At 34.9% G+C, this 60,948-nt stretch overlaps 6 protein-coding genes across 10 annotated transcripts; 3 read left to right on the forward strand and 3 right to left on the reverse strand.

The window, feature by feature from the left end:
• Positions 1-6,182: 6,182 nt before the first annotated feature.
• On the forward strand, positions 6,183-7,522 carry LOC106398981. The gene is made up of 2 exons (XM_013839469.1): positions 6,183-6,786; positions 6,885-7,522. The coding sequence occupies exons 1-2, from the start codon at positions 6,183-6,185 to the stop codon at positions 7,520-7,522; spliced, it is 1,242 nt and encodes a 413-aa protein (XP_013694923.1).
• Positions 7,523-12,643: 5,121 nt separating this feature from the next.
• On the forward strand, positions 12,644-15,384 carry LOC106397789 (probable polygalacturonase At3g15720). Of its 3 annotated transcripts, none has more exons than XM_013838416.3 (9): positions 12,644-12,743; positions 13,216-13,332; positions 13,435-13,569; positions 13,653-13,814; positions 13,891-14,098; positions 14,313-14,394; positions 14,474-14,582; positions 14,665-14,787; positions 14,874-15,384. In XM_013838416.3, the coding sequence occupies exons 1-9, from the start codon at positions 12,732-12,734 to the stop codon at positions 15,300-15,302; spliced, it is 1,377 nt and encodes a 458-aa protein (XP_013693870.2). In that variant the 5' UTR covers positions 12,644-12,731; the 3' UTR covers positions 15,303-15,384. The 3 variants fall into 3 exon arrangements, with proteins under 3 accessions (XP_013693870.2, XP_013693871.1, XP_048612951.1); XM_013838417.3 differs by lacking the exon at positions 12,644-12,743 and adding an exon at positions 12,937-13,089; XM_048756994.1 differs by lacking the exon at positions 12,644-12,743 and having other exon boundaries at positions 13,096-13,332.
• Positions 15,385-22,672: 7,288 nt separating this feature from the next.
• LOC125587322 (F-box protein At2g18780-like) lies at positions 22,673-27,261 on the reverse strand. Its single transcript, XM_048757574.1, has 3 exons — positions 27,163-27,261; positions 22,959-23,093; positions 22,673-22,915 (listed from the first exon to the last, which is right to left on the reverse strand). Exons 1-3 carry the CDS (start codon positions 27,259-27,261, stop codon positions 22,673-22,675), a joined length of 477 nt encoding a protein of 158 aa, XP_048613531.1.
• Positions 27,262-29,509: 2,248 nt separating this feature from the next.
• Positions 29,510-33,646, forward strand: LOC106400232 (probable polygalacturonase At3g15720). 2 transcript variants are annotated; one of them, XM_048756995.1, is made up of 9 exons: positions 29,510-30,111; positions 30,239-30,355; positions 30,442-30,576; positions 30,653-30,814; positions 30,905-31,112; positions 31,952-32,033; positions 32,104-32,212; positions 32,295-32,417; positions 32,499-33,646. In XM_048756995.1, the coding sequence occupies exons 1-9, from the start codon at positions 29,983-29,985 to the stop codon at positions 32,904-32,906; spliced, it is 1,473 nt and encodes a 490-aa protein (XP_048612952.1). In that variant the 5' UTR covers positions 29,510-29,982; the 3' UTR covers positions 32,907-33,646. The 2 variants fall into 2 exon arrangements, with proteins under 2 accessions (XP_048612952.1, XP_013696066.1); XM_013840612.3 differs by having other exon boundaries at positions 29,514-30,355.
• A 7,198-nt stretch (positions 33,647-40,844) lies between these two features.
• LOC106397646 (F-box/kelch-repeat protein At3g16740) lies at positions 40,845-42,193 on the reverse strand. 2 transcript variants are annotated; one of them, XM_013838268.3, is made up of 2 exons: positions 41,633-42,193; positions 40,845-41,533 (listed from the first exon to the last, which is right to left on the reverse strand). In XM_013838268.3, exons 1-2 carry the CDS (start codon positions 42,134-42,136, stop codon positions 41,027-41,029), a joined length of 1,011 nt encoding a protein of 336 aa, XP_013693722.1. In that variant the 5' UTR covers positions 42,137-42,193; the 3' UTR covers positions 40,845-41,026. The 2 variants fall into 2 exon arrangements, with proteins under 2 accessions (XP_013693722.1, XP_013693721.1); XM_013838267.3 differs by having other exon boundaries at positions 40,845-41,880; positions 41,974-42,192.
• Positions 42,194-59,188: 16,995 nt separating this feature from the next.
• On the reverse strand, positions 59,189-60,646 carry LOC106399206 (putative F-box protein At3g17620). The gene has a single exon (XM_013839679.3). The coding sequence runs from the start codon at positions 60,613-60,615 to the stop codon at positions 59,494-59,496; it is 1,122 nt and encodes a 373-aa protein (XP_013695133.1). The 5' UTR covers positions 60,616-60,646; the 3' UTR covers positions 59,189-59,493.
• Positions 60,647-60,948: the final 302 nt, after the last annotated feature.

A 60,948-nucleotide genomic window follows, 5' to 3' on the forward strand; every position in this document is an offset into this window, starting at 1 on the left:
AATTTTATTGAACATGAAATAATATTAAATTGGCATACCGTCATCGGTCTCCTAACTCATCACAACCCATCTGGCAAATACAAAAAATAAATAATTGTAACAATTTATATATTTTAAAATTTGTATTTGAAAAAAAATAGATTAAAATTACGTACCGTGACTACGGAATATTCTGAAAAATTTGTTTGTAGACAGCATTCAATGTTTTTGTCTTCGGCTTCCCTTCTTTACCAGTTATTAGGATTTTTAATCCAGATCTCGACTTAACTCTTGAAAGTGCAACTTTGCCCTGCATTTTGTAAGCATTTTATAAATTATTTTTAAATTATGATAAATTTATTCTTTAAACAACGATAAATAATTTAAAAATAATATTAATAAACATTTTTGGATTTTGTAATATTTAAAATAGTTATTATATAATTATATTCGAACACAGTTCATCAAGTAGAGGATAAAACTATTATAATTATCTTATATAAAATTTCGTTCATTTTATTTTATAGGTTATAAATATTAAAAGTAATAAATAAAACATTATTAATCTTTCAATAATTTCGAGAATAGTTTCCATAAATTGTTATTTGTAATATTCGTTAGATTATATGGCAACTGATGTTAAACGTCAATAAGTTAAACAATTCTTCCATATTTGGAAAACATATATATATATAACAATGACAAATTAAATGGTAAAGTATGTAAACACCTGTTTTCTACCAGCGTGAGTTAGAACACCGCCGTATTTAAGAATCATAAGGGCCTCTACAAGTTATTAAAAACAAATTTTGTCAATAAGTTATTTGCATATTTAATGATTTCAACTTGCGCAAGTAATCCATATTAGAAAGGTAAGTTATTAAAAACAAACAACATAATTAATAGGGGTGGGCACTTTACCCGATATCCGAAGTGGCACCCGAACCCGATCCAAAAAACCCGAACTGAAATTCGAACCGAAGTATCAAAATACCCGAACGGGTATTGAATAAGGAGAGATTGGATACCCGAACCCGAACGGATAATACCCGAACCCGAATGGATATCCGAAGATAACCGAACATATGTATAATTAACCTTATATTTCTAGTTTACATCTCTCATTTTATATAAGATATTTATATTGATACTACACATACTTTAAGTTCATATGATATACATACAATTATGAAAATTAACCTTATATTTCTAGTTTACATCTCTCATTTTATATAAAATATTTATATTGATACTACACATACTTTAAATTCATATGATATGCATACAATTATGAAAAAAATGATATGCTACTCACTTAAAATGTATGTCAAGTTTTTTATTTAAAAAATTAACAAAAAGTCACATCCGAAATTTAAAAAAAATAACTAAATTAATGTCTTTTTAGTTTTAGAATGTTATGTCCAAATCTATTAACTATTCAATCTATTAAAAATAAAAAAAATTAGTTAACTGAAAGTTATATTTTTAAATATAAGAAATTTGAGAAATGAAAATTTTAATTTTTTTTTTCAAAATCTAAATATCCGAACCAGATTCGAAATAACCGAATCCGAACTAAAAATATCCGAACCCGATCCGAAGTACAGAAATACCCGAACGGGTTCTACACCTCTATACCAAAATACCCGAAAATCCGAAATACCAGACCCGAACCCGAACAGGTACCCAATGCTAAACTAAATCGATAATTATTATCCCCTAGCTATATATGGACTTAACGAAATTGACAATAGTTTTGGGCTTGTCTACATAAGCGATTGATTAAAATAAATGAAAAAGAAAAATTCAAAAAAACCAGCCAATAGAATTATAACATTTTTCCTGAGAAGCTCTATATGAGTGCTACCTCAGCAGAAATCACTAAATTGACTTCTCTTTTAATGTATAGGGGCATGTAGCTTTTGTCAAAACACACATATGGAGTTTTCCTTAAACAAGATTTGAATGCATTTTTAAGTAAGTCCATATTACGTAGTAACTTAATATATTCTTCTCCACGAAAATAAAACTTTTGACAGATCTGAGCTAATTTCAACAGAATGTATTAGGCTTTTAAAAAAAAATCATTTAGTCTATTTAATATTGTGTTAGATAAAAACCCAACAAATATGTTAGATATATTTTACAAAGCTCGATAATTTCATATCCCCTGTATAGTAATAGAGAAACATTTATAAAATTATAACATATAGTTTGTACGAATTAAAAAAATGTTATACTGAGTTGTCATGGAATGCTAATTTTGCTTACGTGTCGGCTTGATAATCAATTGAGAACTAGCTGACTGGCCCGCACCCTGTGCAGGCGTAAAAAGATTCAAAATATGTATATACAATAATAGTGTATAGTTTTAGAAGTTACAAATTTTATATTGTCAAAAAGTGAAATTTGTGTTGTATATATGTTGTTATTGTATATTTTAAGTTTAAATATTATATTTATGTTTTTGTTAAAAAAACAGTGACATATTAAAAAAATATGATAAAAAGTTATAATATAATCCACAAGTAATATAAATTAAGAAGTACAATTCTTGATTTAAAAAAATCCAATGGAAACCTGCAAAAAGTTATTAAACTTTGTTAGCAATTGTACGTTACAAAATAATTCGATAGATTTCTAAATTTCTAAATTCTATTGAACATAAAATAATATTAAATTCACATACCATTATCGAAATAGTCCGAAAACTGCTTCGTAGTCAACTACAATCGATATTTTATCTATGTTATTGATCTGTTAATAGAAGAAACAAATAAATGTAAAAATTTATAAATTTAATTTTTTTATCGAATACAAAATAGGTTAAAATTATGTACCATTGACTATGAAATATTCCGAAAAATGAGCAGCACTGGAATTCAAGGATGAGTGAGCAACTTGAATCTCAAGGACTTGAAGTCACCTCATATGTCTATAGTAGACGAGAATTGTGTTAGGTGAGAAACAATGCAATCATTTTAAACAAAAAGAAACGAGAAATTCTTGGGTTCACCTCCAAAGGTTCACCAACCAATAGTGTTTGAGTATTTGATATTTGATATCTTTTAAAAAGTAAATAAAATTGAATATCCAAATTAGATTATATTTTTAAAATAAAATAATAAAAATACATAAAAATAGTTACAAAAAATAAATTAATTAATATTGTTAAATCTTCGGCAAAATACTAAACCCTATACCCTAAATCCTAAACCCTAAACCCTAAACCCTAAACGTTAAACCTTAAACTTTGGATAAACTCTAAACCGTTGGAAAATCTTAAACCCTAAATTATACATTAAAAACTAAATTTTACTAACACTAAACCCTAAATCCTAAAGACTCTTCAACATCAATCAATCTTCATAATAGTATTTTGTTCGATACTTAAAGCTAAAATCAAAGAACATACAAACTGAGTGTTTACCTCAAGCTCAGCTTCAATGGGTGGTAGAGATAATGTGGGAGAGGAAGCTAAAATCCAGGAACTACTCCATCAGCCAGGCCGACGAATGAATTGATGAGTTCATCATTCCATTGAGAAAGTTTCCCACGCGAACTCTGCAGCTGATTCGAACTCGTAAGTGAACCTTCCCTGGTTTGTGTAGGACTTGAACTTTCCTGAATCTGGATGTAGAAATGCAAGCAGTGTACGCATGAACATTTAGTTACATTCTCTTTAAGAAAAAATAGTGAAGATTATGTTTTGAGCTATAACTTTTATCATACACAACGGACTAATGTTTTGTGTATCTGGATCCGCTAATGGATTACCTCTGTTGCAATCACTGAAACCCTATCAATCTATAGCTGCTACCATAAGAAACCAAGACTTTAAATCGTCACACAGAAACCCCAAATCCCGAAATCCAATCAAAATTATCAAAAGGGACATTGTTATCATCGTCAAAAGAATCCCATATCGAATCTGACGAAATCCGAAGGTAGCTTCTTTTCCCATATGGAATCCTACGAAGCATCTGAGAATTAACCGCTAAGAAAACTGATGTAAAACATCCACGGCGGCGTAAGGTGTCGTAGAAAAGAGAGAAGTATTGAATCTTTTTTAATGTTCGGTGATGTTTAAAATGACTTTAACTCCAAATGCCCTTATGGTTAAAAAAATTCATTTTCTTGTCTCCTCTCTTTTTTCATTATCCCTTTGTCTTTGAATTCCATATACTAACCTTTTTTTTTTAATATATTTCTTCTCCACTTCATTAATTCATTTAATTTTTCAATTAAATATACCCAACCAAACACAACAACCAAATGAGTTCCACAAACAACATTAACCAATCAGATTTACCTTGGCCCACATGTCTTCATGTTCCTCTTCTCTCTCCTCTATCCGCGTGAAGAGTTCTTCTTCCCCACCCTTCATTGGCGATTTTGAAGCTAGAACATCAGGTAATTCTTGTCTGTTTTTCATGAAATTTTGTGTGAAATATCTTTTAAATGTTTGTGTAAACCATGGGTAACCTAAAAAAAAGTAAGAATTGATGAAAATTTGAGAGAGAAAAAACGAATTTGAAAACTGTGTATATGAATTTCGAGTTTAATTTATGTCCGTTTTTGATGAAATTTTTGCTGGAATACTTATAAAAATAAGTGTATATATCGGCTAGTGTAACAAAAGAAAGGTTGAATGCAAATTTTAAGAGATTTAAAAGGATTTTGTAAACTGTATTTATTGGTTTTAGGGTATATTTTATGTACGTTTTGAACCCGTTTTGATGATTTCTTCGGTTTAATTTCATTAATATGAATTATATAACATGGGTAATGCAAAATCCGAACAAAATCGGACTAAAAAGTTGATTAATTAGTGCACAGATAATTTATGGGTATTACTAAGATAACTCGTTTTACTAAGGCAAAATGGTATTACTGATACTACTAATGTTACTATGTTTACAAATATTACTAGTATTACTGGTTTTACTATGTATATAGTATTGAAAAAATTAGTATTAGTAAGAATGTACGGCGTGGGAATTAAATTTAAACTTCTTAATAACGCTAATTCTAATTATGATTCATTTTATTTCAGGAAAATGCAAAATCCGCATTGTACAATCATTTGTTTTGATTATGGAGGATATTATATTAAAGATGGGGCTGAAATGAAATGGATTTCGGGAGATGGTGAAGGGGAAGATGAAATTCACACTATTGTGTTGAAGAAATCAGTGGATGAGATCACACGCTATGTTTTGGTTGAGCGTATTTGCAGAAAGATAAAGGTATATGACTATAAGATGGAAGCGAAGATTAGTTACTTTCCAATGGTAATGTATTCGAACAAGCCATCATATATCTGGGAAGATGTAGACGTTTTTGGTTATCTAATGCAAGTAAATCAAGAGAATTTAAGAAGTGTTCTACATGTGGAGTTCAACAAAAGGGATGATGACACTGATTTCTATGGCAGTCTATCAGATAGAGAGGCTACTGAAAGAGAGGCTACTGAAAGAGAGGCTACTGAAAGAGGGGCTACTGATAGAGAGGCTACTGATACAGAAGCTGTTGATACAGAGGCTACTGAGACAGATGGTGGTGATGAAGAAGGTACTGAGAAGGATGCAACTGATACTGAAGGTACTGGTGGTGTGCTCACACTTTACGAAGACATTAAGATGCATGAGAATGTCACCGAAAGAGAAGAATGACCCTCAGTTGAAGTCACACCAGTTGTCTATAAGGAGTGGGATGATGGTATGGATTTGGTTTTAGATCAAGAATTTAGAACCAAGGAGGAAGTGCAAACTCATATTCAGGCAGCGTCACATCTGAAGTGTTTTGAGTATGAGGTAATTAAGTCGGATACTAAGAGATATGTGATAAAATGTCGAGGAGCCAAAGAAGGCTGCAAGTGGTTTGTGCGTGTTGCAAAGTTAACGAATTCAGATCTTTGGTCAGTTAGAAGTTACATCAAGCAGCATAGATGTTCTGTTGTTACCACAAGAACACTGCCTAATAGAAGGAGAGGCACACCACAAATCGTTGCATCTATCCTGGCCTAAGATTATCCTGGAAGTTTTGACACACCACGTCCCAATGCTCTGATCGATTTGGTTCATCAGAGAGTTGATGTGGAAGTATCATACACAACAGCATATAGAGGAAGAAGACTAGCTGCTAATAAAGTGTGCGGAACTCCTGAAGAGAGTCATTCTTTATTATATTGTTATATGCACATGCTGGAGCAGGTGAATCCTGACACAATAACTCGTGTGGTTGTGGATGAGGGCAAAAAAATTAAGTATATGTTTTGGGCTTTGGGAGCTAGCATAGAAGGATTCCGCGTGATAAGAAAAGTCCTCGTTATGGATGCAACACACCTGAAGACTGTTTATGGTGGAGTGTTATTTATTGCGACTGCTCAGGATCCCAATCATCACCACTACCCAATTGCGTTTGGTGTTGCAGATGGTGAGAAATATGAGAGTTGGCTATGGTTTATAGAACAGTTGAAATCAGTGATATTGGATCTCCCTGGATTGGTGTTTCTTTCGGACAGAAACAAAGGCTTGATCAAGGCAGTACATCAAGTGTTCCCTCAGGCCACTCATGGGTATTGTATATGGCATCTGTCTCAAAATGTTAAAGGCTACGTCCGTAACAACAGAGAGACATGTGCATTTAAGTTTATGGAGTGCACACACGCTTATACACAGGCTGAGTTCTTGGTCCTTTACTCCTTTATGACGCTTTTGGCAGGAAATATCCTAGTGCAGCAGAGTATCTTGACAAAAGTTGTGAACAAAAGAAATGGGCTAGATGTTACTTTGAAGGAGTTAGGTACAATGTTGACACCACCAATTTAGCAGAATCTTTTAACGGTGTTATTAAGGACGCAAGAAAGTTCACCTTACTTCTAATGTTTGATTTTATCATAGGAAAAATTGCTGAATGGTTTAATAAGCACAGAAAAGAGGCAGCTGAAATGCCACCCGCACTAAAGCTTGTGCATATTGTGGAGGAGGAAATGTCTAAAAGATGTGTTGATGCAGGGTTTCTTCAGGTTGACGAGTTAAACAACTTCCATCTCGAGTACAGTGTGCTTGGTAGTGACGGGAAGCGTTATACCGTGGACATGGCTATGAACACGTGCACCTGTGAGCAATTTGATAAAGACAAATATCCATGTGTTCATGCAGTAGCTGCTGCCACATTCATGACTGATAAAGCGGGAAGGGAACTCCATCTATCTGAGTATTGTTCTAAGTACTATTTGGTGGAGCAATGGGCTTTGGCTTATCACAGGACAATATATCATGTTCCTCATATGTCTGATTGGGTTATACCAGAAGAAATTAGAGCAAAGAAAGTACTTCCTCCAGAATTTGAAGTCAAGAAAGGAAAACCACAACAAACAAGGAAACCATCAGCAGGAGAAGCTCGTGGAAGAGAAAAAAGAGGCAGAGGGAGTGGAAGAGGGAGAGCCACAAGCACATGCACATGCACAGGCAGAGCCAGAGGAAGAGGTATGGCAGCGTATTTTGAATGTGGAAGTGGTTCAGGTTCAGGTGTTTGATTGTTGAAATTTGTTTCATTGTGCTACCTGTATTACTTGAATTACTATGTGTTATTTGAACTACTAGGATTACTGGAATTACTATGTGTTATTTGGACTACCTGTATTGCTGGAATTACTATGTGTTATTTGAACTACTAGGACTACTGAGATTACTATGTGTTATTTGGACTACATATATATTAGTAGGAGTATTTATGTTTAGTATGTAGAATCGATATATATTTTATGATTATTATCAATTGGTAGACTAGTTACTTAATAAATATATATTAAGACTAAACTAATACACAACAGTAGCACTTAATTAAAAAAAAACCAATACACACACAACCAGTGACACTTTATTCAACTAGAATTATTACTTTGCCAAATATCAAACCTTTCATTCACTCAATAAATCACCTACTCCATTTCAGTTTACATTTATCCTAACAGTCAAAGAGATTTCGGTTTCATATCACAAACAATAAACCAGGAAAACCAATTGGATCCAATAAGAAAGAACTCATAAAAATCGTGAGCTCTTGGTTTTTGTTCCAATTTATACCAATTCTACAATTTCAAGATGTTTTCCCCAATTTCAAACCACAATCTCACTTACTAAGATCCTACTAAACTTTTCGTCTACAATTTACAAGTTTTCCCTAATTTTTATCTGACCTAAATACAAAATGCAAGGAAATTAAGGTCAAGAAATCACTTACCAGGATGAAGGATGTCGATTCAGAAGATGAAGTCTTGATTAGAACAGAAGAAGAAGAAGAATAAGAAGAAGAAACGATGAGTTTGTCGATTTTGTCGCCGTTTTTGGAAATCAGAAAGAACACGAGGAGAAAGAGAGGAGAGAAGGGAAAGACACGACAATTTTTTTTCTGTCCAAACGCAGAGTTTAGGTTTAGGAAAAGGGTTATACCCGTATGTGTTTGGGTGGGCCGGGTTCATGTTTGGGTGGGCCGGGTTCGTGTGGTTGGGTCATGTCATTATGTGATTTTGTTAGGGTTATATATGTATTTAGCCTATTTTCGTATTTCAAAATAAATAAATAAAATTATATTTTATTAATGGGAGATTTGAGCATTTTTCGTGAGTCAAAAGGGTATCTGAAGTTAATCTCCTGTTTAAAAGAAAGTAAAAAATAAAAATAAAATGCAAAAATTTATACCAATGAAATTAAAAGAATTTTCTTGAAAGTGTACGTATGATTGACATGTCACCAGAAGTCAACAAAGTAATTTCTCGATTAATATATAGGAGATTAATAAAAAAAAGGCAAAAGTTTCGACCAATGAAATTAATTTTTTTTTTTTTGAAAGTGTATGTACGATTGACACGTCACCAGAAGTCAATAATGTGACTTCTCAATTAATATATAGGAGGATTTTGTTAGTCCAAAATAAATTGTTAGAGAATGTTATATTATATAGTAGGTTCATTATGGATCATTCATTTATCAAATTGAAATTATTATATATTCTTTCGTTAAATAAAACCTACAGAATTACCTAATGTGATCAGTAAGACTTTCTTCCTCAACTTCATGATCAGACATATCTCAAGCGCACAAAATACAAAGGCGGACAAGCTTGCACGTGGTGCGAAGAGTTCTCCTTCAGCTATGCTATATGTCGATTCGTTACCCCCGGTTTGACTATCTGAACCGGTGGTCTCATAGGCTTTAGCCTTTTATGTTGTTAAAAAAAAAATTACCTAATGTGATTAAGATATATATGACAATTAATGATTTTAAATAACAAATATTTGCTAACAATCTGCATACTTTCTATCATTTTTGTTTAATTATTTATTATTAAAATAAATTACACAATTACATTAATCATATAATAAAATTTTAGATTTTTTGTATATAATGAATTATACTAGTTTTTCAAAACTAGTATAAAGGCCCTGTTAGTTTACGTGTGTCGCGACCTGCGACCTCCGACTTGCGACTAAGATTACATTCGTTTACGTGTCGCGCGCCCTGCGATCTGCGACCTGCGACCAGTCGCGCGATCAAAATTTTCTTAATTTTTAGTCACTATTTTTTCGGGCGACTTGAATGGGACTCCGCGACTGGTCGTGCAATCAGTCGCGCGACATCAATACGAACAACAACCTGCGACTTGCGACATGCGATCAATCGCAAGTCGCATGTCGCAGGTCGCAGGTCGCGCGATAGGTAAACGAACAAGGCCAAATTACTAAGACTGTTAAAAGTCTCACACAAATTTTTGTGATCAAGGTTTAAAGTATATTTTATAACAAGATACAATTATTAAAAATCATATATGAATAAATAATTTTATTTTAATAGGTGTTTATGTTAATGTATATATATATATATTTCATATCGTTTAAATTAAACTATACATCATATGAAAATACATACTTATATTTTTATATTTGCGTTGAACATATATTGAAAAGTTAATATTTTAATTTTGAAATCTTCATAGTTTTTTTAAATGATTATCAATTATTAAAACCACTAAACATTTCTCACTAAAAAAAAATCGTTGGTGTAAAATTTTGTTACACAAATATACAAATAATCATATAATCATTTGAGTAGAAACCTCGTATTAATAAATATCACAATTAAAAGTATATTATATGTCTATATTAATATCATTTAAATTTAATTATATCGTATACGATATATAAGATTGATTGTTTTGACTTATTTACTCTAAAATGATTGCGAATAAACAAGAGCGGTCGTTTAATTTATATGCGCACGCCAATTTATTACGTAATAGTAATTTATTTTTTAGTTATTTAATATATAATTATTATTTCATCATTTGCAGACAAATATAAAATAAATATAAAATATTTATTTTGCACAAGGCGCATATCTTAACCTAAGTATGTATCTCTTTAATAATTTTAAATAAACATTTTTTAAATCTCATGCTAAAACAAAATAACGAAATGAGAATAAACTCAAAAATTAATATTTATATCGAATAATAACCAAAATGAAAAAAGCGATACAAAATGAGAAAAATATTGAAGATAGATAGGATTGACACGTGAACGTAAAGTTCTTATAATCATAATTAACTTTTAAATTGCTAAATCAAGATATAAAACCGAGTTGACATAGTTTCATTGTAACCAAATAGTAGGTCTGAGATTATTCAGGTTAAATGTTAGATTCTTATAGTGATTCTTTGACTTAAAATATTTTTAAAAATGAGATTAGCTCATAAGTAAACAAATTATATAATTAACAGAAATGTTTTAAAAAAAATATTTAATGGTCAAAAATATTAATTCGATCAAGAATATAAATTTTATTTTTTATATGATATTTTTTAAATAATTTTTATATAAATTCATTACGCACAAAGCACATGTATTATCCTAGTAAATAAAATATTCTAGAGATCAGATTTTGAGGTGCCCAAGAAAAAATCGAAGATTTTAATAAACGCTTGGGGAAGTAGGTGCAACTCCCGATGTTGTCATGTGGTCTACCATTGGGCCTGGTGATCTAACATTCTGATAACAACCTGACACGGGTGTTTTTTTTTACAGTTAATTATGATATTACAAACAAAGAAATATTATAAAAAGATTCTATAGCCGACAAATCTACTTACCTTATGATGATTCACACCTGACTGCATCATCCTGAGCCGTCTTATGAGATCCATGCCTGACTGTATTCCTTGCGCCTTGCCTCCTATATGTTTTTTTCCATAAATTTGCATAATTCGCCTTTACTGAGTGTATAGGCTTGTATTTTTAAAAAGTAAGATATTTTTTTAAAAATTCAACTCGTAAATAATGTTAACCTTTCATAACAGTACAAAACTTTACAAATCTTTTCTCGAGAGCGACTCCAAAAGACACTCTATAACTTTAAATATGATTTTTTATTTTCCAAAAAGAAGCTTCAAAACTTTGAATTTGAAGTTTTGAGAAATGAAACTCTATATTTGAAGTTTCAATACTCAAAACTTCAAATTTGAAGTTTCATATTTTTATTTGCATTTTGGTCCTTGCAATTACACATCACATTTATGATTCATAAATATTTTATTCTTTATTGTTTTAATCCTTATAAAAATTTTATCTCATAAATATTTTAAGTTTTGTTTACAAAATTTAAGTTTACACATAAAATTAAATAAAACTTTAAAAGAAAATTTAAAATATTTAAAACTAGATTTAGATAACAAAAAATATACAAAATAAACTTAACAAAAAAACTTTTAAAAAATTACATGAAGACATAACTATTACAAAGATTTAAATATAATAACAACACTAATAGTTATGTAAGTTTGATCCGGAACCTTAAAAATTTCCAAATATTGTCCAATTTGTTTTCTGTAACTGAAGATGGTTGTTGTTGTTGATGATATATTTTCGTACAATTCTTTCTTATTCATATTGAATATATTCACGAGTATTAATATCATTGGTAAAAGTTAGTCTTTTAGCAATATTTTATGTTTCTCTTTTACTTTCTTGTTCTGATCTAATGTATTTACAAGTATTAATATCACCTGATTTCAACAGTTTTTATCTCTAATCTATAAATTGAAAATGAGGAGAGCCGTTTTTACTTCGAAATGCACTAGTAGATCATATATGCATTATGAAAATCATTTTATGGAATAATATGGTATTTTGCTTAAAGTTTAATATTAATTAAGTTATTCTGTTTAAAATTTTATATTTTAATATAATATTTTATTAATTAATATTGTTGTAATATGTTTATATATGTGTTAGTTATTTACAAAAGTTTTATGAATTCAAATTGATTATGACAAATATAAAGGCCATATTAGAAAATACAAATAATTTTGAAGTTGAGTTTGAAGTTTTGTTTTTGGAGAAGAACATCTTTAAACTTCAAATATAGAATTTGAGAAATTTCAAAACAGAGTTTATTTTTGGAGATGCTCTAACTTTGATCAGCATTACTTTTGTATTTTCTTTTTTAAAAAGTAAAATAAAAAAAATGGAAAAGTGGAATATAGAAAATACCCTAACAGAAGCTAAGACAAAAGTAATTAAAAGCAAAACACGAAGTCAAAAATAGACAATAACAAAAAGAAAGCGAACGCAAGTTGCTTGGGATACTATTTATATCATTATATGAATTCACATATCAATCTAGTTTGTGTATAGAAGTTTCGTTAGAATGGCCTGTCACGTAAATTACGGCATATAAGAGATATAGACGATGCGCTTAAAGGTAAAGTTTATCTGCTCTTTAGCTTTCTTATATTTGAACATGTTCCTTGAAAACCAAATTAAACCAAACCAAACCAAACCAAAGGAGCTGAAAAAAAAAAATACAAAGAATGCATTTATTCAATTTTGTAATAGAGATACAATGGTCGATTTTGAAATAATTTGTATTATAAATAATTACAGTGCCACTCCTACTCCCCATGCAAATCAGTAATTTATTTGAACTTTAAATGTTATCATGTCTCTTGTTAATAGATTAAAGTACACATATACGTATTCGCCTATCCATTCCATTTCATTCCCTTACATATATTGTCTGCTACTGTCGAAAGTATCCGCTTAACATGGTAAAGTGTTTAGCATCTTCTTTTGTCTGTCTAAATGAAAGCATTGGCTTTAACCATAGTTGTTTTAATTAGTAAATGCATTGGTTTTGCTCACTATTTAACTATTCTTCTTCAAAACATATGCAGAAGAAGACTTGGATCTTGATTTTCTCAGTGTTCATCCTCCAGACCTTCACATATTCGAAAGCTTTGGATGTTACTCAATATGGAGCTGTTGGAGATGGAGTTACAGACGATTCTCAGGTAAAAGACAGATTCGTAGACGTAATGTAAATAAAATCTTTGCTCATTGTTTCCAAAAATATCGTAATGTTAAGAATCTTGTTTTTCCTTTTTTCTTGGTAGGCGTTCTTGAAAGCCTGGGAAGATGTCTGTAGCGGGGCAGGAGATGGGCAGCTTATCATTCCGGCAGGAATGGCATTTATGTTGCAGCCCTTGAAGTTTGAGGGTTCTTGCAAATCGACCCCTATTGTTGTTCAGGTACTCTGTTTTTCCCTGCTTTTTTTTAAATAATACATTATTTTGTTTTGACATTAGTAACGAATCTACTGATTTAATTGAAGATTTTGGGCAATCTTGTTGCATCAAGTAGAGGAAAATGGAAAGGAGACAAAGATCAATGGATTCTCTTCTCAGACATAGAAGGGCTTGTGGTTGAAGGTAACGGCGAATTAAACGGCCAGGGTTCGAGCTGGTGGGAACACAAAGGCAGTTCTAGACCAACCGTAAGCGGCTTTTTTTTTAATCCTTTCCAAACTCTTTTTGGTTTTTTTGTACCAAAACTTTTTGTTGTGAGAGTAGGCATTGAAGTTCAAGAGCTGCAACAATCTTAGACTTAGTGGCTTAACTCACGTAGATAGTGCGATGGCACACATTCACATAAACGGTTGCAACGATGTAACCATCTCAAATCTCCGGATAAATGCACCTGAATCAAGTCCTAACACCGATGGAATCGATGTAGCGGTTTCATCTAATGTTATCATCCAGGATTGCGTAATCGCCACTGGTATGAAACTGTCACTCAAACTATTTTTGGAGATTTGTGTAAATTCCAAAATCAGAAAATAATTTAAAAACCAGGGACGTTGTATGAACGCAAAATATATTTATATGTCAAACTAGACGGTCCCTCGATTGTTACATCCAATAATGTCATTGGCAGTGTGCTGATCTTTATACATTATCGGTTCGTTATGAAAAGGACTTTGTAATTATTATAGGTGACGATTGCATTGCGATTAACTCGGGGACGGCTAACATCAGAATATCCGGTATAGATTGCGGACCAGGCCATGGAATAAGGTTAACCAGTTACAAGATTCTACTTAGAAAATGTTCATTAAAATATTTATATTAAACCATGTAACTTTGAAAATTATAGCATAGGAAGCTTAGGAAAAGATGGAGAGATAGCTTCAGTGGAGGATGTATGTGTCCAAAACTGTAACTTTAGAGGAACTATGAATGGAGCTAGGATCAAAACCTGGCCGGTACGTTAAGTTTCTTACTAATCTCATTTAGTAATTTTTTTGTAACTTTATTTTGGATAAAACATTATGGTAATATTCACAGGGAGGATCTGGTTACGCAAGAAGGATTACTTTCAATGGAATTACTCTAGATAATGTCGAGAATCCTATCATAATCGATCAGCATTACAACAATGGAGATTCTGATAAGTCCACAGATGATAAGGTACGTATACAATAAACAAAGATGTATACATTGAACTTAAGATTGTTTTTATGAGAAAATGTATTTTACTTTGTAACTTTCTTTAGTCCTCGGCGGTGGAAGTGAGCAAAGTTGTGTATAGTAACTTCGTGGGGACGTCCAGATCAGAGTACGGTGTTAGCTTTAGGTGCAGCACGAGAGCACCATGCACAGAGATTTTTCTGAAAGATGTGAAAATAGAAACGGCATCGTCAGGAATGGGACAAGTAGCGCAAGGACAGTGTTTAAACGTGAGAGGTGGTGTGTCTACACTTGCTGTACCAGGTTTAGAGTGTTTAGCACTTTCTACAGATATGTTGTCATGGGGGACAATGCCGGAACAAGCTTGTATGTTGCCGCAGCAATCAGTGCAACCGAACACACGACCGTTGCAAGATCCATTATGGGTTTATGGAAGCAGAGGACAACGATTAGGAGTATATAGTGTCGTATTAACTTCATTAATCTCTTTTGGTTTTAGTTATGTTTTAGGTTAGTCAAAAGTTTCAAAAACATATTCAGTGGGTTGAGATGATAAATTAATTGGTTTTTGTTATTGTCACAACCTAGATTCAAGCATTACTTGTGTTATAAGGTGCGTAAAAATTAATTTCCGATTTGGTATAGGTCGGTTAGTATGACTTTCAAATTGGTTGTGATATGAATCAGTTTGGTTTGGATCAAAACAGGTCCACCTAACATAATGTTCAAGAAATAGCTAGTCGGTAAGTAAGTATTTTATAGCGGATTATTAATTAGATGGACGCCTAGACCAATTTGTTAAAAGATTATTCAAGAAAATTTGTTTCGTTTAAATCTAATTTACCGACTAAGGACTACACTGATTTTTAGAACACAACTAGTGTCAGAAATCTGATTTTTTTTTTTTTTTGTCATCAAAAGCTTCATTCAAAGATCAAATAGGTCCTAACACTCTAGCTTCGAAACCTAGTTGTTGAGGGACCTTAACGTCTACAAGTATAAAAGGTGAATCTCGTGATCGGGCCTCTTTTGCAAGAGAATCCGCACGAAGGTTCAGAGATCTTGAAATGAAGCATAAAGAAAATAGAGAAAAAGATGATCGAAGTAGTTGAATATCATCGAGTTCCGGTGCGAGTGCTGGCCAGGCTTTTGGGGATGTAACGATTTGCACCAATTGTTGACAGTCGGATTCAAAATTCACATGTTTGAAACCGCGTCCACTTAGCTCTTCCATAGCCCAGACGAGGCACTCTGCCTCCGCATGTAGTGGTGAGTTCGAGCGTCTAACCTTGCGCTGTCCCACTACTATCTCTGTATTCTCTTCCAAAAGTGTGAATCCCAGTCCAGTCCCGGTGTCCTGCTCAGTCCATGACGCATCGACCTGGCATCTCCATCTTCCATTCGCTGCAGAAGTCCCATGCGCTTGTTGTGTCTCCTCGTGAGTCTCATCTGTTCCAACCATTTCTGGCACAATTTGAGCTAGCTTCCAAGCCTCCGCTTCATGCCTCGCTAGTTGCAGAGTATCCATTGGCGATGTGTCCTTATTACTGAAGCATTTATCATTCCGGGCTTTCCACAAATACCAAATGATCCATGGAAAGATAGGTGTATCCATACCTTCAGTATTTAAACTTCCTCCCAGTCGCAGCAAGGTATCAAAATTAACGTATATAGATGAACACGGGAAAAACCCCGGAGATGAAGGAACTGTCGACAGGGCCCAACATTGGATTGCCGGTGAGCATTCAAAAAGTATATGATTAATGGTTTCATTCTCTGCTCCACACCGTTGACAGACCGTATCTGTACCACAATGTCGCTCCTTTAACTTGCTTGCTGAGGCCACGTAGCCTGACAGTGCTTGCCATAGATAGTGTTTCATTTTTGTCGGGGCTTTCAGCTTCCAAACTTTCTTCTTAAGACTATTGCAGCTCGGTTCCAAGAGCATTTCAGCATCCTGCTTGTTCCTCCTCTGCTCCACTGCAATAGCATAACCCGATTTCACAGTGTAGCATCCTGAGCTTGTATGATTCCAGCTATATCCATCACTCCGGTTTGTCTTGCTAATTCGGAGAGAGATAATCTTAGGAACGTCCTCCGCGTCTATGACTTCGCTTATAAGATCGACCTTCCATTCCTTCCTGTCATGGTCAATGAGATGATGAACTCTGAGATCAACGTCAAAGTTTGGCAGTTTTGGTTTTGCAGCCCTAGCAGGAGACCCGGGGATCCAAACATCCTCCCAGACTTTTGTTTCTGCGCCAGTTCCAACGGTTCTCCTGATCCGGTCCACTAGGATAGATTTTGATGCCATGAGGCTACTCCATCCAAACGATGGTGAGTTGGCTTTCCCAGTCAGCAAAGGGTTAGAAAATCTATAATATCGTCCTTTAAGCACTCTGGCTATGAGGGAATGCGGGTGTGTCAGTAGGCGCCACACTTGCTTGGCAAGTAAGGCCAGATTGAAATCTCGGAAGTCCCTGAAACCCAATCATCCTTCCTCTTCTGGAACACAAATCTTGTCCCAGGCAACCCAATGTAGACCTCTGTTATTATTGCCTGTGCTCCACCAAAAGCGCGCCACTGCGGCGGAAAGATTTTTACAAATCCCCTGGGGCAGCAAATAGCAAGACATAACATACGTTGGTACTGATTGTGCAACTGATTTAATCTGTACCTCCTTCCCACCTTTTGATAGAAGTTTCCCTGACCACGAATTTATCCTCCCATTCATTCTCTCCTGGACAAATGAAAAAACTTGTTTCTTTGATCCACAAATCTTCTCCGGCATACCCAAATACATCCCCATTCCACCTTCTTTATTGATTCCAAGTGATCTTTTCAGATCGATTTTTTTGGACACTATGACTTTAGAACCGAACAGAACTGAAGATTTTGATTTATTCAGTTGTTGTCCTGAGGCTTTACCATAGACGTCGATGATACGAACCAGTTCTTCGCATTGGGATTGCTCCGCTTTGCAGAAGAAGAGGCTATCATCTGCAAAAAGCAGATGAGAGATGGAGGGGCTTCCTCTAGCGATCTTGATACCTGTGATGTCTTTGTTCCTTTCAGCCTGCTTGATATGTGAGATCAGCACTTCGGTACACAGTATGAACAGGAAGGGTGAGAGTGGATCGCCTTGTCGGAGACCCCGGGATGGCGTTATAAGTCCTTTGGCTTCGCCATTGATCAGTACTTGGTACGAGACAGATGTTATACATTTCATAATTCTCGCCACCCACTGTTGGTCAAAGCCAAACTTCAGCAGCAAAGCTTCCATGAAGCTCCATTCAACTCGATCGTATGCTTTGCTCATATCAGTCTTAATCGCCACATATTTTTCCTTACAACTCGGGTTAGTCCGCAGGGCATGGAACATCTCTTGTGCCACCATTATATTATCCGTAATGAGCCTCTCTGCTACAAATGCCGATTGTGTTTCTGAAATGATCTTGGGCAGTATGCACTTCAATCTAGAGCTGAAGATCTTGGATATGATCTTGTATCCCACGTTACAAAGACTGATCGGCCGAAATTCTGTCATCGATTCCGGTCTGTCCATTTTAGGTATGAGGCAGATATTGGTCCTGTTCAGTCGTTCATCAAGCTCTCCCGTCTCGAAATTTTTTTGAACCAGGGTACATACATCCTTACCCAAAATACTCCAGAACCGTTGATAGAAAAGACTAGTCATACCGTCTGGCCCTGGAGCTTTCTCAGGATTTATAGCAAAAGTGGCTTCTTTAATCTCCTCATCGTGAGGGATGCGTAATAGACGTTGGTTCATCTCATCACTAACCGAAGCGGTAATGTACCGGAGTGTTTCATCAATCGTTTCAGGATTCGTTGTTGTAAACAGCTGCTGGAAATAGTCAGTGGCCACTGCTTCGATGTCTTCCTCCGAGCTAACCCATTGATTCATCGAGTTCCGCAATCTGGTTATCCTGTTCCGGGCCCGCCTCTGCTTTGTCTTGGCATGAAAGTATTTTGTGTTACGGTCACCTTCCCGGAGCCATAATACACGGCTCTTTTGCTTCCAGTACATCTCTTCCTCTCTATATGCCGCACACAATTTCCACTTTATCTCTAGTTCTTCTTCACTTGAGATATTCTCATCGTTCTGTGCCGAGTCCAGCTGTTGTTTTAACATCTCGATCAGTTTGGCATTGTTGGTAGGCCGGTGCTTCTTCCATCTCGAGATAGATTTGCGCGTTCTACAGATCTTGTCAAAAAGTTTCATGGCCGGCTCCCCTTTCAATGCTTCCCACTCCTCTCGCACCGCCTCTATAAAGCCTTCTTTACCAAACCAGTTACGATCAAATCGAAAATTCCTCCTTCCTTGTTTGTCTTTGGATTGGAAGCGCGCAAGGATGGGTCGATGATCAGATCCCCATCGTAAAAGATACTCCACATATGTGTGGGAAAAGATATTGTGCCAGTCTTCGTTCCCAACCGCTCGATCCAAGCGGCATTGCACCCGTCCTGCTCTTGTTCTTCCAGCCCACGAGAACGGGTTCCCCTTATAGGGAAAGTCTATCATACCACAACCTGACAGCATGTTTTTAAATGATAGGAATGAGGCATCAGTACGTTTCTTCCCTCCTTTCTTTTCCGAGTTGCTGGTAATCTCATTAAAATCACCCATTAGAAGCCAAGCTCCCGTCCTAGTAGCGCTCATACGTAATAGCCTTTCCCATACATTATCTCGGCATTCCACCACCGGATCTCCATACATGAAAGTGATATACACTTTATGTCCATCTATCTGCGTTTCAATATCAATCATACGATTATTTGAAAAGTTAATAATGACTTCAGACGCATCCATGTAAAACAAAGCAAGTCCACCGCTCCTACCAACAGGATCCACGGTGAACAAATTATCATAACCAAACTCCAACTTAAAATCATGCAAAAATGAAAAACTGTTTTTGTTTCAGAAAGAAAAAGAAAACTAGGATGAAAGTATCGATGCAACTCCCGCAGGTGTTGCTTTGTCAGGAAGGCGCCCGCTCCCTGACAATTCCAAGCGATTGCACTCATATATGAGTACTGGGTGGTTTCTGGGACCCCACCGAACCTAAAGCAACAGAATTTTTTCGGCTTCTTACAGCCGAGGGATACACCTCAGTACGAGGGACCGTCGTGGAGGTCAAAACTCTCCCTGAATTAAGCCGAGCATGCTTAGACAATTTGCTTTTGGGTGAGGCACGACCTCTGATAGCCAGCTTCTTGGAAGCTGTTAGACCTTTCGTATCTGGGCTCCTCATGTTCCTGCGCTTCCCATCGACTCCAGTCGGTTTGTCTTTCTGTCCCTTGCTCCCTTGTTTCTCTTGTTTCCTCTCCTTCTCGTTTCTAGCTTCCTTACTTGACGTCTGTATCTTCTCTCCTATCAGGTCTTCACCAGCCATAGCCCTATTCAGCTGCTCCTGGGCCTCTTGATTCTTTGAGGCAGGCTTCACGTGTGTTATTGTTGCATCCGTCTCCGGAGGTTCCTGCGTCTCAGGGACCATAGCTACTTCCTCCATCAGATCTTCCAGAAGGTCATCCTCATCTATCATCTCCTCATCCATCTCAAGATCAACACTCCCGTACTGTTCAGCCAATAGGTTCATCTCTTCTTCGCTCAAGAGAAGTGGGTCCTCCTCTCGCCTTTGTTCCTCCAATTGGGGTTCCTTGTTAACCACGATAGCCTTTTGTACTGTCGTCCTCGTATCAATTTGCGGTATCGGCGTATCGAGATGCCTTGGAGGAGAGGGATTACGCTTCTCCGGGCCCACCTGATTCACAGGGAACATTGTTGTTATCGGTTCCTTAATGACCAAAGTCCCACTAGCAAACCGTTTAGGATCTCTGTTGGTCTCCTTTTCCATTTCTGTCCCGACAATTGCTTTCTCTTTCAGAAGACGCCTTCGCTCATCCTCTGCCTCCCGCTCTCTACCCTCTATTTCTCTGTTACATGGTTCCTGAGCATAGCGAAGGCGATGCTGGTCCTCACTCTGCCTTTCCACTGAACGGACGGGTTGCCATTCCTTCCTCTGTTCTTGCCGTTCATGATAATCTTGTCTTCCTCCCTGATGGGGTCTACTGTACGGCCGAAACGCTTCTCAGATAGTCCTTTGAGAGTCAAATGACGTTCGTTTCGATCTCGTAGGGGTTTCAGTCCTTCTTTTCTCATTGTCTTGCACTCTGGACCGATCCCCAGGCAGTGGGCTTTTCTATTTTACTCTCCAACTGGAGGATGACGCAGAATCGCCATATCGTCCTCTATAACTAAGACTCTCAGAGCCTTTTCTTGTGAATTTTGGGAGCTCGCGTCTATCTTTGTGATACGGGTGGAACCTTTCTCGTCCTCGAGATTCTTTACCTGTCGGGCTCTGGTCAAGTCTGTTCCAGACGTTCTTAGCAAGATTGTCTCTCCTGTTCGAGATTCTATCTCTTAAATCTCCATGTTCAGATCCAAAAGCTCGATCAGAGCTTGAAATCTCATTCCGTTTTGCTTGAAATCGTGACGTTTTTCTTTCGAGGTGTACCTCCCGAGGATATCTCGTCTGTATGTCGAAGCCAGCATGATTTTCAAAACCTCTGGCTGGAGCAGAGAAAGCCTCTATCGCTGCTAGCTCTTCCTTTTCTTTCTGTTCCAGTCGGAGGATTCGGTTAGCCTCTCTCTGCTCTGGAGATAACTCAGGGCAGGTTCCTTCCTCGTGTGATATCCTCTTACATGTAAAGCAATGCCTGTGAAGATCTTCATATATGATCAATGCTTTTACTACATCCCCATTATCAAAACCTACTTTGCATTCAAACTTCAGCGGCATGTCCCCATTAATGATGACTCTCACCCGTCCTCCTTCCACATCTGCGGTATCAAAAGAGCCCAGTGCTTTTCCTATGCTTTCGTACGTTTCCCATTTCTTATAGTGAATTGGGATTCCTGATACTGATGCCCAGAGAGCGAGAGTGTTAGGGAAATCTTCCTTGATGGTTGGAATCCATTGTTCCAGTGAAAAGCTCCACTTATTAAAGTGGCATGGGCGACGTTGTAAGACTTTTTGAAGGTCCTCCTCTTTATCGAAATCAAACTGAAACTTATTATTTCCCAGATTAGTTCCACGGACTCTTCCTTCCACGTCCCAAATCCTCCGTTTCGGCATATGTTTCAGGAGAGCTTCAACACTTCTACCATCAGAGTGAAACATCCTTCCTACCAGCGTGAGTTTAAACTTTGCTATCAAATCCGAATTGTCGAAAGCTGGCACTCGAATAATCTCCTCCTCTTTCTTTTGCACTCGACGTCTTATGTAACGAGGGTTGTCCCCTCTGTGACGTGATTCCACCATACGATTCATCGTCGCTTACCAATACCGTGATCAGTAACTTGACCTATACGCACCAAAGGGTGGAAAGAATTCTTAAATCCACAGCAGACAAAACAAAAGCGTGCACTGTAAGCAATACAGGACTCCGTAAGTAAGAGAGGAGTGTTCGATAGTCTCCCTCCCTTCTTCCTTTACACTCCACGCCTCACAGATCCAGTTTCGCCAAGAATCGCCTTTTTGTCAGAAATCTGATTAGGAACACAAAATATTGCTTAGAATCAGAGTTATTTACATGTTTAACGAAACATAACTGACAACAAATTTGTTTACTTTTCCATACAGCATACATAATAACATTACAAGAGATGAGAAACATGTTACTATTCGTCTGCTAATCTTGTTCAAAACCGAAAATGAAAAAAAAAGTGGGAATAAGGAAATAAACCCAAAAGGTATTGTAAAGAGAACGATGAACATGCCATGATTCTCATGCAGTTTGGTTGATCTGCACTAAACTTGAAACATAAGAGAAGGCATGCGGTAGTAACTTCTCCAAGATCAACTTACTTAAAGTAATCATTTTCCCCAACGAAATAAGCTGTGTTGCGATTAGTTTCCGATTCATTTTTATCTCCATCGAAAACAACTACAACTCTCTTCTCCTCATCAATAAGAAAACTCCCACCACTAAAGAACTGAAACCAAGTGAGTGGCGACATATCCACCGCTAAGAACTTGCTCCAAGACACTCCATTTGTCTCAATCTTGGTCGTAACCCATACCTCCATCTCATACGTATGCAAGTTCTGAAACAACACGGCAAGATGCTCTAACACTAGATAGAGTCACCTCATCTTCAAAGTAAGACTCAAACGGCAAAGGCAGACGCAGAACAAATCTCTCTGCTGTGAAATCAAAACAGAGTAAAAAACGGGGAACGTCTCCTCCTGCTTCCTTGTCTTGAGAAAACCAGTACACGTTTCCCTTCAAAGACACGCCATAGTTATTAGAATTAGACTCACAAGAATATGTGAGGTGAGAGTAGCTCTGGGATACTATTAGACCATAAGGTTCAAAAGAATATGATCAGAGACCATGCAATATATGATTTGACAAAATAGTTAAGTACCAAACCGACATTAGAAGATAATAATTGAGAGAGTTTTGATTAGGATAACCAGATAATAGATTAAGAGAAACCGAGAATGATAAAATGGTAATGACAAATGATTTAGGGAAGCTAATCCCGTTTAAGCCATTCCAGCGAGTTTAGTGAGGCTTAATGTCATGTCAACATTGGGAAATAGCTGAGTCACTATTGGAAAATAGTGCATCCAATGAAATTATAACGTTTTCACTTAAGCGTGTTTTCAATTGATAGTATGATATGCATTCACATATCAATCTAGTTTGTGATAGAAGTTTTGTTGGAATAGACTGTCACATAAATTACAGCATATTATAGAAGATGTGTTTAAAGGTAAAGTTTATTTACTCTATAGTCTATATTTACATATGTTAGGTTTTCTTAGCAAAAAAAATGATATGTTATGTTTGAACCATGTTCCTTGAAAATCAAGCTAAACCAAGATCTATTAATGTATTAAATTCTTGTAAAACAAGAGAATAGAATCTATGTTTCTATATTATTCATAAACATAAAGATCCCTTTATATATATAGAATTACACGAATAATGAAAAGACTAAAGAAAGAAAATACAAATATGGAAAGAGTACAAATCATAATCTAATAAAGAAAAGGCAAGATGCTGATTCTCTCTCTCTCTCTCCTCACGGTCGTCTCTCTCTCTCTAGCATTGGGCCGGTTATGAACCGGGCCGGTTATGGACATCCACAATATGATTTATAACACTCCCCCTTGGATGCCATAATCATACAGAGATTGTAATACTCTTTAGATGTTGCCTCATTAAAACCTTACCAGGAAAACCCAGTGGGACAAAACCATGGTGAATGAAAAAGAGTACAACACGTATTACTCCCCCTGTTCTGAACAACTCACGGCTGGCCTCATGAACAGCCAAGATCTCTGAATGGTTTGAAGATGTGGCCGCGATCGTCTGCTTCATGGAACGCCATGATATGGCCGTTCCACCATGTGTGAAAACATAGCCTGTCTGTGATCGAGCATTGTGTGAATCCGAAGGATAACCTGCATCAGCAAAATCAACTAAACCTTCTTTGTTTTGGTTAGTATAAAATAAACTCAAGTCTTTCTTTCCTTGCAGGTAACGAAGAACATGTTTAATCCCGTTCCAGTGCCTTTGGGTTGGACAAGAGTTTAATTTAGACAATAGATTCACAGCAAAACATATATCTGGTCGTGTGACTAGCCAGATACATCAAAGCTCCTATGGCACTGAGATATGTCACTTCGGGACCAAGGAAATCTTTATTGTCCATCTTAGGACGGAACATATCAGTGTCCAGGCCGAGGGACCTCACGACCATGGGGCTAGATAATGGGTGAGACTCGGCCATGTTGAATCTCTTGAGTACTTTTCTATATATGCCATTTGATGCACAATGATTCCATCTCTTATGTACTCAAGCTGTAATCCCAAACAAAACTTTGTTTTTTTTCAAGATCTTTCATCTCAAATTCTTTCTTAAGATATTCAACTGTTTGAGAAATCTATCCAGAGGTTTCTAGGATATTTAAATCTTCAACATACACTGCTATAATCACAAAGCCCTGGCCGAATTTCTTTATAAAGATACAAGGGCTGATCGGATCATTCTTGTATCCTTCTCTCTCTAGGTACTCACTTAAACTATTGTACCACATTCGGCCTGATTGTTTCAATCCATAAAGTGACTTATTCAACTTTATACAGTGTTGTTCTCGAGTACTCGATTTGTTTTTCTACTCTATACCCTCTGGTACTTTCATATAAATCTCATTATCCAGTGGCCCATATAAGTATGCAGTTACAATATCCATTAACTGCAAGTCTAATTTTTCTCTTATAGCCAGACTTATCAGGAATCTAAAAGTAGTAGCATCCACCACAGGGGAGTATGTCTGCTCATAATCTATTTCTGGTCTTTGTGAGAATCTTTGTGCAACAAGCCGTGCTTTATATCTAACGACATTATCATGTTCGTTTCTCTTTTTCACAAAGACCCACTTATGGCCGACTGGTTTAACATCGTAAGGTGTCCGGACTATTGGTCCAAAGACATCTCTCTTCTTTAAAGAGTTTAACTCCACGTTTATAGCTTCTTTCCATTTGATTCAATCTGATCGTTGAGTGCACTCATAAATAGACGTGGGTTCATGATCCTCATTATCATCCATGATTTCAAGTGCTACATTGCATGCAAATATATCATCAATGTCGACATTCTTTATGTTCCATTGTATTCCAGACAAGACATAGTTTATTGAGATCTCATTATTATTAGGACCTTCAGTACCTTGAATCTTGGCGTCCCAAGAATTAGTATTAGATACATCAGGGCCGGCCGCATCTAAGCATTCATGATCGACCGCGATCGCTATTAGGGTTTTGGGATCGGCCGCAATTAAGTTCCGGGATTTAGGAACGGCCGCGGTCGTGTCTAGGGTTTTAACAACCTCGGTTTCAATCTCTGCACCTTTCTTAGTTTTTCGAGGGTTTTTATCTTTGGAACCTATTGGTCTACCACGTTTCAAACGTTGTCTAGACTCTGTAGCAACTTGATTGTGTCCCTCTTGAACATCAATTCTTATTGGTGCATTAACAGCTGGTATATATGACTTAGTCACTCTTTTCGGGTCAGCAAAGGAATCTGGCAATTGATTAGCTAGCTTTGTAAATGTATAATCTTTTGGACTTCTAAATCACATTCCTAAGTCCGAGGATCTTGCCAAGATAAGGATGTTTGATTCCATGTAATCTTTTTACCAGCTTATTGCTATCTCCCCCTAATGTTGGATGTTCGGATTCATCAAAGTGACAATCCATATACCTTGCCTTAAATAAATCACCCGTAGTTGGCTTAAGGTATTTTATAATCGTGGGGGAATCATATCCAACATATATCTCCATCATCCTTTGAGGTCACATCTTTGTTCTTTGTGGTGGAACAATTGGTACATAGACGGCACATCCAAATGTCTTAAGATGGGATATGTCTGGCTCATGACCCGTAAGCAATTGTGATGAGAAATATTTATGTTCACTAGACGGTCTGATATGAATCAGCTCGGCCGCGTGCAAGACCACATGTCCCCAAGCTGTGGCCGGAAGCTTAGACCTCATAAGCAATGGTCTAGCTATTAACTGAATTCGTTTTATGAATGATTCGGCCAAACCGTTCTGTGTATGCACATGTGCCACGGAGTGTTCCACACTTACCCCTATGGATATACAGTAATCATTAAACGCTTGGGACGTGAACTCACCAGCATTGGTCTCTATCATTCCGACCTTAGCATAGTAAAAGGCCAGTAGAGAGAGCGCATGTATAGACTCTAGGAATTTCTTATAGCCTTGGCCGATCTCTATGATCTGAAGGAACTCTTTGTTTCCTTCACCCTTAGTCTCAATATGAAAGCCATTCATTCGAATGTCTTTAAAGCTCAATAGGCTTCTCTTATAGCTGGGTGAATACAATGCATCAGATATCTCTAGATGCGTACCCTTAGGCAACAAGATGTTAGCCTGGCCGTTGCCCTCTATGAGACTGGCTATACCCGGAATGATATTTTAGAGACTTCATATAAAAACTTTCATTCATTAATAAAATAAGTTCAAAGCAATCAAAACATAGAAAACATAAAGAAAAGAACACGAATAGATGTCGAATTCAACTTCATTCTTTTAAACAATCAGAAGTTTCATAATCCATAAGATCGTCTTGTTCATGATTGAAATCATCTTCACCATCTTGATATGTCATATGAGCTTGAGAATTCTTCCCTTTCAAACTCTCTTAGTAGAGGTCAACGAGATGTTTGGGAGTCCAATGTCTTAGCCCAATGATTATCCATACCACATCTATGGCACACGGATTTGGTCGAGTTTGGTGGCTTAAAAGATGTACGACGGCCTCGGCCATGTCCACGGCCTCCATAGGAGCCACGGCCATATGAGTTGCCTTGCCCTCGACCAAACGAGTTTCGGTCTCGACCACCACGTCCATGCCATTTTCCACGACCACGGTTGTGTTGGCTATCACTCTGGACATGGTTCGACTCTTTCTTAGCCTCTACGGTCGCATGTGCCTCAGGTAATGGGTTTGTTCCAGGAGGTCTCAATTCACTATTTCTCATCAACATTTCATTGTTCTACTCAGTGAGCAAAAGACAAGAGATCAGATTAGCATAAGTTGTGAAGCCCTTCTCATGGTACTGTTGTTGTAACAACACATTGCTTGTGTGGAAGGTGGAAAAGGTTTTCTCAAGCATATCCTTATCCGTTATATCCTCACCACACAGTTTCAATTTAGAAACTATCTTAAACATGGCCGAGTTATACTCGTCCACAGACTTGAAGTCCTGGATTCTAAGATTCCTCCAATCATACATAGCCTTTGGTAATAACACCGTTCTCTGGTGATCATATCTCGTTTTCAACTCTGTCCAAAGGTCTAGAGGATTCTCAATAGTCAAATACTGATCTTTGAAACTCTCAATAAGATGATGGCGTATAATTAATATAGCTCCATATCTATCTTTCTCATTTGCATTATTGCCCTCGGTGATACATTCACCGAGTCCCTTGGATTTTAGGATGATCTTAGCATCAAGTGCCCATTGCAAGTAATTATCTCCAGAGAGATTTAGGGCAGCAAAATCCAAATTGTTGATTTTCGACATCTGAAATCATATATTTCATTCTTAGGATTTATAATGTTCTTATAATGCATACAAGACAATCAGATATATAATACAAATTGGTCACACGACCAAACGGATATGATGCATTTAGTTTATACGATTATGCATGTATGATATGCTAACAAGCCGCACGACCAAACAATCTGAACATGCATAATGCAAGACAAGCCGCACGACCAAGAGTATGAACAATCTTAGCAATCGGTTTCTATATGATCTTAATGCAATCAGTTATTCATCTTTAGCAAGAACGATTCTAAGTGATCATGAAACCTCAATAAAATAATCAAGCAATGCATCAAGGGGTTTAGTTACTATCAACCTAACGATCATATTCAATGAGATTAATGCAATTAGGGTTTCAATATGAACAAGCCGGTCGGTTTCAAGTTTTAAACAAGATGAGAACTAATCAACTTAGGCAATTTCTATCGCAAGATAACATTCAATTAGTTCATCAATTCAATCAACCAAATTCAAGTATGAGATTAATCAATTCTAGCAATCGGTTCTATGTGATGATAATCAGATTCAAAACATTCAATCACATAAACAATCAAATCAAATTTCGATTAGGGTTTGCATGGTATGCATGCGGCTAGGCTTTAGGGAATTAGGGTTTCGATTTTAATCAAGCAATAAGATTCAATTTAGGTTATTAGGGATTGGATCTATTGCCTTAGGGTTTGGTTCTTAGGTTTTAGTTTTACCTAAACCTCAAGTCGGGTTGAATGGACCACCGAATAGAGAAGAACGCGAGCTGATCGTTTCTGTCGGGTCGCGAACGGGTTGCTGTCTATCGCGAACGGATTGAAGCTGAGACGAGTCGCGAACGGGAGCAAGCAGCTATCGGGTCGTGAACGTGCTGGCTATCGAACGGTATCGAGTCGCGTCGAGCAGGCTGAGATCGTGTCTCGCGAACAGGCTGAAGTCGCGAGCTGAGGAACGGACTGAGGTCGCGTGCTGAGATCGGGAATGCCTTGAGTATGGGGTTTTAGGTTCTCGATCAGATTAGGGTTCGTCGCCGGGTTTAGGGTTTATCGCCGGGATGAGATTAGGGTTTTAGGGTTCGGACTTTAGCTTAGGGTTTAGAGCGTAATCGTGTTGATAACATGTTGTAAAACAAGAGAATAGAATCTATGTTTCTATATTATTCATAAACATAAGGAGCCCTTTATATATAGAGAATTATACCGTCATAGAATAATGGAAACACTAAAGAAAGGAAATACAAATATGGAAAGAGTACAAATCATAATCTAATAAGGAAAATGCAAGATGCCGACTCTCTCTTTCTCTCCTCACGGTCAACTCTCTCTCTCTAGCATTGGGCCGGTTATGAATCGGGCCGGTTATAGACATTCACAATATGATTTATAACATAAATGATTATTTTAATAGAATTTTATGTAGTTTAAAGAAATTGTTGATGTGAATAGCTTTAGAGGAGAGAAAACTCCTTCATTTTATAAATTATCTGTTGGAAATTGAAGATTGTATTATCCTTTTGTTAGCAAGAAGATTTTATTACCATGCATAAATCATTTTATACTATTATGCTTAATATTGTTAGTTAACTATTATTGTTACAATATACTTCATAATTTTTAATCATTTTTAATTAATTTCATTTTTATTTTAGTTAAAAATATGTGGTATATATTAATGTATCAAATGATTATTTTAATAGATTTTAATTTTTAGTTTAAAAAAAATTACTGGATAGACTTAGACCATCTCCAATCACTTCTGATTTTATCTCTATATTTATCCTAAAATAGAGAAATTCTACTATAGATGTTGATTTTTTCCAATGTATGCATATATAATAGAGTTCTTTTACTTTTAAGAGAAAATATATATTTTTAAAAGAAAATATAAAAAAAATATTGTTTTCATCCGTAAATAGAGAGACATCCTCTAAATTTTCCTAAATGAATTCTATTATAGTGGCATATATTAAAGCAAATCTACCTCTATAATAAAGATCTATGTTCTAGAAGAAAATATAGAGACATTCGAAGATGTTCTTAGAAAATAGAAAACTTCGTCATTATATATATGATTTAAATGTACATATACGTATTCACTTATCCATTCCATTTCATATACGTATATTGTCTGCTACTGTCGGGAAATATCCGCTTAACATGGTAACGTCTTTAGCATCTACTTTTGTCTGTCTAAGTTAAAGCACTGGCTTTTAACAATGTATGATTTAATTAGTAAATACATTGGTTTTGCTCACGATTTAACTCATTCTCTTCAAAACCTATGCAGACGAAGACTTGGTTCTTAAACTTTTCAGTGTTCATTCTCAAGATCTTCGCATATTCGAAAGCTTTGGATGTTACTCAATATGGAGCTGTTGGAGATGGAGTTACAGACGATTCTCAGGTAAAACATAGATTCGTAGTCGTAATGTTGATAAAAATATTTGTTCATTCGTAGTGTTAAGAATCTTGTTTTTTTTTTCTTGGAAGGCGTTCTTGAAAGCCTGGGAAGCTGTTTGTAGCGGAACCGGAGATGGGCAGCTTATCGTTCCGGCAGGAATGTCATTTATGTTACAGCCCTTGAAGTTTCAAGGTTCTTGCAAATCGACCCCTATTGCTGTTCAGGTACTCTGTCTTTCTCCTGTTTTTTAGTATTTTATTATCGTTAACATTGATAACGAATCTACTGATTTAATTGAAGATCTTGGGCACTCTCGTTGCATCAAGTAGAGGGAAATGGAAAGGAGACAAAAACCAATGGATTCTCTTCTCAGACATAGAAGGGCTTGTGGTTGATGGTAACGGCAAAATAAACGGCCAGGGTTCGAGCTGGTGGGAACACAAAGGCAGTTCTAGACCAACCGTAAGTAGTTCATCGTTAGAGCTTTCTTTTTTCCTTTCCAAATTTTCTTTTTGTTTATTTTGTACCAAAATTTTTTTGTTGTGAGAGTAGGGATTGAAGTTCAAGAACTGCAACAATCTTAGACTTCGTGGCTTAACTCACGTAGATAGTGCGATGGCACACATTCACATAAACGGTTGCAATGATGTAACCATCTCAAATCTCCGGATAAATGCACCAGAATCAAGTCCTAACACCGATGGCATCGATATAGCCGCTTCATCCAATGTTGTCATCCAAGACTGCGTAATCGCCACTGGTACGAATCTGTCTCTCAAACTCTTTTTTGGAGATTTGTGTAAACTCCAAAATCATAAATAATATAAAATTTCGAAAGCTGTATAAACACAATCTATATTTATATGTCAAAGTGGACGGTCCCTCGATTGTTACATCCAATAATATCACTGAAAGTTCAAAATGAGTATGATATAAAGTCGTACGAGTACTGTATCAAGAAGTATTACGTACGACAGATGAACACAAAGAATTTCTCACCAAATAAATATGTCTTTACTAGATCTCTTTTAAGTAAACTTTTTTTTGGGATCAATTTCTTTCAAGTAAACTTATAAGTCTTAATTAATCAGGAAAACACTAGCTTCACACGTTTCTATGATCTAACACATGATCTTCTCTCTAGCCCTTTATGTTTTACTAACCATAAAACTAATTAAAATCTCTTTTGGTAAGAATATATTTTTTCTGTGTTAACCCCATACAAAGCTCTTCCAACCTAGTTATACTAGATAGATTTCATGGCTTTCTTTCCCAAATAAAGATCTCCAAAACTCCTTGTTAATCTTCATTTTCCTTTTAAGCAAAACTTCCTTTTTCCTTAGTGACAAACTTTCTTTTCAAACAATTCTTTTTTTTACTTAACGGAAAACGTCCATTTATCTTCCCATGTATATTCCATTTCCATTTCAAGTTCAAGCAATCAATATACGAACTCTAATATAGCTCTAGCTTCATGCAACACGCTACGTACTACCTCCTCTAGTAATGCGCGAACTAATACATCAATAGTCATTGGCAGTGTGCCGATCCTTTATACATTATCGGTTCGTTATGAAAAGGACTCTGTAATTATTATAGGTGACGATTGCATTGCTATAAACTCGGGGACGGCTAACATAAGAATCTCCGGTATAGATTGCGGACCAGGCCATGGAATAAGGTTAATCAGTTATAAGATTCTACAGAAAATGTTCACTGAAATATTTATTTAAACCATGTGAAACATATAGCATAGGAAGCTTAGGAAAAGATGAAGGGGTAGCTTCAGTGGAGGATATATGTGTCCAAAACTGTAACTTTAGAGGAACTATGAATGGAGCTAGGATCAAAACCTGGCCGGTACGTTAAGCCTCTTATTAATCTCATTTGGTAACTTTCTTTAATTGTTATTTTAGATGAAATATTATGGTAATATTCACAGGGAGGATCTGGATACGCAAGAAGGATTACTTTCAATGGAATTACTCTAGATAATGTCGAGAATCCAATCATTATCGATCAGCATTACAAACATGGAGATTCTGATAAATCCACTGATGATAAGGTACGTACCACAAATCAACAAAGATTGTATACATATCGACCTTAAGATTGTTATTTATGAAAAAAATGTAACTTTCTTTAGTCCTCGGCGGTGGAAGTGAGCAAAGTTGTGTATAGTAACTTCGTGGGAACGTCCAAATCAGAGTACGGTGTTAACTTTAGGTGCAGCGAGAGAGCACCATGCACAGAGATATTTATGAAAGATGTGAAAATAAATACGGCATCATCAGGAATGGGACAAGTAGCGCAAGGACAGTGTTTAAACGTGAGAGGCGGTGTGACAACACTTGCGGTACCAGGTTTAGAGTGTTTAGCACTTTCCACAGATTGGGGGACACTGCCGGAACAAGCTTGTATGTTGCCGCAGCAATCAGGGCAGCCAGATACACGACCGTCGCAAGATCCGTTATGGGTTTATGGAAGCGGAGGAAAACATTTAGGAGTATATAGTGTCGTATTAACTTCATTAATTAATCTCTTTTGGTTTTAATTATGTTTTAGGTTAATCAAAGGCCAATATGATAAATTAATTGGTTTTCATTATTGTCATAACCTAGATTCAAGCATTATTTGTGTAAAAACAATAATTTCCGGTTATATTGTAGTGACAACAATGTTTGAAATGTAAAGCCTCTTATCAACTCCTCTGCAACTGATACACACCTAAACTAAACACATGAATTACACCACTCAAAGTTTTAATATTCTTCTGTACAGCAAAGACATACTTCTTCAGACTACAGAAAACTAGAAATGAAAATCATGTTTGTTCAAATCTCAGCTTAAGCAAGAGGCACAAATTTACAAATAAGCTATAAGAAAAATTATTTACTCAGCAGAAGCATAGTGTTTTGTCCAGTCATACAATCCTTAACAAGAATAAAAAGACACAAACCAGACCATTGGAACTGAGTCCAAAAGGTGAAATGTAAAGCCAAGGATAAAAGCCTATCAAACCAATCCCTGAAGTCTTATCAAGACAGGTTGGTTGTTCAAAGTATGCCACACATTACAATAAACACTCGGATTACCCCTCGGATTACCATTAAAGTTAGTTATCATATACGGTTATATACTTAGAATATAATTTCTCTGGGATCTGATTAGAATCGCTGATCGGATTACCATTAAAGTTAGTTATCGCATATGGTTATATACTTAGAATATAATTTCTCGGGGATCTGATTAGGAACGCTGAGAGCTGCTTGGAGCACCTCCAACGTATCAACTCAAAGTAACAGAAAAAAATATTAATATAAAATTATAAAAGTAAAATTTTTTATATACTAAATTACAAGTCACCTAGTCAATTAAATTCGGACACATAAGATATGTTTACAATTTTTTAGAAACAAAATAATGTTGAAAACAACTGTAGGCGAGGGAAAAAAAATTGTAGCAACGGCTTCTATAAACAAAATCCACTAAGAGTACTACACTACCCACGATCATCCTTCCTCCACAGTTTTTTATCTCCTCAGTTCCTATAAATTCGACACACTTGGATATAGTCCGTAATTACTCAAAAGCCGTGATAGGTAATATATTAATCATTCAAAAGGAGTAAAGGACATAGCATGTAATCAAGTAAATTCAATAATTTTTTGAATCTTATCAAATGTTTGCAATCTCTAAATGGAGGCGTGATGTTTGTTGAAAAAAGTTTGTTCGAACCCATGATCAAAACAGGTTAGTGTTTGATTTAAAACAACAATGTCAAATTGTAACTTTTTGCTTTGTTATGTCTGATTTTTTTGTCACAGGAGCATAAGGTTTAAAGCATTACAAAGCAAAGTAGGAAAGAAATTGTTGCTGCGATCAGAAAGAGCTCCTGGTGATATATACAAACCGCATTGCTCCTTGCGTATCTTGCAAATTCTAATATTTTACTCTCTTCTTTCGTTTCATGGCTCTGGCCGAAGCAAGTTATGAAAATTTGGTGGAATAATTTTGTACAAATTCTGTTAGCCTCTGTTTAATTCTTTTCTTTCTCTCTCAGTAAGGTTCCGTAAGAAAGAAACTCTTTCAAACGAGCAATAGAACGTAACGAAGAAGCCAGAAGAGCAATATAATGGGTGCTGAGAAGAAACTCTTCGTGAATGATTGCTATTGAGCAAGAACATTCATTAACCAGGCAAAGAGTTTGTATACAAATCTTGATTGTTTAAAACAAGTGCTGACTATGATCTATGTTTTTATCTCTGCATCACCCATAGGAGTAAGAGAAGTAAACAAGACGTTAGGTCTTTTTCTTCATCTCGGCCAAGAAAAGGAAACGAGAAGAACATCTCATGTGAAGTTGGTTTTCCTTAATTTTATATATGTTTACTTTACAACTGTATAGAGATATTATTTTTGTTTACTTTAGGAATTAGGATACACATTTTATATTTTTCTTATATAAAATGTTACCAATATTCATAGAGTAAATATAAACCTGGAAATGAAGAATGAGACGAACTAAAAACTATAGATATATTGACTTTCATTATCTACAAAAATAATGTTAGTGTTTTAATTGTTTTTGTGCAAGTGATATGTTTTCCCTGAATTTCATATCAAATAATTTTTGTTGGTTTTGGAAAAGAGAAATCATTTTTTTCCATTTCAATAAGTGTATCACTAATAACCTTCAAAATAATGTGCATCTGTTTGGATGGTTCATAACCAAGAGATTATGATTTGTAATATTTCCATTTATCTATGACGGTGTAATCTGGTATATAAGAAACCTCAATGTTATGAATAAAAATAGAATTTTCCATTACTTATATAACACGTTATCAGCACGAAACTCTAAACACCCTGAGACAAAACCGAAATCGCAAAACCCTAAACCTAGCCGCGCCCCGACGAACCCTAATCATCCGATCGCGTCTCTTGTTCCAGCTCACGTCCCTGATCAGCTTCAGCCCAAGGCGTTCCTGATCCTAGACGAACTCAGCCTCAGCTACCATCCAGGACAGATCGCGTTCCCGGACAGCAAGCGTCCTGTTCGCACCACACGATCAAGCCGTTCGCGATCCGACAGCAAACAGCTCGCGTCCCCGATCAGCCGCTCGCGACCTCAGCCTCAATCCGTTCGCAGTCAGCTCGCGTCCAGGCCAGCTTGCGTCCAGTCCAGCTCGAGGTTCATTCTTTGGTGGTCCGGTTTCAACAATCAACTAAGCTAAAAGGTAATTCAAAATCTAAGAACATATGAATCGAATTTGGATTGTTTGATAAAGAATGAAACCATAAAACCTAATCTTTATGATAAAAGCCATAGGATAATAGATCAAACCCTAATGAGTAAATCGAAGCTCTAAAGTTCGATACCCCAAACCCTAAATCATGTTCCTACATGATTAAAACCCCAAATCGGTGTTTACAAGTTAAATCCAATAAACCCTAACCCTATATCTATAAACCCTAAATAATATAAGTATCATAATTAATTATACTATAATTATCAAATCACATATTAAAACCCTAATCAAATATTTTGAAATCAAAACTGTTTTCGGTTTTGATCATTGAGGTTTTAAATCTGATTGAATCTGATGCTATGTTGCTAGAATTGTTTGACAGTTAAATTGCTAGATTTATTATTCTCATCCTGCTAGTTTAATAATTCTGTTCTGTTTAAGTCTTGATTAAATTTGACCTGCTTGTTTTTATTAATGCTTTGATCACAGTTAGGATTGATAGATTTATTTTCTCATCCTGCTTGGTTAATTGTTCATCTGATTTAAAATTAATTAAACCGACTAGCCTGTTAAAGCATTGATTGAATCCGATACGTTGCTAGCTTGCTTTGCTTATATAATCCGATAGGTTGATAGATTCATGATAAAATCTAATGTCTTGAGGTTTAAGATTGTATGCTAGGTTTGATTTTATTGATTGATCTGATTAGAAATCATGAAACCCTAATTCTAGTCCTAACCTTTATCCTCATATCTGAAACTTGAAACCCTAAATTCATTATGCTTATGAGTTCTATTAAATTGATTGATCTGATTATATGTTTTTGAGGTTTAATAAATTCGGATACTAAATAGATTATTTACACACGGTTTATGCTAAATACCAACCAGCTTTGAAACTGATTCATTGAAATTCATGCTTGAAATCTATATTCTAGTATTGCTAAAATCAGCCTTGAAACTGATTGAGTGATTAATTGAATCCGTTTTTGCTAGTCTTAATAAACCATAATATTATGAGCACATAGAAATAGTATTGCTCAGACTTGCTAGAAATTGACTGATTGATTAAATGCTTTTAAGATTGATAGTTTCATTGTCCTCACAGATTGAAATCCGAATTGATTGTTTTTAAGAATAAGGCCGCATGAAAAATTATACCTAAATATTGAGTGATATATGATTTGAGATGTCGAAAATCAACCTGGATTTTGCTGCCCTAAATCTCTCAGGAGATAATTATTTGAAATGGGCATTGGATACTGAGTTTATCCTAAAGTCAAAGGACTTGGTGAATGAATCATAAAAGGCGATAATGCCAAATGAGAAAGATTGATACATGACAATATTAATTATTAGCCATCATCTTATTAAGAGTCTCAAAGATCAGTATCTGACTATAGAGAATCCTCTAGACTTTTGGACAGAGTTAAAAATCGAGATATGATCACCAAAGAACAGTATTATTACCAAAGGCCCTATTTGATTGGAGGAATCCCAGAATTCAGGACTATAAGTCCGTGGATGAGTCTATTGCTAGCTGGGCAAAATAATGGATTACTGATGAGAAACAGTGAATTGAGACCTCCTGGATTAACTCCATTACCTGATACCAATAAGACCGCAGAAGAAAAAAAAAAGAGGTAACCACGTCCAGAATGATAGACCACACGGTCATGGCCGTGGAAGGTGTAAAGGACGTGGCCATGGCCACAATAACACATTTGGCCGTGAGAATCACTATGGCAGAGGCTGTGGGTATCAACTCAATTTGAGCCATGGTCAAGGCAGCGGCCGTGGTATATCCTTTAAACCACAAAGCTCGACCAAATCAGTGTGCCATAGATGTGGAATGGGGAACCATTGGGCTAAGATATGAAGGACTCCCAAACATTTTTGTGACCTCTATCAAAGAGAGTCTGAAAGGGAAGAATCCTGAAACTCATTTGGTCTATAAAGATGGTGAAAATAATTTCGAACATGATCAAGATGATCTTATGGAATATAAGACTTATGATTGCCTAAAAGAATCAAGTTGATAATCTGATTTCGACATCAAACTTGTGTGATTGCTTTGCTTGTATGCTTTCTCTGATTTTTATCTCCTTGAATTTATTTCTATTACATTGTCTGCTTAGATTAAATGAATGAATGATTTTTCTATATGAGTATACTGAAAAACGCCAATATAAGTACTAAAACAGGTATCGCCAGTCTAAAAGAAGACTATGGCTAGGCTAATATATTATTGCCTAAGGGTATGCATCTAGAAATCAGTGATGCCTTATATTCACCCAGCTCTAAGAGCAAGAGCAGCTTATTGAGTTTTAAAGATATAAGAATGAATGGTTTCCATATTGAAATAATGGGCGAAGGAAACAAATAGTTCCTTCAGATATATGTATAAAATCGCCCAAGGCCATAATAAGTCCTAAAGACAATACATGCATTCTCTACTGACCTAGACTATGCATAGATCAATATGATAGAGGCTAAAAGCCTGCGAAAATATACACTTTACGGCACGACCGGATTGGCTATCCTGGTCAAAACATGATGCGAAAATTGATATTCAAAAGGAACACATTAAAAGATAAAAAGAGTTATCCCAAAGAATCTCACGTGTGTAGCATGTACACAAGGGAAACTCATTAGGCCATCACCAGTAAAACGGCTACGAGCCCTTTTTCATAAATAAAGACTTTATGTCTAGATAATACTGGTGAATACATGTCCCAAGCGTTTAAATGATTATGGTATGTCCATGGGGGTAAGTGTGGACAATTCTGTGATACATGTCCATACCAAGAACGGCTTGGCCGAAATGTTTTAAAACGCAAATAGCTGATTGATAGACCATAACTTATGAGGTCAAAACTCTCATTCACAGCTTGGGCCACACGAAATTTACATGCACCTAAGTTAATACGCATCAGGCCATTTAGTGAGCATAGATATCCCCTATCACAATTATTAACGGGTCAAGAGCCAGACATACCCCATCATAAGAAATTTGGATGTGCTGTCTATGTACTAATTGCTCCACCACAGAGAACTAAGATGAGACCTCAAAAGAAGGATGGGGATATATGTTGGATATGATTCTCCCACAATAATAAAGTACTTTGAGCCAACTATGGGTGATTATATTTGAGGCCATGTACACGGATTATTTTAAGACCAGGAGGAAAAAAAATAATAAAGCTGGTAAAAGAATGGTAAAAGAAATAGAATGGAATCAACCATCAATGTCTTGGCAAGATCCTCGGACTAAAGAATGTGAAATAGACGTCCAAAGATTATACATTTACAAAGCTAGCTAATCAAATGCCAGACACATTTGCTGACCCGAAAAAAATGACTAAGTCATATATAAACCAGCTTGTAAAGCACCAACGAATTTGATGTCCAAGAAGAGACACAGTCAAGTTGCTACAGAGTCTAGACAACATATGGAACGTGGTAGACCAAATAGGTTCCAAAAGATAAGAATCCTCAGAAACAAAAGAAAGGTGCAGAGAATGATAATCAAAATCAAAATCCGAGGTTACTAAGGAAACCATCCCAGACATGGAGATAAGGCCGGCCGGCTCTAAGGTACAGGTACCAAACAATGTAGCTTGGGACGCCAAGCTGCAAAGTATTAAAGGTCCTGATAATAATGAATCTCAATCGATTATATCATGTATGGAACATAATGGAACCAATAAAGAATGTCGACATAAGATGATTTATTTGCATACAAGGTAGCACTTGAATTTATGAATATAAGCGATGATCATGAACCCACGTCAATATAAGAGTGCACACTCGTAGAACAAATTAGATTGAATGGAAACGTGGGGTTAAATAGTTTAAAGAAGAAATGCATATTTGGCCATATGATTAAGACGCCATATGATGTTAAAACCAGTGGATATAAATGGGTCTTGTGAGGAATAGAAATCGTGAGATATAAAGCTGATGTTGCACAATGCACAAGGATTCTCACAAAGACGAGTAATAGATTATGAGAAGACATACTCTCATGTGATGGATGCAACTACTTTTAGATTTCTCATAAGTCTGGCTATATAAGAGAGAAAATTAGACTTGCAGCAAGTTGATGTAGTGACTGCATATTTATATGGTCCACTGGATAATGAAAGCACTAGAGGGTATTGAGCTGAAAGTACATCAAGTTCGCGAGAACAATATTGATAATCATCAAAGTATATGATCTAAATATCTTAGGAACTTCTGGATACAATTTCCCAAACAGTTGAATATCTCAAGAAAGAGTTTGAGATGAAAAATCTTGGAAAACAAAGTTTTGTTTGAGATTACAGCTTGAGTACATTAACAATAAAATCTTTGTGCATCAAATAGTAAATACAGAAAAGAGTACCCAAGAGATTTAATATAAACCAGTCTCACCCATTATCTAGTACAAGGACGTGAGATCACTTGTTTTGAACACTGATCTATATAAAGAACTCCTATGTTATGAATAAAGATAGATTTTTTCGTTATTTTTAAAACATCGTCCATTATATTTCTAAGAAAATAAATTTCGCTTGGGTCAATATACTAGTAGAGATATAAATTGTCAAACAAAATATCTAAAATTAGACTTCACTAGATACTGCGAATATACTCCGTGTCCACATGGCTATCTTTTAGTGGCTTTAGACTTTTGAAGTTAAAATTTAATTGCTTTGTAAAAATGTAAATAAGATAATTATATTTTATTCGTTTTATTGAAAGGGAGGTTGTCCCGTTAAGGTTGCTTTTATAGTTTTTTATGTCTAAAAAAGCAAAGAGAAAAAAGGCAGACGAATTGCTTAAAACCCAGCAAGCTGCTCTTCTCTTTTTTTTTTTTTTTTTTTTAACTTCCTTATTAATTCAACCCATTACAAATGGGAGCCAAGCCCATACAACTCTACCAAGCTAATCTAAAACGACTTCTAACACCTTCGGTCTCTAAGGAACCTTTTAAGCTACAAAGAAAGACAGCCAAGTAGCTAACACAGAATCCTGGCCGGCTTGGAGTACTTGTCTTCGAGCAATGGGATCCAATATGAGTCTAATGAGCTGCTGAACTTCTGCTACAAGAGTCCCCGGGGGCTTTCTCTCATCTGAGTGGACCCTCTTGTTTCTCTCCTTCCAGATCAAGTACAACGCAGCTTGATGAATTAATCTTATAAAAAGCTGCTCTTCTTCCAGATCAAGTTGTTCTTCTCCAACACTAGATAGAGTCATTTTCTTCTCCAACTGATAACAAGTTTATTTACTTTTCATACTGCATACAATAAAAATTACAAGAAATCATGTTCAAAAACTGAAATCAAACAACAAAAACGATGTGCTAAGGAAATAAACTTATAAGGTATTGTAAAGGGAATGATGAACATGACATGTGGTTCACAACTTCTCATGCAGTTTAGTTGATCTGAACTGAACTTGGAACATAAGAGAAGGCATGAGGGAACACTTCGCATGTAGTAACTTCTCCGAGATCAACTTCCTTAAAGTAATCATTTTCTCCAATGAAGTAAGCTATGTTACGACTAGTTTCCGATACATTTTTATCTCCATCAAAAACAACTACGACTCTCCTCTCCTCATCAATAAGGAAACTCCCACCAGTAAAGAACTGAAACCAAGTGAGTGGCGACATATCCACCGCCAAGAACTTGCTCCAAGACACCCCATTAGGCTCAACCTTGGTCGTAACCCATACCTCCATCTCATAAGTATCCAAGTTCTGAAACAACACAGCAAGCTGCTCTTCTCCAACATTAGATAGAGTTACCTCATCTTCAAAATAAGACTCAAAAGGCAGAGGCAGACGCGGAGCAAACCTCTCTGTTGTGAAATCAAAACAGAGTATAAAACCGGGAACGTTTCCTCCTGCTTCCTTGTCTTGAGCAAACCAGTACACGTTTCCCTTCAAAGACACGCCATAGTTATTAGAATTAGACTCACTGTCCACTTCCATCTTCCAGTCTGGAGTGACATCAAGAACCCTCCAAGAATCAGAGCTTACATCGTATATCTCATGCACATGATGAGCAAATCTCAAGACCTTATATGCACGGCACGGGTTGCCCTCTTCGAATCCGAGAGCATGAGCATACTTACTATGGTCAACGCATATCCAACGAGATTCCCCTGTATAAGGGTTCCAAAGCACGAGCCTTGCGTAGTCTTCAGTGACGCATAACAGTAAACCCTCGCAGTGATATACCTGAGTGATATCGAGTTTATCTGAACTGTTCAGGCTAATGAGAGTACCTGTAAGCTTTATAGATGGATGATCGAAGTCATTGAGATTGACGCTCATCAAACGAAGACTGCAGTTAATCAATACGATGGCCAAAATCTCACCTTTACTTGTTCTTGGTGGTGATTGAGCAAGGTGCTTCTTTGTAAAGGTTTCAACTTTGGATAAAGTGTTCCACTTTTTGCAAGTGGATCGGACTTTTCTCAGAGATGTCGTCGGAACCCTAGAGAGGATCTCCTCCAACAAGTCCTTTGAAAGATTGTTCATCTTCAGACAAGGTTGCTTCGAAAAGTCTTCTCCTTTACTTGCCCTGTGTACAACAAATTCCTGCCGGCAAGAAAGCACCTTGAAATGACACTGGGCCAACATTGGGCTCTTAAAGTGGGCCCATTCAGTTTATGTAATATCACACGTGGCGTGAAGGCTTTATCACTGTTACACAATATGTACGATTGATCTTTTTTGTTCATGATCTTGCCAAGATAATACCACAAAACGATTAGACAGAGTTCTCACGGCATGTTATTAGTTAACTATTATAGTTACCAGATCATTTCTCCGCGCATATATATTTAAATTTATCACATTTATCATTTTTATTTGTATATGAATTTTTGTATATTAAATTATATATAACTAATTTTTAAATTTGATTTTTTTTTATATTTTTAGTTTGAACTAAGTATTTCTAATATATGTAACACAATTAACTAATAAAATATGAAAATTAAGTCCAAGATTTTAGAGTTATGTAAAAAAAAATATAGTTATGTATAGAACATAAATTATCTTTGTTTAAAAGATCAGAATCTTATCTCGAATAAATTCACGAAAATAAAAAATACTCCAATAACCTACTTAAAATATAAAACCCCATTTACAAAAAAAAAACGTACTTAATAATATTTTTTTACGTGTAATAGTTGAAAACTGACAATTGAATATCGATCTAAAATATTATTTTAATATATCTAATGGTAAAGTATTAATTGTAATAAATTTTTTTTGAATTTGTAATATTACATGAATTAGAAGCCTTTAAAATCTAAAATATATTTTATTAACATAGTATATTTTTTATTTATTTCTTATTTTAACGTTAAAAAATATTTCTTTAGTTTTATTTGTATATTATTTTTTAATAATTTAGTTTATTTTAAGTAATTTAAAAATTATCAAGAAAATAATATATTTAAAATTATTTATTTAAATATATCCAAATATGATGTCTCATTTTTATGTGCGTTTGCGTTGATCATATTTAATTTGTAGTTTGTATATTTAATAACACCTTTTTGCGTACCGTTCTATGGTTTTAATAAATGTGTTGTCATTTCATTTTTTTTTGAATACTAACATGATTTTTAGTGATCAGTGATAATGTATTTTTAACGTTATGTTTTACATTTTATCGTATATTTTCTAACTTTTCATTCTGGCACTTTTTTAGAATCGTTTTAATTAGATAATAGGTTTAAAGAAGTAAATAAAACTGTGTATGTTGTAAATTTTGACTTTTTAGTGTAACTAAGCACTATCAATTATGGAAATTATATTATGATTTTATTTTACTAAATCTTTCTTTCAGTGTATATTTTTTGTTTTATTTTGTATTTTTACAATTTTATTGCCTTATTCTTTAATTGCAGAGAATTGTTATTTCCAATTTTTGTTTCATATACTTTAAAAGCCTTCAGTTGATTTTTGTTTGTTTTTTTTTCTCCAATTACAATGTACGGTTTGACCGTTTCTTTTTTGGATCAAACTACTAATATCATCAGATAGAAAAGCTTAAACTCCAAGAATGGAGTGAGTATTTGTGATAGAGAAAAGTGATTTAGCCACTAATATAGTAAGATATTATAATATTAAAAGGTATGGAAACTCTTCTATGTTGTCATATGCAGGACATAATTAAGTTGTTCTCAATTGATTCTATATTTGTGATAACGCGAAATACATCTTTTATGTCTTCCTTACATCATCCTTAATTGGTTTAGGTTCGACAATTTCTAATATACTTAGAGTAACATAATATTAGATGTTGATTATCTCCTTCCAATTAAAAATGCACAGAATGAGAGAAATTTAAGGTGAGACCAATTTATAATTTTTTTCTTCATATCTATATAGAGTTAGTTTATAGATTAATATATTTGTTTCAAAATGTAATTAAAAGTTATTACTTTAGAAAACTGTCATTTAATATATAAATTTAATCAATTACACAGCAATTTACATAATTTAATTGGTCACACAATATCCAATAAATATAAAGTTACATTGAAATATAAAAACAATTTATATAGTGAAAAAAAAAATATTTTTAAACTATTATATTATAAAACAAATGGAATATTTAAATTATATTGAAACATTAGAATAGTAAGAATCAGAAAAGCTGTTCATCTCAACGTCGATCATTTACGTCGGCCATGCCTTATCTCCAATGTATTCCTCTATTTTTTTTCTAAAACAGAGGAATTTCATAATAGAGATGGATTTGTCTCCGATGTATTTTTCTATTTTCTCTCCTGAAAAAGAATATTCTTGATATATTCTTTTCTAAGTTTACAAATAATACTTTTTATTTGTGAAAGTTGAAAACCAACCAAATTTATTTTAGTATTTTATAAAATTATAATATTATTTACACTAAATATATCTTTACAGATTATTATGTAAATAAAAAAATATAATTATATTTATATAAATAATATATTTCACTAAAAAATATTTTCGATTATAGTTGTTTAAGTAAAAAGTTAAAGAATCATTTTGTAAAAACAAATAGAGAAAGTGACATGGCAAAAATATAGTTTTTCATTGGGCGATAATTTTCGGCTACGTAGACACTCTTTCTAAGGCTTATATCTTTCTTTTATTACTTATTTGATATTTGTTTGCTCATATATATGTCGTGGGACAAAAAAGACAAAAAAAAAGTCAAATAGCATATGTTTAAGCAGAAAATACATACACAGAGAAAGAGAATTACCATGGAGAATAAAAGATGCAAAATGACCTCCGCAGAAGTTCTTCTCCTCAGGGCCGGGTCAGATAAACAGGCAGAAGCACCAATGTGATGGAAGCCTTTTCAGGTTATCAAGATTCAAATACGAATAAACTGAGCCAAATTCCACACATACAGATAAAATGGTTAACGCTTGGCTTCCTTAAAATACTTGAGTCAAAAAGGTATGCATGCAGTATTAACGTTTCATCAACATAACAATTTTGGAAGGAAAAGAACCTATTGAATGTGAAGCCATTGTAGAAACATAAAAACTTACACTTTGAGATTTTTATAGAAGCGTAATGATACCAATTCACTGAGAATAAAGCAGAGTAATTCAAAGCAAAACGGAATAAGTACTAAACGAACCCATTACGCAAGAAGAAACGCAGCGAATGGAATCAAGAACAAAACCATAAAATTAAACAAATTAGGATTCTTAGCAAAATCAAATATAGGGTTGTCAAGCAAAAATTAATTCGAGCTAAGAAGTATGTACCCAGTCGATGGCTTTCTTAGTATCATCAATCTTCTCCATCTCGATTGGGAGCCTTGATTAATTCGCCTTCTCTTTTAGCACGAGAATCAGCAGCGACCATGACTCCTTAAGGAAAAAAAAGCGAGTGTAGTTGCTCCTCCTTTTGCAGGCTTCACCATCTGTACAACTTCTTTCTAAAACCCATCAAACTGAAACCCAAAAAGAAAAAAAAATCAACCACCCACATGCTTAACGGATAAACACAAAAAAATCTCATCAAAAAATAAAACGCAAATATGTTGTTTGGGGAAGATCAGAAGAGGGCACAACAGAAAAACCATCAAGCATATTGTTGCTAGACCCAAAGCCAATCGTAGGCATGGATGTCTCGAAACCAATTAAATCAAGCTTCATCTTTTAACCATAAAGAATTTTTGAAATCCCACAAATGAAATTGATATAAAATTTAACTAAACGAATGTCGTTCAGTATTATTAGCGACTTAGCTTATACAATAATTGAAAACCCGGTGGCTTAGATCGTCCCCAAACCGCTGCCGCCACTCTCGCTGGTATCTGCTCACCGCCTTCAACAGCGGGCCATCCCAGTCTTTCCCGGTCTGTTGTAACCACTCCGACGACAATCACACGCCGACGTTGGGAAGTGCGACCCATAGAAGCCTATGTGGACCTCGCTGGAGCTGTGGATCTCGCCGGGGCAAGCGATCTCCACTGGCCAATCTTGACTCGCGGTGTTTCCCTCCATGCCGATCTATACCCAAAGCTGCTCATCACGAACCGTGGAGAAGCGTCCATGAGGAACAACTATAACGATAATAATTTCAAAGGGAGTGTGACGAACAGGAGAAGCCGTGAGGAGGAGCATGAGAGCAGATCTGGAAGTGATAACGTCGAAGGTATCTCCGGCAAAGATCAAGACGCCGACGATAATAAACCTCCTCGGAAAAAAAGTTACCACCGACACACTCCTCAACAAATCCAAGAACTCGAACCGTACTCCCCTCTCTCTCTCCGATCCAAACACATGCCCTTTCGTTCGATCTAGATTGATCAATGTCTAAGTGGCCATTCAGATTCAACATTTGGGCTAAAAAAAACGCAAGCCCAACATTACCAGAACCGTGCTGACGTGTCAAAAAGGAGTCTTCTGATTGGCCGATTTTTTAATCTGACGTGGACAGCTTCTCCACTCACCTTATTCTCCTTTTAGTATAGTATAGATTAAATGTTTGGGAGTTTTTTTATTATATAGCATCAGCATTTATTATATTAAACTAATGCAAATAAATTAACTAAATTGATAAATTCTGGAGTTCCCTTTTTAAATCATTAATGTTATGAAATAACTTATAATTTATTGTATCGAGAAATTTAAATAAGAGTAGAATTTAATACCCGTAGGAAGCAAATAACACTAATATAAGGGAGAGAGTTTATTATAAGGAGGAAGAAGAAAATGTAATGATTCTTTGATTATAAACTCTTGTTCTTGTTTTTTTTTGTGTACAAAAGAGTGAGATGAGTGATGGTATTTATAGTGAACAACAATACATAAAATAACAAAGATGGTGCTTAATTTGGTAAATGAGTGGGTGATCATAGTGTTTGATGAGTAGATGATCATAGTGCTTGAGTTGGTAAAGGGGTGGATGATCATAGTGCTTGAGTTTGGTAAAGAAGTGGATGATCATTTCAATGCTTATCTTATAACACTCCCCCTTGATCATCCATCTTGTATTACGTGGTGCCTCGTTAAAAACCTAGTCATGGAAAACCCAATGGGAAAAACCGTAGTAAAAGTAAAAAGAGTACAACTACGTAAGCTCCCCCTCGAATGAGTAGTCATAGAACCTTTAGAACAATGATAGATTTTCATCTCTCAAATTGTAACATTCTCTTTGGGTGTCTATCTTTTGTATGTTCTTTGTTGCCTCGTTAAAACCTTGTCATGGAAAACCCAATGGGATAAAAAAAACCATGATAAGGAAAAAGAGTACAACCACACTTACTATCATATTTCTTTCCCTGGAAACAATATCTTCAGGATATGCATTCCAATCAACTCTCTTCAGAGAATTAAGCTTAAGAGAATAAATTCTATTCATTTCTATTATGATATCTAGGTCCTTTAGACTTCTTGTCCATAATTCTCTTTTGACTTAGACAATAGTTTATTGGTCTATTTGGATTTCAAACCAAATTTCTTACATATAATCGTATAGAAATTCGTTTCGTACATACGAATTATTCATTTGTAACTATAGAAGTTACTATTATGATTTTCTTTCTTTTCATATGAAATTACATCTTTCAGTAATGAAAAAGATTAATAATTTTCTTAAATAACACTCTTACGTATGGTATTTCAGGACCAAACATATACGAGCGTCTTAAATAAAATACTTTAAGGATCTTTATGATAACATCTCAGTTTTAGATCTCCGATTTAGAATACATAAAACAATATAGTATTGTCAAGAGTTTTCTTCCAAAATATAATTTTTCTATAACTCTTCAGGAGTTTTGATTATATTCAAATCATGATTCTATTGATTTATAATCTCTTGATAAATACAAATGGATACATTTGTTAACCTTATAATATTTTATATATCCCATAAAATAGTTTGTTTCAATTCGATCGAATATGCAGAGTTCCCGGGAACATGATTTTGATATCATCAATCCTTCATGGATTATACTTCCAGGGATTAACATTTTTCAAGTGGATTGTTTTATTCAAGTTCTTCCTTTATTACCAGACTATAAGGAACTTGAAACTAGTTGCATCTACCATATGAAATTATGTCTCTTCACAATCAATTTCATATTGATCCTTCTTTGTGTGCAACGGTTCATTTACATCTCACTTGTTTTACACCTTTTAGTGTATGGACTATTGGTCCAAATACTTCTCTATTTCACAAGAAGTTTATATCTTTGTCTATTGCATCTTTCTGATTTGGCCAATCATTTCTTTGTGTACACTTTCCAATAGACTTTCTTTCATGATCCTCTTTCTCATTTATTATATCAACTGCTACTTTGCATATATAATATCATCGACGTCAATTTTCTTATCGTTTCCATTTTGTTTCATACATGACATAACTTATTGAGATCTCTTCATTTGTCTCAGGTACCTGAATTTTCGTCAGTCATGTTTAATTTCTCTTCTGGAGATCATACAAAACTATATTGCCTCGTTTTGACCATTATCAATATATGCTCCTTTTTCATTTACGAGGATTTATCTTTGGAACCAATCTGTCTACCACGCTGCAGGCGTGACTAGCAGTTTGATATTGTTCTTGTAGAACATTTATTCTTATTGGAGCATTTACAGCTGGTATATGTGACTTGATCACTATATTTATATGGGTCGTGTCTGGCAACTGCTTTAGTAAGTTTTGAAATGAATTATCTTTTGGACTTCTATTTCACATTGTGTTTAGCCCGAGGATCAATGATAATTCATTTCAACTTATTTTCTTTTCCAGCTGTTTATTTTCTCCCCCTTATGTTGGAAGTACTAACTCACTTTTAGAATTCATGTATAGCCTTACTTATATTTTTCGGGGATGGCTCTGGATTCTTAAGTGTCAATAGAGATTTATATCCAACATATATTTCCAACCTCATTTGAAAACACATCTTCATTTCAAGCTCTGTGGCGGAGCAACATCCAACATTCTTAGATGAAAATGATTGGTTTCTGATCCTATACCAATGATGGGGAGAACTAGTGAATATTTATTGGCTTGATGCGAACCAGTGTTGCTCAAAATGTTTAGCACTTATCTCAGTGAATGTGCTATAGTCGTTAAAGACTTTAAGAAGTGAATTCACCAATATTATAAAAATGCATAGTGGGTGATCAGTCCACTAACATCTTCGTTATTTATGTCAATATCTTATTTTGGCTGGTGAAAACCATATTACCCTTTTATCTTATGGGTAAGCAACATATGTCAAATCATTCGGAAGAATCTTCGGGTTCTTATATGACTATGAATATGACCTTTAAGTATATATTCGCATTATTAATGAACCAAAATGGTCTAACTGATTCATGCCAAATGTAAACTTCTAGTTTACTATACATTTATCTTCATTATACTAATCTTTGTATAGTACAATATATAAGAGGCTGTAGATATTTTTTTCTAAAATACTTATACTGCTTTGAGAATTATTTCTGATTGAAATGTATATATCATTTCGTTTGCTTATTGTCTCAACATAAGTGTCTCAAAATCTCATGGATTTACTTTGAGAAAAATTCATCAATCTTAGTTTTAGTGTAAACATAATCTTCTGGATGTTTGACTTATCATAAAAAGTGAGATTCTTTAACTCTTCTCCTCGAGATGATAATACTACAGGTTTATCAATCTCGAATGTATCTCATTTTCTTAATCAACGCCATATCCTACATGGGTTATGTATTTTTCGTAGATCCTTTTAACTTTTGATACTTATAAAAATTCAATACCTTAAAAACTTTAAATTGCATTCTTAAGAACTTTAAATTGAATTTTTATGTGCAGTAATACTATGTACACTTCTGGAGCATCATATAGATCCTCTTTTTAAGCATTCTATAAGTTTTTACTACCTTGTATTGTACACACAATAAATTTTCTTTTATCTTCAGATGAATTCATAATTTCTTTTCTTTATTACCATGTTTATTTTCTCAACTTTAAGTGAGAGTATGAGTTCTATAAAGAAACTCTTTGGACCTTGACCTCATTTATGCTTACGTCTAAAACCACTTTTATGTTCATTTTCTTGACCAATGCTCACGTCTAAAAGGGTATAAATGTCATATTCTCTTCAGGAGAATGAATCATAATCAACTAGACGTGATTTATCTATAGATATTTTTCAATATATATGCATCATAAAAAATTTATTGAAGAAATTTTACTTTTAAACTTAACATCCAACATAGTTGGATTTATTTACAGACTTCAGGTCTTGTAATATTTAAATGCAAAATACAAAATGAGCTTTAGGTACTCACTTCAGGTGATAATACCTTTTTTATATATATTATTCTCCAAAACTTATGGATCTTTTAGAGTCAAGCTTTAAACTTAAAATCCTCAATATAAATGGTAATAAAATCAAAATATTTCAAATATATATAAATATGTATTAACAAAGGTGTCTTATTATATCAGAAAATAAATAAAACTTTCATAGTAATTATTATATAGACTATATTATTACTCTCATGCTTTTTAACAAAGTTTAACCTATCAATCAATTTAATGAACAAATTTATATCACTGCCAACTTCATGCAAATTGATTTATCTAATCAAGTTTGTTAAACTTGTATATAAAGCATAAAAATACTTATCTTATAAACAGAAGTATATCGGCGATGAAAGTTTCAGCTGTTCACGTTTCTGAATTGGCTGATAACTTGTACATATCTTTCCGAGAGAATACACAATCCTGAAAACTTTAAATTTTGCTCATATAAACATGGCCATTACATTAGTAAATATCAACATATAATCCAAATTCTTTTATGATATTAAACCAAAGACTAATCGACTACAAAACTAACCGATTACAAATAATTTCTTTTATGATGTTAGACCATGAATCATAAAGTATGTTTCCTTAATACCATTAAACCATGAAGCATATTAAAGTATAATAAGCAAAATTTAATTCATCAAATAACTATTATTCTTACATATAGACAAGAGTTGATATATATATATATATATATATCATCGTCTAAAATTACTATATATATATATATATATTTTATAGAATTTGTCAATTTTAAAATGAACCATTTATTATGAACTTCATAATTTAAAAACCGTTTACATTAATCATACAAGCAATAACAAGTAAATATAATGTAAACAAACATAAGGCGATGTTAATGCCAAAATATTCATCAGTGGTTCCTCCAACAAAAATAAAATACATAGCCAAAAAAATATAAATCGCACATAAAATTAAAGCTAAGCGACTCATCTTCATTGCGATTGAAAAACTGAAATATGGCGATTTGAAAATTTTGAGAGGAGATGAAATGTTTTGGATGAGTGAATGAAGTGAAGAATGAGTTGTATTTATAGATGAAAATACTGTTCATAGCCGTTTGAAAAAGAGAAAAATTTTGAAAATTTTTCTTTGTGACCGTTGGGGTTAAATCGAGTGCACTAAAAATCAGTCTGAAAATATCGTATTAAACGATCAATCATATCTATTAAATTTCATAAAATTTTTCTAAAAATAAAAATTATGGTGAATAAATATTTTTTTGTTATGATAATAAATTATGCGAAGGCTCAGCCGGTCAATGCAGAATAATAAATAAATTATACGGCGACTCGGCCGACAAAGTAGCAATAAACAAAATATAAGGTGGCTCAGCCGACTAGTTAACAACAAATAGAAAATAAAGGCGGTTCGGCCGTCCAGTTAACAACAAACAGAAAATAAAGGCGGTTCGGCCGTCCAGTTAACAATAAATAGAATATAAGGCGGCTCGGCCGACCAATAAATTAATTAAAATATTAATAAATAATATAGGCGGTATTCCGGCCATTATAACATAATATAAATAATAGTACAGGCGGTATACCGACCATTATAGCAGAGTATATATGATACAATAAATTTTACCGAATTGCAGAACGATCGTGCTGATAACGTGTTATGAAATAACTTATAATTTATTGTATCGAGAAATTTAAATAAGAGTAGAATTTAATACCCGTAGGAAGCAAGTAACACTAATATAAGGGAGAGAGTTTATTATAAGGAGGAAGAAGAAAATGTAATGATTCTTTGATTATAAACTCTTGTTCTTGTTTTTTTTGGTGTACAAAAGAGTGAGATGAGTGATGGTATTTATAGTGAACAACAATACATAAAATAATAAAGATGGTTCTTAATTTGGTAAATGAGTGGGTGATCGTAGTGTTTGATGAGTAGATGATCATAGTGCTTGAGTTGGTAAAGGAGTGGATGATCATAGTGCTTGAGTTTGGTAAAGAAGTGGATGATCATTTCAATGCTTATCTTATAACAATTAATGGTTTTTGTTAGATTTTTAAACAGCATTTTTAAAGTCGAAGAGGTATTAATATATAAATACTCTGGTGTTATGAACCAGATTGTGGATGACTCATAACTAAGAGATTATGATTTGTAATCTTTCCATTTATCTATGACGGTGTAATCTTCTATATAAGGAACCTCTATGTTATGAATAAAGATAGACTTTTCCATTACTTTCACAACAGGTTATCAGCACGATTGATCTCTAAAACCCTAAGCTAAAATATCGACCATAAACCTTATATCTCTCTCCATTGCTAAAACCCTAATCTTTATCGATCACCTCTCTTTGATCATGACCTTGATCTGTATTCGACCACTGATCTCAACAAGATCGATCTGTGGACTGATCTCTGCAAGTTTCAGTACGCCTCAACTATTCCAGATTGTACGATCAGCCTGTTCCAGTCCGTGATCAAACTGTTCCTGATCTACGAGTTCTTTGACTGCAAGTACCAGCTCGCGTACCAATGTTCCCGATCAAGCAACAAAGGACGTCTGCGACCCGATAGAAGCGACTCGATCCATTCCAGTTCGCGTCCCGTTCGTGTCCAGCTCGCGGCTCAACTCCTTTGGTGGTCCGATTCAACAATCATCTAAGGTTAAAAGGTAATTCAAAACCTAAGAACCCATAATCGAACATGGATTGATTGATAAAGAATGAAACCCTAAAACCATAAAACCCTAATTTTTATGAATCAAAACCATAGGGTAATAGATCAAAAATCCTAATTGAGTAAATCGAGGCTCTAAAAGTTCGATACCCCAAACCTTAAATCATGTTCATACATGATTAAAACCCCAAATCGGTTTTTACAAGTTAAAATCCGATAAACCCTAACCCTAACCCTATATTTATAGATTTTATCATTGATTGTTAAACCTTAATTGCATGATTAATTGAATCCGTTTTTGCTAGTCTTGATAAACCACAATATTATGAGCACATAGAAATAGTATTGCTGAGACTTGCTAAAAAATGACCTAATTGATTAAATGCCTTTTAGATTGATAGTTTCATTGTCCTCACAAGATTGAAATCCGAATTGATTGTTTTTAAGAGTAAGGCTGCATGAAAATTATACCTAAATATTGAGTGATATATGATTTGAGATGTCGAAAATCAATCTGGATTTTGCTGCCCTAGATCTCTTTGGAGATAATTATTTACGGTGGTCATTGGATACAAATATTATCCTAAAGTCAAAAAGACTTGATGAATGTATCATAGAAGGCAATAATACCAATGAGAAAGATTGATACATGGCAATATTAATTATTAGTCATCATCTTATTAAGAGTCTCAAAGATCAGTATCTGACTATAGAGAATCCTCTAGACCTTTGAACAGAGTTAAAAATCGAGATATGATCACCAAAGAACAGTGTTATTACCAAATGCCCTATTTGATTGGAGGAATCCCAGAATCCAGGACTATAAGTCCGTGGATGAGTCTATTGCTAGCTGGGCAAAATAATGGATTACTAATGAGAAATGGTGAATTGAGACCTCCTGGATTAACCCCATTACCTGATACAAATAAGGCCGCAGAAGAAAAAAAAGGTAACCACGTCCAGAATAATAGACCACATGGTCATGGCCACCGGGGAGGGTGGAAAGGACGTGGCCATGGCCACTATAACACATTTGGCCGTGGGAATCACTATGACAAAGGCCGTGGGTATCAACCCAATTTGAGCCATGGTCAAAGTAATGGCCGTGGTATATCCTTTAAACCACAAAGCTCGACCAAATCAGTGTGCCATAGATGTGGAATGGGGAACCATTGGGCTAAGATATGAAGGACTCCCAAACATTTTTGTGACTTCTATCAAAGAGAGTATGAAAAGGAAGAATCCTGAAACCCACTTGGTCTATAAAGATGGTGAAAATAATTTCGAACATGATCAAGATGATCTTATGGAATATGAGACTTATGATTGCCTAAAAGAATCAAGTTGATAATCTGATTTCGACATCAAACTTGTGTGATTGCTTTGCTTGTATGCTTTCTCTGATTTTTATCTCCTTGAATTTATTTATATTACATTGTTTGCTTAGATTAAATGAATGAATGATTTTTCTATATGAGTACACTGAAAAACAAACGCCAATATAAGTACTAAAGCAGGTATCGCCAGTCTGAAAGAAGACTATAGCTAGGCTAATATATTATTGCCTAAGGGTATGCATCTAGAAATCAGTGATGCCTTATATTCACTCAACTCTAAGAGCAAGAGCCTATTGAGTTTTAAAGATATAAGAATGAATGGTTTCCATATTGAAACAATGAACGAAGGAAACAAAGAAATAGATGTAGGAATCTTGCTTTCTAAAACAAAATAATATTGTTGTAGGAATATATTTCCTTTTTAATCATTTTCCCATTTAATTTCTACAACGACATTAGATACAACTACTGTTCATTCAAACAATTTACAGTAAATTCTACGGTAAAATTTCTGCAGCCATAAACCAACCAATCGCCGCCAACAATGTGTGAAATCTAAAGCCTTGTCAATTTCTCCTCAACTGCAACAGTTGTCTCAGCTACACCATAACAAACATTTTCCACCACTCAAACGTTTGAATATTCTTACGCACAGGCTGTAAAACTTGTATTTTTAGATTTATAATTCGTAAACAGTTTGTTATTTGTAACATTCATATTGTGCAATGATTTTTTTTTCTTACAAGAGAGTGTTCATTGTTCTAAGTGTTTTCAGTGTACAACAATGATTCTTCCGCATGTTCACCGATGTAAGCTTTTGTACGACTTCTCATTCTTCTAAATAATAAGGTTTAATGGACTTCTCGAGACGTCGAAGATGGCGAACTATCCACGTCGCCGCATCCAAACACTTCACTGGATCATTCAATCGGTAGGAGCGACGGACGGTGTGTACAAAGGACAAGGACTTTCAACGCGATCTGATGACTCATACGTACTAGGATTTCCTCGTTGAAGACCAACAATTGCAATGATTTGTCTCCATCACGATGAAATTTCAAAGATTACTCATACTTGTCGGCTAAGGTGTGAACTTATTGAATACATCAGTGTAGCAGGCGTGCGGCCTAGAACATCTAAGAGCACCACAAACATGTTATTGCCTCAAACTTCCTTGGCTTAAACATACATCTTCCCTCTAAGAAACCGACTGTAAAGGGATGCTTCCACATAGTTACTTAACAGGATTAACCAGACAAATCGCTCCACCAACTAAGAACAGCCATGCACCACCACCCATAAATAAATAAAAAATAGTTCTCATTCTGTCAGTCATATCCAGACCTGGTAAGTTTCCATGCGTTAAATCAAATTAAGTTGCATGCTTTACTCCTGGTGGTGCCCTTCCGTCAATCCCTTCAAGCATGATTTGTAAATTAAGGAGATGACAAGAAGAATGATTTTAAGTTTTAAATGATTCACCAATTGAGTTTGAGGAAGCATCAAAGGATTCATGTTTCTGTTCCATATCATATCAGATTCTCCGCATCCATATCTTTATCGTAATGCACAATGGTTGCAATTGTGCAAAACCAATGGTATCTCCTTTTGTTCCACTATCTCTCTCTTCACAATGATATCATCCCACATGAAGTTATTCAACATTAATATAGTAGAAAATTTAGACGTTAATAATTCTAATTAATATTTTCCAGTATATTTTGTCATTTACTACACCCGTAAATGATCAATTTTATTGGGAAATGCCATACAAGGAAGCTCACATACGGTTCGGGAGCTCAAACATAGCATCTTTTCCCCAAGCCCATTTCCTCCGGTGACTTGAACTATTGATCGGGCCATGTAAAAATATATAATTTGACACTTACATAATTTGACAACTTATTACATAATTTGACAACTTATTACTGTACCACATACCCGATCATAATTTATTATAAATATATCTGAGTTTGTTGTCAATAATAAAACATTAAGATTACGGACAACGGACTTGGCATGTGCATTTGTTGCCTGAGAAGCAAGAAGTCCTTACTTCTTGTGTCCCTCCTATCTTGGTCTTACACGCAGATAGGCAGGCATGCTTGTTGAGACAACTACCAGGTTTTTGGTTATCTAGATATATGGGACACCATACTCGTTTATTTGTACTCCCTTGCCCTATATTCCCCATCGCTCCTGCCACTGATATATATAAAATGTAATATCAATTTATGTAACGAAAGATATTTTTAGCAAATATTCAAATACTAATAAAATATTTTAAATAACTTTTATTGATTTTTAAATAATTAATTATTTGAGGCATAAAAAATTGTAACAATCAGATATAAAGATATCTAAAAGTATCATATAAATTTACATGTTAAATTACAGATATTTTCATTTCTTAAAAGAAAAACAATAAATTTTCATATTTATTAACTCAGGAAAATTTGAATTTGAACTAATCAAGAAAAATATTTTTGTTGATTCATTCTGGACAAAAATATTTCTACATAATATATTAAAATAATCCATGTCTTTAAAGCTAACGAATTATCCAAACTAGGCGAAGAAATAACATAAAAATAGTTTTCGGATATCAGTTTCCTAGATTTACCACAAAACTAATGTATCTAAATTTTATAGGTTTAGATGTTATGCAATTTCATAGTGAAAATGAACTATAACAGAAGTCTTTAAAACAACGTAGCTTATTAAAAATAGTAATATGTTGCAAGAAACAACAAAATAAAGATATTGTGAATTCTTTTTTTAGGAATAAATTAAATATATACTGTATTACAAAAGTATTGACATAAACACAAACCTAGTGTAAGAATGATGAGAAAAGTTAGAACATTAAATGAAAATATAAGAGATTTTTTCATCCTTGGAAATTAAATGAATTGATTGTGATTTTTTTATCAGAAAATTGATTGTGTTTCAATAATAAGAAAGAAACAAGAAAGTATTTATAGATATAAGAAAACAAATGTATCCTATGTTACAATATAGCTATTTTAAGCTATTTACCTCCTTTAATTTCTATCAGAGGAGGTGGCATAATTCTAGATTTTTTTTACTTATTTGATATGTTAATGCATTAGAATCGTTCGTATTTTGTCAAAAATAGAAATCTAATTCATAATATACATAAGGTTTGGGTAAAAATAGAGAAACATAAATATGATTTCTATGAGGAAATGTTATTAATAAGAAAACAATTAAAATCCTTCTATATGTTAGGGTTAAAGTAGGAATTTTCATAATATTACGAAAACATGAAGTAAAATAGGAACAAGAGATCAAATGTAGTTTTTATTGATAATTACAGCAGAAGTACAACGTAATGAAGTAAATATCATAGTTCTAACTGCATGTTTATGTGTCGGAAGTGAATAATTGGCCGTCCCTTCTTTTAGATCTTTTTATAGGTAATTATGGTCGAAATCTATGTTACATCCTTCCATATCGTGAAATATGTAAATATATTTTTTTATCTAGAAGCTTTCCTTTTTGACCCATAGACATGAGAAAACTCAATCCAGAGGCCGGGACAAGATTGACAAGAGAAGAAGGCTGGCATCATGCTTTAGTTAGTATGATTTGCTTCATGGATTAAATTAAATATCCAACAATTTTCCCTTTATCTTCTAAATTCATGTCTCAAAAATAGTTTGTTATTTGCATCATTCATCTCGTGCGATGATTTTTGCTTAATGTTGGCGTTGCATTACAAAACATTCTTTCTGATATGTAAACTATTGTCATTTGATTATTAGATTGGAAAGTGAAAGTTTGCGTATTGTGTCTGAAATGGAATAGTATAATCCTTGTTTGGTTCATAATTAGTTTCGAATGTATAAGTTCTGAGATCATTAGTTTAGATTTTAGAAAGTATAAGTCTGCATATGGGTTCGAATTAGAACAGTATAATCTTGCATATTGGTAGAAACGCAGCCACATTCATGACGATACTGAAAGTATTGTAATTGAATAGTATAATCTTGCTTGTGTCTTGGTTCAGTGATTGTTTACTAGTTTTATAGAATGAATTCACAAACACTTGAAACACTAGTAGTTCTTAATGCCGAGAATATGAGGACATTGCCGTTTGGGGATAGCTCTTCGGCGTGGTGATCTCGTAGGTGCTCGTGCACATAGTATTAAAATTTGATAATTATGTAAAATTCTATGGTATTAAGAGTGGTTATATCTAGTTTATTACTTTAACTACTATTTGTTTTGACTGGATAATCATGTAGTAATAGACTAATGACCTAAAAGCTTATATAAACTTATGTTGATGTCATTGATGGATGTGGACTGTTGTTGAACTATTTTCATTTTGTATTAATCAAGAAACCTGTCATAAACATAAAATTACTGCAAATTTACAACACTTAAAACAATTTACAAATTAAAAATAAACAAAATTTAAGAAACATGATTGGACACATAAATAGTCATATATTACAAAACTGATTTAATTTTTTTTAAAGGTAAAATTGATTTATTAGTTAACTATAATTTTTTTGAAAAAATAGTATCCGTGAATAACTCTAAAATGGTCGATTTTGTTAGTTTTCGGGTTTTTTAAATTCAAGTTTTTTTTCTGGGCGGGTTATTTTCGGTCTCAGGTTATTTTAGCCATGACAAGATCCCTACATTGCAAACACATAGACAACTAGAAATGAAATGGTCTCCATATCTTATAATTCCAAATCCAATCTCTTGCTTAAGAGAAATTAAGATACATCAAGCCATTTATTCAATAGGAGCATAGAGAGAACCAGTCATACAAGAGATAAAAATATACAAGCCAGACCACCATTGGGATTGAGTCAAAAGATTAAATGTAAAGAAAGGATGTGCCATCTCACCAATCCCTCAGTCTTATCAAGATAGGTTGGTTATTCAAAGCATACCACACATTATAATACACAGTTCTTTCCATTAAAATTAGTTGACAAATCATATATGCATTCGAAGGTGATTAGAAGAGAGAGAAAATATACTGGCTTCAACAAACCAAATCAATATATATATGCCATTAAGTTTGCACTGAACTTGGAACATAGGAGCACGCATGCGGAAAACCCTCTTTCCCTGTTGTAATCTTCCCTAAATCAACTTCCCTGAAGTAACTACTCTCTCCAAACCCAACGATGTAAGCAGTGTTGCGAGTCGGTTTTTCCACATTCCTATCTTCATCAAAGACAACCACAGCTGCATTCTCCTCGTCTACGACGAAACTACCACCGGTGTTAAACCGAAAACCAGTCAACGGCCCCATATCAACCGCAAAGAACATGCTCCACGACACAGCATCGGGCTCAACCTTAGTCGTAACCCAAACCTCCATCTCAAACGTCTCACGATGCTGAAACAAAACCGCAAGCTGCTGCTGCTCTTCTCCAACACTAGACAGAATCACAGCATCATCTGAAAAACACTCAAACGGCAGAGGCATAAGCGGTCCAAATCTCTCTCTCGTGAAATCAAAACAGAGCAAGAAACCTACTCCTCCCGCTACCTTAGCGTACCAGTACGTGTTTCCTTTCAAGGAAACGCCGTGGTTATCGTAACCTATATCCCAGTCTGTGTTAACATCAAGAACTCTCCAAGAATCAGAGTTCTTCAACGCATAGATTTCGTGAACATTTCCAGCGAATCTCAAGATCTTGTAGATGCGGAAAGACTTGCCTTCCTCGTACCCGAGAGCATGAGAGTACCAAAGCTTTCGGTGGCGAACAGATGTGGGCTCAACGCAAATCCACCGAGTTTGGCTTGTGAAAGGGTTCCAAACGGCGAGCCAAGAGTAGGCTTCGGTTGTGCATAGCAGCAAACCGTCGCAGTGACACACTCGAGAGACAACGACTTGGTATGAATCGTCAAGGCTAATGAGTTTACCTGTAGTTTTTATCGTTGGATGATCAAGTCCTCCTCTTTGGAGATTGACCCTCATCAGATGAAGACTACAGTTCATCATCACGACCGTCAAAATCTCGCCTTTGCTTGTTGTCTGAGAAAGGTGCTTCTTTGTAAAGGTTGCGTCTTTGCAAATAGTGTTCCAGTTTCTGCAAGTGCATCGGACTGATCTCATAGATGTCATCGGGACCCTTGAGAGGATCTCCTCGACTAGCTCCGTCGATAGCTTGGACATCATCGTCATCGTGTCTTTTAACTTTCATCAAGGATTGATGTTACCGAAATTAAGTTAGGTTTTATTTTTAAGTAAAGTCTGCTCCTTTTCAACTGCTTTTCTCCTCTGTTACAGATTCTCCGCCGGTTGTGAATGAAACTGGGCCGTCTCTTCATATGGGCCAGCCCAGTTGATAGTAATACCAGAGTGGTAGTTAGGTTAACGTTCAACGTGTAATCTAAGTTATCTACTCTGATTTCTCGTGTGTTCTTGCTTCAGCTGTTTGATTTCTAATTTTTTGCTTCGGCGAGTTTGAGTATAATTTAATTTGTGTAACTTTTGGTGGCTGCTGCAATGTCACCA

Source organism: Brassica napus, chromosome C5 (genome assembly GCF_020379485.1).
Source record: "Brassica napus cultivar Da-Ae chromosome C5, Da-Ae, whole genome shotgun sequence".
Classification (NCBI taxonomy): Eukaryota; Viridiplantae; Streptophyta; class Magnoliopsida; order Brassicales; family Brassicaceae; genus Brassica; species Brassica napus.

Excerpts from the sequence above, each read along its gene's own strand:
- LOC106398981 (XM_013839469.1), top strand. The coding sequence starts at position 6,183 with ATGCTGGAGCAGGTGAATCCTGACACAATAACTCGTGTGGTTGTGGAT. Across the intron at positions 6,787-6,884 it reads TGTTACTTTGAAGGAGTTAG|GAAAAATTGCTGAATGGTTT; the intron begins GTACAATGTTGA and ends ATTTTATCATAG.
- LOC106397789 (XM_048756994.1), top strand. The coding sequence starts at position 13,165 with ATGCATTGGTTTTGCTCACTATTTAACTATTCTTCTTCAAAACATATG. Across the intron at positions 13,815-13,890 it reads AAGGCAGTTCTAGACCAACC|GCATTGAAGTTCAAGAGCTG; the intron begins GTAAGCGGCTTT and ends TTGTGAGAGTAG. Across the intron at positions 14,788-14,873 it reads ATAAGTCCACAGATGATAAG|TCCTCGGCGGTGGAAGTGAG; the intron begins GTACGTATACAA and ends AACTTTCTTTAG.
- LOC125587322 (XM_048757574.1), bottom strand. The coding sequence starts at position 27,261 with ATGGACGTGGTGGTCGAGACCGAAACTCGTTTGGTCGAGGGCAAGGCA. Across the intron at positions 23,094-27,162 it reads TGGACATGGCCGAGGCCGTC|GGAAACGTGTACTGGTTTTC; the intron begins GTACATCTTTTA and ends GTGTCTTTGAAG. Across the intron at positions 22,916-22,958 it reads AGTCTTACTTTGAAGATGAG|AACTTGCATACGTATGAGAT; the intron begins GTGACTCTATCT and ends GTGTTGTTTCAG.
- LOC106400232 (XM_048756995.1), top strand. The coding sequence starts at position 29,983 with ATGTTCTTAGAAAATAGAAAACTTCGTCATTATATATATGATTTAAAT. Across the intron at positions 30,815-30,904 it reads AAGGCAGTTCTAGACCAACC|GGATTGAAGTTCAAGAACTG; the intron begins GTAAGTAGTTCA and ends TTGTGAGAGTAG. Across the intron at positions 31,113-31,951 it reads AGACTGCGTAATCGCCACTG|GTGACGATTGCATTGCTATA; the intron begins GTACGAATCTGT and ends TAATTATTATAG.
- LOC106397646 (XM_013838267.3), bottom strand. The coding sequence starts at position 42,136 with ATGAACAATCTTTCAAAGGACTTGTTGGAGGAGATCCTCTCTAGGGTT. Across the intron at positions 41,881-41,973 it reads ACCACCAAGAACAAGTAAAG|GTACTCTCATTAGCCTGAAC; the intron begins GTGAGATTTTGG and ends TAAAGCTTACAG.
- LOC106399206 (XM_013839679.3), bottom strand. The coding sequence starts at position 60,615 with ATGACGATGATGTCCAAGCTATCGACGGAGCTAGTCGAGGAGATCCTC.